Source organism: Dendrobates tinctorius, unplaced genomic scaffold (genome assembly GCF_039654945.1).
Source record: "Dendrobates tinctorius isolate UK_male_01 unplaced genomic scaffold, ASM3965494v1 ptg000143l, whole genome shotgun sequence".
Lineage (NCBI taxonomy): Eukaryota > Metazoa > Chordata > Amphibia > Anura > Dendrobatidae > Dendrobates > Dendrobates tinctorius.
The window spans coordinates 38,335,596-38,407,684 of NW_027361810.1; the positions used below are offsets into that span (position 1 = coordinate 38,335,596).

Sequence of the window (72,089 nt, forward strand, 5' to 3'; positions counted from 1 at the left end):
ACATCCCTCCAGTCACGCACAAACCCTGTACCAGACCTTGCCACGCCAACATTTTTACTTGCCCCACGAGATGCATCCTCCTCCCCTAAGTAATCATCCCCATCATCCTCCTCCTCCTCTTCTTCCTCCACCTCGTCCAGGAGAGGTCCCTGAGCAGACAATGGCTGAATGTCATCAAGGAATCCCTCCTCCTCTTCCTCCTCATCAACATTGGCTGCAGAAGCCTGCTCCTTAAGGTGCGTCAAAGTTTGCATGAGCAGATGCATAAGTGGGATGCTCATGCTTAGGATGGCGTCGTCTGCGCTTACCAGCCGTGTGCATTCCTCAAAACACTGAAGGACTTTACAGAGGTCTTTCAGCTTCGACCACTGCACACCTGTCAACTCCATGTCTGCTCTCAAAGTGCCTGGCCGTGTATCCTCCCACAAATGCATTATGGCCTGCCTCTGCTCGCACAGCCGCTCCACCATGTGCAGGGCGGAGTTCCACCTAGTTGCAATGTCGATAATGAGGTGGTGGTTGGGAAGGTGGAGCAATCGCTGCAGCTTCTGCATACGAACGGAGTGTACAGGTGACCGGCGGATGTGCGCGCACAGTCTTCGCACCTTCTGGAGCAGGGCTGTTAACTCCAGATAATTTTTGAGGAAGCACTGCACCACCAGGTTCAAGGTGTGAGCCAAGCAAGGTATGTGGCTGAGTTTTGAAAGGGCTATGGCTGCCACAAAATTACGGCCGTTATCACTAACTACCTTGCCTGCCTCAAGATGTACACTGCCCAGCCATGACTCAGTTTGTCGCTTCAAGTACTCGGCCAGCACCTCGGCGGTGTGTCTGTCGCCCAAACACATCATCTGCAACACAGCCTGCTGACGTTTTCCAATAGCTGCTCGATAGGGGGACACATCGTGTGCAACAGTGGCAGCTGCAGATGGAGTGCTCGTACGACTGCGCTCTGTGGACGAGCTTTCGCTTCTGGAGGAGGAGGAGGGTCGAACGCCTACAGCCAACTGTTTCCTATACCGTGGGCTAGGCAGCACTGTCCCACCACCGCTGTCCCCTGTGGACCCTGCATCCACCACATTAACCCAGTGCGCAGTGATGGACACGTAACGGCCCTGGCCATGCCGACTGGACCATGCATCAGTTGTGAGGTGCACCTTTCCGCTCACTGACTGCTTGAGTGCATGGACAATGCGGTCTTTCACATGATGGTGGAGGGCTGGGATGGCTTTGCGAGAGAAGAAGTGGCGACTGGGTAGGTCATAGCGTGGTACTGCATAGGCCATGAGTTCGCGGAAAGCTGCGCTTTCCACCAACCGAAAGGGCATCATCTCAAACGAGATTAGTTTGGCAATGTGGGCGTTCAAACCCAGTGTACGCGGATGAGAGACTGAGTACTTTCTTGACCTACTCATAGTGTCTGGGAGGGTGAGCTGGACTTGAGAGCTGCATATGGTGGAAGTAGCGGTGGACAGGGCGGACTGAGAGAGGGTTGATGATGGTGATGGAGTTGTTGTTCTTTCTGATGGCCTAGAATCAGTCTTTCGTTGATATAACAGTGGGATTCCCTGACTGCTGTGGCATTGCAACGACACCTCAACATTTGCTGCTGTGCTAACCGGTGGGCTTACAGTGGGGGAAACAATGTAGCGTTGCTGACTACCTTCGTTGTGATCAGTTGCACATGTGGCACTTGAGGTTTGGTGTTGTGTCCATGCTTGCAAGTGCATGCTGGTTAAATGTCTAAGCATGCAACTGGTATTCAAATTTTTCAGATTTTTCCCTCGGCTAAAGGTTTTTGCGCACTTCTTACAGATAACCTTGGCCTGATCATGAGGATTTTGTTCAAAAAAGTGCCACACTGCACTCTTCCTACTTTGGCAGACATTTTGCGGCCTAGCACGCTGTGATCTTTTAACCCTCTGGACAAGCTGTCCAGCAACTCTTTTGATGTTTGGAACCTGTCTTTGGAGTGCTCCGGGCCTGCCAGATAACAGCTGTTGCGATGTCGATGTCTGCTGTGGATGCTCCTCATCTGAGCTATTGGAAGCAGCACCCTCTTCCCCCAATGGATGCCAATCTGGGTCAACAACGGTCATCCATCACCTCCTCTTCTATGTCATGTGCACCTTCCTCTGTGTCACCGTGTATGGTGGTATAGTGTGCGGGAAGGGGCACCTGAGTCTCATCAGGGTCAGAATCTGGCTCTGTACACTGCGAGGACAATGTAGTGCTCTGAGTGAATGTACCAGCAGAATCATCCATCAGCGGCTGTGCATCAGTGCACTCCATGTCAGATTCATCTTGGCCTGGGTAATTCACCATTTCACTTGATAATCCAGGCATGGTATGTGAAAACAGCTCCATGGAGTAATCAGTAGTATGGCCTGCGTCATCCTTCAATCTTGGTTGGGGTGAAGGACACAAGGAAAGGTGTGGTTTATGAACATGAGCCTCCAATGACGACTCAGTGCTTTTACTTTTTACAACTGAAGAAGAGGAGGCGATAGAGCTGGAGGCTGAGTCAGCAATGTAAGACAAAACTTTTTCCTGATGCTCTGGCTTTAAAAGCGGTTTGCCAACTCCTAGAAAACTAAGCGTTCGAGGCCTTATGTAGCCAGACGATGACGCAGGCTCAACACCTCCTGCATTCGGTCCTATTTTGCTCTTGCCACTACCATCAGATCCACCACCAACACCATCATTACCAGCTGCCAACCCCCGCCCAATTCCACGGCCTCTTCCACCAGGCTTCCTCATTTTTGGTAGAAATGTAGACAAAATCCAACAAACTATATAGTAATGTAAAACAAGGTACAAGGTGTCTATAGGACAGGGGAGATTTTGAATTTCTGCAGACACTTGTGGACACTGGACACTTTTGGATTGTGTGAGGCCCACTGAGTATCTGAGCGCTCTGTCACAGGCTCGATGGCAGAGCTGTGACCAAAGTCACTAGAGGATAAGGGAGATTTTTAATTTCTGCACACACTTGTGGACACTGGACACTTATGGATTGTGTGAGGCCCACTGAGTATCTGAGCGCTCTGTCACAGGCTCGATGGCAGAGCTGTGACCAAAGTGACTAGAGGATAAGGGAGATTTTTAATTTCTGCACACACTTGTGGACACTGGACACTTATGGATTGTGTGAGGCCCACTGAGTATCTGAGCGCTCTGTCACAGGCTCGATGGCAGAGCTGTGACCAAAGTGACTAGAGGATAAGGGAGATTTTTAATTTCTGCACACACTTGTGGACACTGGACACTTATGGATTGTGTGAGGCCCACTGAGTATCTGAGCGCTCTGTCACAGGCTCGATGGCAGAGCTGTGACCAAAGTGACTAGATGATAAGGGAGATTTTTAATTTCTGCACACACTTGTGGACACTGGACACTTATGGATTGTGTGAGGCCCACTGAGTATCTGAGCGCTCTGTCACAGGCTCGATGGCAGAGCTGTGACCAAAGTGACTAGAGGATAAGGGAAATTTTTAATTTCTGCACACACTTGTGGACACTGGACACTTATGGATTGTGTGAGGCCCACTGAGTATCTGAGCGCTCTGTCACAGGCTCGATGGCAGAGCTGTGACCAAAGTGACTAGATGATAAGGGAGATTTTTAATTTCTGCACACACTTGTGGACACTGGACACTTATGGATTGTGTGAGGCCCACTGAGTATCTGAGCGCTATGTCACAGGCAGAAATTGGCTAGTGTATCACAAACTACAAGGTGTATGTAGAATTGGGCAGAATTGGAATCTCCCTAGAGTGCAGGTCTGTAAGAACGGAACATGTCCTCGACTTATTCTCACAGAGTGACTCACTGATAGCTTCACTGTGGCTGTGATAACAGCCATTACACGGTACTGTGTGAGGAGCGTACACCGCTGTATGGTGCGAAAAAATGCAAGCTCAGTACCTCAGCAGGACAAAAAAAAAAAATTGTGATTGCTTTTAAAAAAGCAGTTTGCGGAGCAGTGGGTAAACAGCAATGCAGGAATGTCAGGAAGCCTTAGAAGGCAGCCCAACAACCAACACCACTGATACACCACTATATAGCCTCCCCTTGCACTGCACAGTGACTGGTGTGTTGTACAGGCAAAATCGCTAGCAGCAGAAGCAGTTTTTTTTTCTTCTCAGCAGGACAAAAAAAAAAATTGGGATTGCTTTTAAAAAAGCAGTTTGCGGAGCAGTGGGTAAACAGCAATGCAGGAATGTCATGAAGCCTTAGAAGGCAGCCCAACAACCAACACCACTGATACACCACTATATAGCCTCCCCTTGCACTGCACAGTGACTGGTGTGTTGTACAGGCAAAATCGCTAGCAGCAGAAGCAGTTTTTGGTGTCTTCTTCCCTGCCTAACGCTCTCCCTACAAAATCAGCAGCAGCAGCTCTCTCTATTCTGAGATCAGCATGAGTAACATGGCGGTCGGCGTGCACGCCCTTTTATACCCCCTGTGACGCCCACCAAAGCAAGCCAATCACTTGCATGCCCTTCTGAAAGATGGTGGTGACCCGTGCCTATGTCATCACATTGCCCACAGTGTCCGTGGATCCTGATTGGCTGAAAAAGAGCACAAAACAAACTTTTGAAACGCGACTTTGGCGCGTAAGTCGCAGACCTCATCCTAGGGTCGGGTTTCGTTTCATGAAACCCGACTTTGCCAAAAGTCGGCGACTTTTGAATTTTTTCGACCCGTTTCGCTCAACTCTAGATGTCATCATTGGAGTTATAGTTGGAGTCTATGGCTTCTAGTTCTAGATTTGCTTTCGAATCTTGGTTCTTTGATAAAGATCCAGACTGAGACCATGGAATTACTATGTAGGCTGTTTTGTTTTAATATAATTGCTCATAAAATTGCATTTAAATATGAATTTCAATTGCATAAATTTCTAAATATGAAAAGACTAAGCTGAACTAAGCTGAACTTGGCAACACTTGAGACAAATGGTGCTCATTTCCCATATAACACATTGTCTTTGATATATGTTCTTTACTTATTCACTCGGATATATGCTGCATGTCAGAGTAAAACAATGAGAGGTTTATTGATGTGCTATACATACAGGCTGGTTACTGTCATAATCCTCTTGCGAGTCCTGACACAAGTAGTAAATAATATCTGTTTTACCAGCAGTTCTCTGCTCGTCCATTCATTCCGTGATGTGAGTGGCATTTCTATTCCCTCACTCTGTTCTCTAAAATTCACCAGATAGTTAACCTGCAGGACTTTGGTGACGTATTGCCCTGTTGTTAATACTTTGTTACACGGCAGTTGAAGAAATCTGTTCATCATCCAGGCTATCACATTGACTGTAGGTTAGATTGTCGTGGGATCACTGGCAGACTGCAAAAAATGGAAAGTTAAAAAAATTAATAAAAGTTGACATACACCTGAAATAAGCATTTTACGTACTTTAAGACCAGTTCCACACATTGCACAATAACAAACCAATACTGTATTTCCCAAATCGTGCCAAAAAATCCCATATACTGGCTGAAAACTTATAGCAAATTTTCATGTGAAAATCCAGGTTAACCCTTACGATGACAATAAAATGGTGTTCCACTCTACTGATAATATAGGACTAGGGGCTTGGAGTTGAAAATTCCCTACAAAAAGACTAATATCAGAATTGGAGAGATGCCCATAAGGCACTTTTGCTCATAGATTGTTGAACGGTCTTCCTCAATAATTGTCTTATAAAGGTCGTCACCATTCTGACATCTGTATTCTCTGTCATTCAGCTGTTACTATGGGAGGGGAAACAGTGTTTGACTAGTGTTTGTTTTCCCTTGCAATTTTTAATTTACTATTTGCATTGAGAGATACCTGTTTGCACTACATGTCATGGAAGGTATGTGTAAAGAAGTGAAGATGCTGCCAACACATCTCTTGAAGCTTTTATAATTTCATAATGCATTGCTATGCTTAAAATGTTGTTTTATGTATTTTGGCAGTGAGTTAGCAGCAGACAGGGTAAATTATTGGAACCAGCCCAGGATGGGAAGGGTTACATGGCACATAGGAATGTAGTTTCCTGTTGATTAGTTAGATAGGGAAAGTATTGAGAAGTGAATAGATCTATGGTCTTGTAGCTCGCATACCTGCATGTCAATGTGTTTGTGTGCCAAAGAGGGGGACTATCCAGGGACCATCAGATTGCATGTTCTAAAGGAAAGCAAAGATGAAGTGGTTGACGGATTCTGGATCTCAGACAAGGGGGTCTAGCAAAGACTAAGAGGAGGACAGGTTTCTTATGTCAGACCAGTAGGCCTAAAGTGAGGACTAAAGCCCCCGTCACACATAGCAATCTCACTAGCGAGATCGCTGTGTGTGACACTGACCAGCGACCGGCCCCCCTGCCGGTATCGCTGATCGTTGTTGGAATGCCCTGGACATTTCTTTGATCGTTGGTCTCCTGCTGGCCAGCACGCATCACTGCGTGTGACAGGCGGGAGACCAGCGATCAGTGCGCTGGTAACTAAGGTAAACATCGGGTTTCTAAGCAGCGCGCGTCACTTAGAAACCCGATGTGTACCTTACTTACCAGCACGCTGATACAGGGAGCTGGAAACCAAGGTACACATCGGGTTTCTAAGTGACGCGCGTTTCTTAGAAACCCGATGTGTACCTTAGTTACCAGAGCGCTGATCGCTGGTCTCCCGCCTGTCACACGCAGCGATGCGTGCTGGCCAGCGGGAGACCAACGATCAAAGAAATGTCCAGGGCATTCCAACAACGATCAGCGATACCGGCAAGGGGGGGTGGTCGCTGGTCAGTGTCACACACAGCGATCTCGCTGGTGAGATTGCTATGTGTGACGGGGGCTTTAGTCCTCACTTTAGGCCTACTGGTCTCACATAAGAAACCTGTCCTCCTCTTAGTCTTTGCTAGACCCCCTTGTCTGAGATCCAGAATCCGTCAACCACTTCAGTCCTGACAAGTTGATATCGTTGTCGGGATCGCTGGTGAGTCGCTATGTGTGACGTGGGCCGAAGCTGAAGGAACGATTTCTTATCTCAGGCAAGCGGACTTTAAGCAAATAATTATTTATACTAGATATGAAGCTTGCTTCTTTAATTTCCTAAACTTTTCTTCAAGTAAAATCCTGAAATTTGTTCATATAAACATTAGAGTTTTGTGGCATAAAGGTAAAGGATAATGTATCAGAATAAATAGACCAATTAAAAAAACGTAGAATCTTTTCGACCGCCTCTAGTAAGAATATAAAGTGGCCAGTAGAATAATTGATGGATTAACACTGAGATTGTTTTATTAAATGTGTGAAAAAGGAGGTAAAATAAGAGAATTTTCCCCAGACACGGTTCAGTGTCAGTAATTGAAAAGTCGGAGCAGATTTTGCAGGGACAATAGATTTTCTTTTGATTATGTGAACTGGAGCTTTCATGTTTTAGTTAAATGCAAAGTCCCTTTCAGTTCATGTGTTTGATCTTTTTTTCCTTTTCAAATCGTCTAAATGAAAATGATTGTTTTAATTTGGGTCTTTCTGTTATTCATTTAAGTGAGCAACTTCTGAAAGTGCGAAACAATTATAAAATATAGATTACTATTGACAGTCCAATAATAGGAAGCTAAACCCTTCTGAAGAGCAGATATTATATAGACGGAAAGAATTATCTGTCCTCTTTTATTTAAGCTCCACATCCACAATGTTAAAAGATTACATGAAAAGCAATACCATAACAATTCTGTATTATAGGAATCACTCTGCTGTGATTGTGTTAAGATTAGTGCCCATTCACCACCACTCCATCCACACCATATGCTATCTGCCTTATATTACCTAAGCTAAAAGCAATTCATACCTAATCTCTTATCTCTGGAAAATGTGCCTGGCATACTATACAATTTATGTAAATATACTGACTTTACAGGGCATAATTTGTAAGCATAGTGTAATGTAATAATCTGAGAGCAAGAGAATATTTGTGACTTGCACTTATTTCCTCTTCATATGTTTTCTTATCAGTAAACTGTTTTCTCTGCCCTCCCTGAGACTGTAGATCATTTCTTCCCTCTCCACTCCTTGAGATCTATGTACAACCTCTTCTCCTTTCCTGTTATTTTGAAAGAAGGGCAGGAGAGAGCAGAGAGGCAGAAGAATCTACTTATTTCATTGATCTTATATACCAAAGTTTTTCTATAACCATCCTAAGAAAACACCATAAATAAGCATCTATATTTTGCTATATAGTCAGTATCTGTGTTGCTGTGCATTGTACGTATGAGTAACATGTGAATGGAACCCTAGTATTTTTACTCAAACTAAACAACTGTACCCAGAATAATATCTATCTATCTATCTATCTATCTATCTATCTGTCTGTCTGTCTGTCTGTGTAATGGAGTGTGGGTTGGACAAATGTAAAAGAGGAGGTTGGACAGAAATGACATCACAAATCTTTTTTTTGTTAAATAACAAATCTTTATTTAGCTTACAAAAAACAAATACAAATCTACATGTAAAAAACGCATGAAAATCCGCATCAAATCCGCATAAAATATGCACCTGCATTTTCTGCCAAGAGATGCGGATTCTGTGCGGAAAATTCCGCACTGGAATCGGAAACGTGTGCACATACCCTGACAAGGAGCGTGCAGGAATAAGATGAGCCATGTTCAGTAAATGGCGCACGCTACAATATTAATTTGGTGCCTCTTATTAGAGGCGTGTGACTCCCCACACCTTGCCAGAAATATTATTCCAGTCATATGAAATGCTAATTTTCATGAATTTGATTGGCAGATATAACAATGCCCCGTCCCGGCTTCTCCACAGCCCGTTTTGACGGAGCTGCCCGACACTGTCTTGAAAACACCAAAAGTTGCTACATTTTTTGTGCAGTTTGATGTAGCTCAAAAATGTTGTGATTTTTCAAACTGTTTTACAAAAGTTTCCTGATATAAACAGTTTAAGGAATCAGGGCCTTAGCCTCCATTGTGAAATCTTACAACACATTTTGCAAATTCTGCTCTTTTAACGTTTCTCTTGCCCTGAAAATAAAGCCTCCTCGTCCTCACATAACTCAATTTTACAGCTTTGATTGAACTACTTTTCATTTCATAAACATACTTGTCTTTTTCTCAAATCTGTTAATTAGCGAAAAACTTATAACAATGTCTCTCTAATTACCAACATTTATTTTTCCTTAACATTTCATATCGCAAAGTAAACGGATAAAATGAGTCCTGGAATAATTGTATGATAATAACAGGTAGCAAAAGGATCAATTCTGCTACAGGTACAGTACAGTTGTGCAGTGCAATATGTAAGGATCTAGTTTATTACATACGGTATATGTATATTTAAAGGGTTTATCCGGGACAGTCTTTTTCTATTTTACAATAAGCGTGTCACGGGGATACCGCCACTGAGAGTCCAGAAGATTGCGGCGTCTGATTACACAAACTCCTGCACTGATTAAAGCTGGTTTACCATCCTATTAAACAGTGCAGGTTTTTCTTGCTCTGTCATTGCAAGGGTTAATCATTTCAGTTGTTCTCCTGGAGCTCTCCATTCTGAAGTGTCTCAGCTGTTCTGTGTTAGCCACTCCCCTCTGGTATATATGCTCGTCACTGGCACTTGGGACTTGCCAGTGATAGTTTTTCCACATGGTGGGTGAATGTGGACACCTCTCTCAGCAATGCCTGTATTTATGGGTAGGTAGGAACCTGGTGTAATTAATTTCATCACATGCTGAAGGCATTACTGAGAGAAGTGTCCACATCCACCCAGGAATTGAGACATCAGCCTAAGAGAGGTATTCACATTGATAGGGACCCATTAGTTTTTGAGACCACCTTGACGTTGTTTGATGGGCAGGCATCACTTGGCCAAATTATGTGCAAAGCTTTTCATTTTTTTCTAGTATTCAGAAGCTGTATAGCTATTCATATTTCATATATTTCACATTGACATGGTTTAGCACAATATAGTGCAACTTTTTTTTTTTATTTTTTTGTATATTATATACAAAACAATGCCTAAAATAGATTCTATCCATGGTGAAGTTTGCTAAAGGTGAAATGAATCACAACAAATTTTTGGTTTACTGTCTAATTAGAATTTTTGGTGAAAAATCAAAGGGAGTTCGATTTGCGTCTAATGCATTTACTGATGTCTAGTGAAAGGGATCACCATAATAAAGAATATGCAGGACAATACCAGACCTGGGTCAATACTAATGTACCCTTGAAATGGCAGGAACACTTCTATAGTTGTATCTGTTTTAATTACTCTGAGTGATGATCATGTGCCAGATTCCCTTTATACCTAATGTAATTTTCTACTCACTGTCCACATTCGCTCGCTATCTAATGCTTGTAACACTAAGTGAACATGATGCCTAATGTTACACAACTGGGATACGTCTACATTTCTCTTGACAGTTTGAAATGAGCTGCAAAGACTTATATTTTGGTTACTAACTAAAGACACCGAGACAATACAACACTGCAAAATTTAACAAATGCTCTTCACACTTTAATAAATGAATGGGATTGCAATGAAATTCTTTCAGTCCAGCATCAGATATTCGATTTTTGGGATTAAACTGATAATTGTTCTCAGTACAAAAAAATACAGATGTAGTAATCTGAAAACTACCGATATACCCGTGTACAAGCCAACCCGCGTGTAAGCTGACCCCCCTAATTTTGCCACAAAAAACTGGGAAAACTTATAGACTCATGTATAAGCTGAGGGTGGTGCTGCACAAGGGTTAATTGTGGTCAAAGAAGATGCTCCATAGATAAAACCCCCCATATGCTGATGCACAAGGGTTAATGCTGGCCCAAGAAGATGCTCCATAAATACCCCCCATATGCTGCTGCACAAGGGTTAATGCTGGCCCAAGAAGATGCTCCATAAATACTCCCCATATGCTGCTGCACAAGGGTTAATGGTGGCCCAAGAAGATGCTCCATAAATAATCCCCAAATGCTGCTGCACAAGGGTTAATGTTGGCCCAAGAAGATGCTCCATAAATGCCCCCATATGCTGCTGCACAAGGGTTAATGCTGGCCCAAGAAGATGCTCCATAAATACCCCCTATATGTTGCTGCACAAGGGTTAATGGTGGCCCAAGAAGATGCTCCATAAATACCCCCCATATGCTGCTGCTGCAATTAAAAAAAATGACATACTCACCTCTCGCTGGGGGCCAGGTGCCGGTGTCCTGAGCAGGCGGGGACACTGGCGTGCTATGTGGGCCAGGTGCCAGTGTTGCCGCTGGCTCAGGCCCCCGGCACTGGCAATATTTACCGGTCCCTGCTCCATCGCCGCTCTGTCTCCCGGGTCTCTGCAGTGACATTCAACAGAGGGTGCGCACTGACTACGTCATCACGCCCTGTGCTGAAGGTCACAGCCAGAGGACCCGAAAACAGAGCGGTGCACGGCGATGGAACGGGGACAGATGAATATTGCTCTGCCCCTGTCATACTTACCCCCTCCTGGCGCGCGGTCTTCTCTGCAGCCCCTGCTTCTCCCTTGGTTGTCTTCTACCTGTGTTCAGTGGTCACGTGGTACCGCTCATTAAAGGCATGACTTTAATGAGCTGTACCACGTAACCCTGAACACAGGCGCAGGAGACCTGCGGAGAAGCAGGGGGGCTGCAGTGATGTGCCAGGATGGGGTGAGTAGAGTATGGTCTCTGACACCCCCGCTCTCCCTCCTCCGCCGACCCCGGTATATGACTCGTGTATAAGCCGAGAGGGGGACTTTCAGCATAAAAAATGGGCTGAAAATCTCGGCTTATACACGAGTATATACGGTAACCGCTGCATCACCTGTGTTATATAGCTGTTTGTAGATTGGCCTCCTATACACTTTGGCACAGATTTATCATTGCCTGTACATCTGTTTTTTGTCTACTTTTGTTTGTTTTGCACCTTTGTGTTTGGTTGGCACCCAATTCATTATTCCATTTGTGCCTTTTTCAAGTCTATTTCATATCTGCTCTCCTGTTTTTTTTCCGCTTTGTGGAATTTAGAAATTCCAAATGTTTTCACCTGATTCATCAATTGCAACTTTACAAAAATTTCCAAAACTTGGCACAGCTTCAGTCCAATCCTTCGCTGGTGTATTTTTAAATATGCAACAATTTTGGCACAATTTTTGCAACTTTTGCCTCCAAAAGTCGCAAACACAGTTCAAGACAGGAAAAAAGCCCTTTCTTGAGTTTGCGCCAAATTCATGAATGGCAAGCGCCATTTTGATGAATTTGGCACCAAAAAAATGGCACCTTCGCTAATCATGTAATTATTGCCTATGCTAATAATAAGCCATCAATAAAAAAGCAGTGGCCGAACCCTTATACATTTCTTTTAATGATCTGTGTGCCAAGTGCCCTCGTACATAAAGCAACCCTCCGCTCTTACAAATAAAACTAACTAATCAAACGGATAATTGCGAAGGAGGAGATTCATTTTAAATTCCTTATCTGTGTTATTAGACAGACATTACTACGTCCTCTTCTTAAAATGGATTATAACAATAATCTATGACGTTTGTACTGTGAAATCTTATGACAGATCCCTTTTAAAACTTTGTTTCATGCCTTATTAACAAAACCGCCCAGAGAGACAGAAATGTATTTGTGCACCTTTATGTGCAGAGTATCCTCATTGTATTATGAGTAATTTTATAGTGTCCATTTGCAGCCTCCATTTTCCACGAGATGCTAAATAACAACTTCAGTGTGAAATCTGGGTCACGGTTACATCTCGTATGCTGTTCTTCTACTCATAATGGCAGAGACTCGTGTCTGTGCCTCACATTGTGCGCTTGTCTTAAAGGAATTATCAATTTATCAGCCATGATACATTCCTGGTAATGTACAGCACATGAAAGAGAGAGAGAGAGAGAGAGACAATGGACCACAGGAAACAATTACATCTTTTCTTCTATATATTAGTAGGTCCTGGGCAATCACTCAGAAAGCCTCACTGCTAATAGAAATGTCACAATCACACATTGTTAACTATGTTTCTTACATCTTTCTGCTTTCTTGAGCTATGCGGATTATTTCTAAGTCATTCATACGAGGTTAAAAAGAATAAACCTTGTGTGTTAAAATAAAAAAGTTACATTGTAATGGGTCACCCTCCCAAGGCCGTGGGGTATTCGGTACTGGGCCGGTGTCAGCGGGATGTGTCACAGCAGCAGTGACCCGGTCCGTGGCCCTGGGCGCCCAATTAATGGGGGAAATTGAATGATAGAATGTAGTGAATGGAATAGTTTGTGACGCCACCTGTGGTGTTCGGCAAGTGAGATGTTAGGCCGACACTGCTTGCAGATCCTCCGGGGCTGGTGGTGTGTGGCAGCCAAGATGGTGAAGCTCCCCACAGGTGGAGCTGTAGCCCCAGGGCAGTGTAGATGTAGGGGGAAGAGGAGAGGCGCAAGCGGTGTAGAGCTGGTACCCAGATGTAGCAGTGCTGGGTGTGTTGGTGCAAGAATCAATGGAGGACACCAGGGCTTGTGGTTCCAAAGCTTTACTCACAGTCTGTAGTACACACAGGTGCCAGCCTCCATGCTGTGTCCTCTGGGTCAGGGACCCAGCCAACCTCCAGGCAAGATGGAATGCTCCCTTCCAACGCTCCGCCAACATGTGCCTTTCTGAACATCTCCTCTTATAGCTCCTTTTAGTGTGAAGATCTCCTAGTACTGAGTTACACTGGAGTTCCTCCTAACAGATGTTCCCAAGAACTCTACTTGTACGGCAGACAGCTGTAGCCTGCTTTGGGGACTCCTTACTCCTGAGTCCCGGCTCTCTATCCGTGTTGCTGTTGTGCCCCCAAGTCTTAGATGGAAGTAGTGCATTTACAGCCCTCTACTCCACCGGTGTCTGCTGCAGAATCGTTAGTGTCCATACAACCTCGGGGACCGGTCCCCGGCCTTGCGCTTAGAACTTCTAGGCAGGGTTCTTCCTCTAACCTATGTCCTCTGTGTTCCCTTTTTCTCCTATGTTCCGTACTTGTCTTTCTTTCCTATGGAACCTCAGGCTTCAGTTCATCGTCTTTCTCCTTCTTTCCTTTCCTGTGCCAGCTGGCTCAGATCACTGAGGCAGCTGCAGAACTCCTTCCTCCATCCCTCTTCCAGGGATCTCCTTCCCTCACACCTCTCTGAGTGACTTCCTCTCTCAGACTGACCTACTGACTGACCTGTAATTCTAAACCTCCCCGCTCTTTTATGTATTCTCAACTCCACCCGCCTCCCAGCACGTTTCGTGTTCCAAGCAGGGAGCCACCAAAGGTGCTCTGTTACACTCTATGCAAGGAGCCGCAATGTGGCTTTGATGAACTACCCTGTTGTGTGGGGTGCGAGTGTTGGAGCGTGGTCAGGAGTTCCCACCTTACCTGGATGGTGGGGTACCAAACCTCAGAAGGAGGTGCAGTACCTCTGTGGTGACTGAGCCTCAGGGCCGCCACAGTAGCACTATGTAAAACAGAACAGTATATGTTGCATTGTCTTCTGTGATATTGCTTAAACATTTACCTAAATTTGATGTTCAAAGTGTTTCCCCATTTTGTTATCAGTGACAGTAGGTGTAGGCTGATGGGACTAGTACTCTCTCATCAGGCGACGCGTGTGACTGGAAGTAACCTTTTTACCACCGGTCACAGCTACTGGCTGTCATCCGACAGCGTGGAAACCGCAGCTCTCTGTCCGGCGGTAATGATCTCACCACCGATCATCTCCACCTGTGTTTCTCACTCTGTGATGCAGATGACAGCATGGGAAACACCCAATGTTGCTGGGTGCCGAGCCCAAAACAGTAACACGGACTTCCTGCAGAAGTCCTTGTTTGGGATCCGTGCCCAAACACTAGGTGTTTGGCACCCGTGCCCAAACACTAGGTGTTTGGCACAGACCCTGAACTTTACTGTTCAGGTTGGACCATCACTACTCCTGAATACTTAGAAAGCTTTTTGCTGCCTGGGCAAGCCTATAAGGCTGGGTTCATACTGTGTTAATGCAGTCTGTTTAACGGATTGCGTTACATGCGGCATAACGCGATGTAATGCAATCCGTTAACGCTGCCATTCACTCCCATTATTGAGCGCATTGCTAATGCATGCCATTATCAACATACACTAGCAATGTGCCATCATTCTGTGACGGACCCTCGGACGCGGTCTGCAGCGTCTGAGGGTCCGTCACTGTGAGCACAGATGAAGCATCGCATTATGCTATAGCGATAACACATAATATCATTGGATTGCACCAGATCACAAATGGCAAAGAACAGAATGAGCAAGATGAGACACAAGGAAGACACAGAGTCTGGTCTTAGATTCAGGAGTAACTCATACAATGTGCCATTCACAAGAAATCAAACATCGTAGCCATGTACAAATCAGGCTGGAAGTGCACTACGGGTGTGTCAGTGCACTTGGAAGAAGCAGTCTAGTGCATCATCTAACATAAGCCTGACCTGTTCTCAACTCGAAAATCGCTTTTTGAAATTAAGCTAGCCTGGTGATCAGCTGATTACCATAGTTCCAGCTACAAAAACAACCTGATGTGTCACACCAAAGTATTTAATGGAGACATAAGTAGAGGATGCACCAATGATAAAATCTAGGCGTATGGCGGGGCCAATGGTAAAAAGTAGGAGTATGATAACAAATACCAAGGGACAATCTAAGGAACAAGAGAGAAGCGAAATCTAGTTACAAAGCCAAGGTTAAAGATATTATCTGGGATTTTTAAATTCATGACTTATCCTTAGGATAGGTCATTAATATCTGGTTGGTAGAGGTGCGACACCTGACACCATAGGAGATCAGCTGTTCCCGGTACCGGTAGATATTTAGAGTTGTCAAAGGAGCTGTGGCTGCAGCTGGGTACTGCAGATCTTTCCCCTATTCAAATCAGGGGGGTGGTGTCGACATCAGAGTGTCCTTTTAAATAGGACTCCAGGATTGATATAATCAAGGAGCAATATTTAATCCCTTTACAACCTATGACATATAGGTACATCATAGGTCTCTTCCCCCTCTTTTACATGGGCTTTGGCGCCGAGTCCACATCTTTTCACATAGAAGACAGCTGATTTGATCAGCTGTCATGTGCCCCTAACAGCCAACGGTGTCTAATATGAATGCGCCGGAAGCGCTTAACTAACCCCACTCATCGGCCCTACTGTCACAAGATCGCGGGGCACCGATGGGTTGGCATGACAATCCGTGCTTGCAATTGCCGATCTGCTATGAGTGCCGCCCCATGGCCAGCGTACATAGCAGATGATCATTTCTGAAGCCCTGCTATGTGTAGCACCAGTGATCAGAAGATTGCAGCTTCAAGTCTCCAAAGAAGACTATTGAAGAAAGTAAAAAGTGTAAAAAAGTTTTTACATTTTTTAAAAAATATAAAAGTTCAAATCACCCCCTCTTTGCCCCAGTCAAAATAAAACAATTAAAAAAATTCCTTTTTTTTGGTTACCACAACATTGCAATAAAATGCAATAAAAGAAGATCAAAACATTGTATCTACCCAAAAATAGCATCAATAAAACATCAGTGTGAATCACAAAAAATAAGCACTCATCCAGCCCCAGATACCAAAAAATGGACATGCTACGGTCTCAGAAAATTAGGCCCTTTTTTATTTATTTATTTTTACAAACTTTGGATTTTTAACCCATACATGCTTGGTATCTGCAAACTCGTAATGACCTGGAGAATCATAATGGCAGGTCAGTTTGAGCTTTTAGTGAACATAGTAAAAAAGTTGTAGGATTGCACCTTTTTTTGCAATTTCAATGCCCTTGAAATTGTTTTCCCATTTTCTAGTACACTATATGGTAAAACTGTTCTGCAAACAACAAGCCCTCACACTGCCATATTGATGGAAAAATAAAAAAGTTATGCCTCTGGGAAGAAGGGGAGCAAAAAAAAAACGAAAACGTAAAAACAGAGAATGCCAAGATGGTGAAGGGGTTAAAATTATAGTGTAGATTTTCAAATTCCAGTTGCAGTATTGAGAAGAATTTACAACAACACTTCTTCTGCAGTCACAACCGGATGAGCTTCACTTATAACATGCTTGGATGGTCTCAAACTGAGAATTAATCTACCTTTCGAAAACATCCTTCAGAACACAGTCAAACTACGGCGGATTATCCTGTACATAACCAATATTCATCATCCTTGAGTGAAGTATAATTTGTACAATATTTACTCTTTTTGTTCTTTTTTTCTATTTTCGGGCTTTTCTCTGCTGCACATATAAAAGGATAAATTAAAGTATTCATTAAAAGCAAACAGTTTCTTTATTAATTTTTCAGATGCCCTAATTCTGAGTGGCTTAATCCATCCTACTTCTCATTTTTCCGCTGTTTATTATTACACAGTGTCTGTATCACATAGCGATGGTCTCTATATATCACTTCAATGAGCAAAGAGATTTTATAGCTCCTAATAAACGTGACCTGTATTTCCTTGCCCTGTTATTGTATCGTTCATAAACTCTAGAGAGAAAACACACATAAATACAAATCTTCAAAAAAAGAGTTTTGGTTGATACTTATGAACTTTGGAAATATGAGTTAAATCCATGGGTTTTGAGAAAATGGAAACGGTCTTAGGAGCGCAGGAAAGAGACTCAGACAAGAGATGGGGTTAAACCACAATGCGTTTTGACAGAGAATCCGTCTTCATCCGTCGAAACGCGTTGTGGTTTAACCCCATCTCTTGTCTGAGTCTGTTTCCTGCGCTCCTAAGACCGTTTCCATTTTCTCATTGCTCCTATCCTCCATTGGAGGTTTTCAGCTGGAGCTGCGGTGGAGACCTGACATTTTTGTCTGCCCCTGGGTTGCTTCCTAAGCGCTCCTCTATGACCGTTTATCACTGACTCCAATCTATGGGTTTGGCTCAGGAAGAGGCATTTAGAATCGGTATTAAACAGAGTATTAACATGTATTATGTTACTGGGCTAGAAAAGTGAGCTGAATATGTGCCCTGAACAAAACCCTAACTATGATGCTGGGTTAAACCCCAATCCCATATACTTACCTATCAACACTAGAGTTGAGCGAATTTTTCAAAATTCGGTTCTGATTACGATTAGCGGCGAATATTCTATTTTCAATATTGCCAAACACAGCTGAACATCATTGGAGTCAATGGGAGTGGAAATGAGCGAATATGTTCGGAATCGTTCGTCAAGCATAAATTCGGCACGAATAGGGCACCAATATCGCACGAATATGGCAAATTCAGATTCGACGACCGATTCCAAACAATTCTCTCAACTTTACTTGGGACATTTAAACCCCTACTCTAGGAATACTATACACAACAGTCAATTTTGAGTGTGTTTTGGCAAAGGTTACATTTTTGGTGGTCCTGTTGAAGGACCTCCATCATCTTGGTGTTCCTGTAAAGCTCAGCCACACCATGAGCTTCACCGGAGATTGTTATGTGTACTGTAAATATTACAGTGTAAAGTACGAGAGATCAAATGTTCACAGGTCCCCTATTAAGGCTCGATAAAATAAAGTGAATAGTACAAAAAAACTGTTTTTAAAAATATAAATAAAGCTTCCAAATTTGTATCACAATCTTTAAAAATGCAAGAAAAAAAACAATAAAGAAAATAGACATATTTGGTATCCATAAAAGTTTGATCTATTAAAATATCAAATTTTAAACCCATATGTTCAATGTGTAAAGAAGAAAATTGAAATGCCACAATTTTCTATTTTTAAATAGCTACCCCCCAAAAAAATGCAAAGTGATTAAAACATGATATGTACTTTAAATGGTATGCAATAAAAACACAACAGCTTGGCACGTGAAAAAATACGGTAATGCTCATGCACAGACCCATCAAAGAAAAATAAAAAGATTTATAGGTTTCAAAAAATGGGGACAGAAATTACATCTTTTTTCCTTATGATGCTTAGAATTTGTTTAAACCACCACAATAATACAGAAACAATAATAATAGTAAAACATAGCCTACAATAATACAGAAATATATGTTTGACATGACCATAATCATTCTCATCTGAACTTGTCATGTTGACAGGTTACTTTTACCATACACTGGACATTGTAAAAATGAAACCCCGTATACAATGTCAGAATTGTTATTTTTTTCACTATTTTACACTATTTGGATTTTTTCAAAATTTTCACAATATGATATGGTACTATGATTGGTAGCAATCAAAATACAGGAGATTTCATACTGCTAAGTCAGTGGAAAAGTTTTAAAAAAATCAATGGCTTTTAGAAAAGAAGAAACAATGAAAGCATAAAAAAAAGGAAAATAGGCTGCATCATTAAAGGGTTCAGGTTATAGGAGATTTGGAACCATGTGAATAATTTTGATGATGAAACAAGTACACAAAGCTTGGCCTGCGAGAATCACATTGTAAGTGGTAACTAAGGTGATATTTGAAAAGGAACCTAATAACAATGTAATACAAATAAAAGTAACATAAAAGGGAGATTAGCATAAAAGGATTTGGCACTAACTGACCCCTAACGCAATCTGTTCTGATCTGTTTGCCATGAATTATCATGGTTAAGGAAGCAGGATAATAGGATGGGGACTGTAGTAATTGAAATAATAAATTGAAATGCTACAGTAGTAAACAATTGCATTGCCTTTAGTAGCTGAAGGATTTTATGGTCATATATAGGTATAATATAATAAAGGGAAACTTATCAAATCTGACCTACCTATATCGTGATTTTGCTCCATTATCTCCAAGTAGAAAAGGGCATAATTTATGTTCTCCCCATAAAAAAGTCGCGTGTGAAGTAAACGGTCACTTCTATTGACCCTTCATTTACAGATATTATATATACAGGGTATATATATATATATATATATACAGTGGGGAAAAAAAGTATTTAGTCAGTCAGCAATAGTGCAAGTTCCACCACTTAAAAAGATGAGAGGCGTCTGTAATTTACATCATAGGTAGACCTCAACTATGGGAGGCAAACTGAGAAAAAAAAATCCAGAAAATCACATTGTCTGTTTTTTTTTCATTTTATTTGCATATTATGGTGGAAAATAAGTATTTGGTCAGAAACAAGCAATCAAGATTTCTGGCTCTCACAGACCTGTAACTTCTTCTTTAAGAGTCTCCTCTTTCCTCCACTCATTACCTGTAGTAATGGCACCTGTTTAAACTTGTTATCAGTATAAAAAGACACCTGTGCACACCCTCAAACAGTCTGACTCCTAACTCCACTATGGTGAAGACCAAAGAGCTGTCAAAGGACACCAGAAACAAAATTGTAGCCCTGCACCAGGCTGGGAAGACTGAATCTGCAATAGCCAACCAGCTAGGAGTGAAGAAATCAACTGTGGGAGCAATAATTAGAAAATGGAAGACATACAAGACCACTGATAATCTCCCTCGATCTGCTGCTCCATGCAAAATCCCACCCCGTGGGGTCAGAATGATCACAAGAACGGTGAGCAAAAATCCCAGAACCACGCGGGGGGACCTAGTGAATGAACTGCAGAGAGCTGGGACCAATGTAACAAGGCCTACCATAAGTAACACACTACGCCACCATGGACTCAGATCCTGCAGTGCCAGACGTGTCCCACTGCTTAAGCCTGTACATGTCCGGGCCCGTCTGAAGTTTGCTAGAGAGCATTTGGATGATCCAGAGGAGTTTTGGGAGAATGTCCTATGGTCTGATGAAACCAAACTGGAACTGTTTGGTAGAAACACAACTTGTCGTGTTTGGAGGAAAAAGAATACTGAGTTGCATCCATCAAACACCATACCTACTGTAAAGCATGGTGGTGGAAACATCATGCTTTGGGGCTGTTTCTCTGCAAAGGGGCCAGGACGACTGATCCGGGTACATGAAAGAATGAATGGGGCCATGTATCGTGAGATTTTGAGTGCAACCCTCCTTCCATCAGCAAGGGCATTGAAGATGAAACGTGGCTGGGTCTTTCAACATGACAATGATCCAAAGCACACCGCCAGGGCAACGAAGGAGTGGCTTCGTAAGAAGCATTTCAAGGTCCTGGAGTGGCCTAGCCAGTCTCCAGATCTCAACCCTATAGAAAACCTTTGGAGGGAGTTGAAAGTCCGTGTTGCCAAGCGAAAAGCCAAAAACATCACTGCTCTAGAGGAGATCTGCATGGAGGAATGGGCCAACATACCAACAACAGTGTGTGGCAACCTTGTGAAGACTTACAGAAAACGTTTGACCTCTGTCATTGCCAACAAAGGATATATCACAAAGTATTGAGATGAAATTTTGTTTCTGACCAAATACTTATTTTCCACCATAATATGCAAATAAAATGGAAAAAAAAACAGACAATGTGATTTTCTGGATTTTTTTTCTCAGTTTGCCTCCCATAGTTGAGGTCTACCTATGATGTAAATTACAGACGTCTCTCATCTTTTTAAGTGGTGGAACTTGCACTATTGCTGACTGACTAAATACTTTTTTTCCACACTGTATATATATATATACTAGATGGTGGCCTGATTCATCGGGTATTCTAGAATATGTATGTAGTTTATTTAAAGGGAATCTGTCACCCCATTTTTACCTCATAAGCTGGGGCCCACCACCATCAGGGGCTTATCTACAGCATTCTGTAATGCTGTAGATAAGCCCCCGATGAAACCTGAAAAATAAGAAAAACACGTTAGATTATACTCACCGGGGTGCGGGTGCGGTGGATGTCACGGTCCGGTCTGGCGCCTCCCATCTTCATACGATGATGTTCTCCTCCTTGCTTCTCCTTCGGCTCCTGCGCACGCATACTTTATCCGCCCTGTTGACGGCAGAGTAAAGTACTGCAGTGCACAGGCGCTGGGAAAGGTCAGAGAGGTCCGGCGTCTGCACACTGCAGTAATCTGCTGTGCCCTCAACAGGGTCGATAAAGTACCCATGCGCAGGAGCAGAGGGAGAAGCAAGGAGGAGGACGTAATCAAATGAAGATGATAGGCGCCGGACGGGACAGCAACACCCATCGGTCCGGACCGAACACCGGGGTGAGTATAATCTAACTATTTTTTCTTATCTTTCAGGTTTCATCGGGGACTTATCTACAGCATTACAGAATGCTGTAGATAAGCCCTTGATGGCAGTGGCTGCAGCTGATAGGCCAAAAATGGAGTGACAGATCCCCTTTAAATTCTGCTCCAATATCGCTGATTGCGGCAAATCCGTGAGGCAGGAGATGACCCATGGCAAATGTCGGGAGATCAGCGGCTAGCGCCGCAGATCTCCCGACGGTAGCGGTGGCGTGCGTCATTTGAATTCCGCGCCAATTCGTGGTCAGACTGCGCCTGTCGCAGATTGGTCGCGGCCGGCCGGGCGCGACCAATCAGCGATGCGGGATTTCCATTACAAACAGACAGACAGAATTAAACGATTATATAGTAGATATCACCAGGGCTATAACATGTCATATAGGGGCTCATATGTTAATGGCTTAACTGGCGAGGTGAATTCTCTAAGCAGCAGGACAGGGTGAACAACACAGGCCTAAGGCAATGGCATAGATGACGGACTTACTGCATGGAACATGGTATTGTGAGAAATAGGACAGCAGGACAATAAGTAAAGCAGGCCACAGAACCAAGCGTGACACACACATAGGAACTGAATATGTATAGTCAGTTCATGACTTGCAGCAGAGTTTGTAGTCTGAACAAGTCAAGAGAAGAGTTAGTTATGCTTACAGCAGACAAAGGGTTAATCAGCAAAGAAATCAATGAACAGGAAGATATATTCTGATCCACCAGCGTTTGTAATGAGTACAAGTCCAGAGAAGTCACCAAGGAGTCTGCCCTCGACTAAGGCGGAGTACCTGCTGAGTTTGTTAATTTTGGTATTTTCCAGAGATAGGGGCCCGCTTTCCTTAAAGTGGACACTTTTCAAAGTCTGGTATCAGAGTTACTGTATCTCTTGTTCTGTTACTGCAAATGGTGCATTGCTCTGATCAAGAACTGTAATCTGGATATATCCATCAGAGTGGTAACTAGCACATGTGACATTTACATAATCTTAGGTGGAATAGCATTTTCTAACTTTACCACAACGCAACAAGATATGTTGAAGCAGAAAACTGGGACTCAACAATAGAGAGGAGGGAATATGTTAAAATTGGAATTTGGCTGATTTGCTTGAAATTGGTTGGCAAATTTGATTCACATTGAATAAATCCATTGCAAATCAAATCATGCCTGCTCTGTTCCCCAAACCTCTCCAGCAGCCTGTCTTCTGATCAACTCCTCTGGCTTTTTTTTTTATTTCTGCCTTCTTCACTTTCTGGGCTTGTAATGCTGCCGTTTTTTACTAGGCCCCATGTTGTCTCATGGGGCACAACACATCCTTGATATCAATAATTTGCCTCACTCCCATGTGATGACACAGGGCCTATTGAAGAACAGAAGCAGCAGAGACCCGGAATGAGAAGAAAAGCTGAAGGGAAGTCATCAGAGAACTGGGCGACAGCTGAACAGGTACAGGGGAGGGCAGAGGATTGGTGAGTATAATGATTCATCTTTTAAATCGCTTCTTGGCTGGCAGTCATTATGCTGGATTCATTGTCAATCGAAATCCCCAAAAATTCAGATTAGTTAGAATTTAATGGAACATGATTGACCACTACTGCATTCACACAAGGCTCTTCGGAACCCTGGTTTCTGATATCAGTAAGGGTCTCAACGGTTGGACTCCCTATGATTAACTCCATGCTCGCCTGTATGACTGAAAGCTGGCGGCTCCTGGGAGGAAAAAAGCTAATTTTCTCCTGGGTGCCGCACTTTCAGTACAACGGATAAGGGCCTCCATAACACTATTAATTTGCAGATTAACCCCATATATGCAGGTTAATAGCATTCTCCGACCTGACAGGTTCCCTTTTAAAAAGTTGGGTTTCACTTTAATGCACATTTGAAGCATTATGCCCACCTCACTACATCCCCCATAGTGCATCCTATACATAAATAAATATACTGTATATCTTATCTGTTTGTTACATCCCATTATTCAGATCGTGTCTGTGCATATGAAATAACTCTTTAATTCTCCATTATTTCTAAATCCATTTGCTGAATAAGGACATAAATTGCTAAATGTCGAGTGGCCAGCTGCCAATCAGGCTTTCCAGTTGCCACTTAGAATAAATAAGACCTATAGGCATCATAGCTGTAGGGAAAACTGCGTTTCATGGCTTAGTTTTCTAATTGCACATTACATTGATTCTTCTTTATTTCTGTACTTCAAAACACAAATCATCAAGCAACAGGAATATGTGCCCGAGTCTTCACATCTTTAGGATAATTTATCAGGTAAGTTAACAGTTCAGCAGCCCGATACTTTCTCAATATTTCACATTAACTGAATTAGAAAGTATATTTGCATTATGCCAGTGCAGAGGAGCAGGGAAGGCTACCGCAGAGCAGTTTCCTAGTGATTCAAGGTTGGGAGATGAGAATATCGAATTGGGATATATATTTATCAGTAAATTTACCAACAACTAGATTTGATTAAGTCTCTCGAGATGTAATACTGGACAATTTGCTTAATTCATTGGAGGATAGAGTTGCATGAAATAAATTTGAATGAATCAATATTGTTTGGAAGGGGTTAAAAAAACTCTCAGTGAACCTTTACATTCATCTCTCCTCCATGCCCCCCATTCTCTGCCTGGTCCTCAGATCTGCTTGGAATGGCCATCCAGTTTCCATTTTTGTTATGTTATGTTTTGTTATGATGAAATTAGACTCCCAAAATTAGAATTCATAAAGTTTGTATATAAATTTGCTCATTTCTGCTGGCAACCAGTTAAACGTTTTTCAAACTTCCTCCTGGCATTAACATAGGATTGCATGTCGTTAAAGGGAAAAATCACTCATGATAATACAATGACTAAAGATGCAAAACCTTTCATTTGGTCGCCCCCCACCTGCCATTGATATTATTAATATTTATTATTATAGGGCCATTTATTCCATGGCGCTTTACATGTGAGGATGGGTATACATAATAAAAACAAGTCTAACAATCTTACGCAATAAAAGTCACGTCTGGTAAAGGAGGAGAGAGGACCCTGCCCGCGAGGGCTCACAGTCTACAAGGGATGGGTGAGGATACAGTAGGTGAGGGTAGAGCTGGTCGTATAGTGGTTTGGTGGATCGGTGGTTACTGCAGGTTGCAGGCTTGTCGGAAGAGGTAGGTCTTCAGATTATGTGTTGTGCCTTATGTGAACGAGGGTCTTCAGATTCCCTCCAGAACCAGGACTAAAGTTTTAGAGGTCCCTTATGTATAGAACTATTGGTGTTATTCTATGATTTCATCCCCATGCTTTTACACCCTCTTCCCAGTTGAAGTGCATTGAGAGAAAACCAGTACATGTTCCTTATGTTAGGGCTCCGTCACACATCGCGACGCACCAGTGATCCTGACAACGATATGAACTTGACATGATCGCTGGTGAGCTGCCAAACAGGCAGCTTCACCAGCAATCAGCACCAGCGACACGAGGGTAACAAGCGACGCATGTCTCTTAGTTACCCACTGTGTACCTTAGTTACCAGCGTGCTGGTGCAGGGAGCTGGTAACCAAGGTACACATTGGGTTTCTAAGTGGCGCGCGGCACTTAGAAACCCGATGTGTACCTTGGTTACAAGCTCCCTGCACCAGCACGCTCGTAACTAAGGTACACAACGGGTTTCTAAGCGCTGCTCACTGCTTAGAAACCCTGTGTTTACCTTAGTTACCAGCGCCAGTTTGTTGATCACTGGTCTCCAGCCTGTCACACGCAGCGATGCGTGCTGGCCAGCGGGAGACCTGTGATCAAAAATATGTCCTGGCCATTCCAGGACGATCAGCGATAACCGGCAGGGGGGCCGGTCACTGGTCAGTGTCACACATAGCGATCTCGCTGGTGAGATCGCTGTTGCGTCACAAAACTTGTAATATTCTTGCTCCTGACTCCTGGCTACTCCTGGCCTTGCTCTTACATTGCTTACCATCATTTATTTTGAGAAAAATGCTAGAATTCTGGTAGCACACTAGAAACGAAGGTCACTGTATTCTGAAATTGTGATTGATGGCGTTTACTTAATTAAAAATCTATTTTGTATGGTTCCCTCTTAGGTCGCTAAGCACAGTTTGATGCTGGCTCAATAGCTGAGCCTGCTTCATACGCAGTAGATGCCGGCTTTGTTAGATAGCCAGTATCTGCCTGTTCCTACAGCAACCCGATCTTGCTCCAATTCCTGCAGTTAAATCCACTGTGGCATTTAAATTACATCATTACTGGTGTGTGGACTCTCTTATCGGCCGGCTCCCCTCAACCCATTCCCAATAAATCAGTGAGCAAATATGTCATCTAGGGGCCTGATGAAGGTTCCCCATAACAGTAATTTTAGTCTTTCTGCGAAGCTGAGTGTGTAAGAGTACTCAATTTTGCTACATAGGGAAATACTGTGCTAGTAATCAAATGAAGTCCCCTAAGGGGACTAAAAAATAAAATAAAAAAAGTGTAAAGAACATTAAAAAATAGCACAACAATTTAAATAATAGCCCTCTCCTCCCATAAAAAAATGGCGACACGAACAAATTTTGCATCTTTTTTTTTTTTTTATAAAAATTTTAGGATTTTTCTTTCATCAACAAATTAATAAAAGCACTTAATACTGAGAAAGTTTGGTTTTACCGTATTTACACTGACTTTTTTTATCACCATTTCTTCACACTTGAATTTATTCCTCCTTTTTCCGGTATATTATGTATGGTAAAATGAACCATATTATTCAAATGTTTAAATTATTCTACATAACTCATGCATTATGGCTCTTGGAAAAAAGGAAAAAAAACAAAAGAGCAAAAATGTAAAATTCCATTATCATTAAACAATTCAATGACACTTGCCTCTGTCACTTACTGTCCTGCCATAATAACTGAAGCTTCGGTTTTAGGTGGAGATCCACTTTTAGGATTATTTGGATTCCCATGCCTTCATGACCTGAGTAATTTATCTGAGTTTCTCTAGAATTCTGCACATTTAAATTCATACCAGCGAGGGAATAATTCAATATACCAAGGGTATAGCCAAAATATATCAACAGGTTTAAGGAAAGTGTAGAACTGTTTAATTGGGTGCATAGGGGCATGGTTTGCGTAGACTGGGTGCCGAGCATTGAATATCTCAGATGGGCAACATTGCAATATTACAGTATCCTGAGAGACGTTCTCTATTATTTTCAGTTCACCAATGATGGACAGATTTCATAATACAATAAAATAAACTAAAACTCTAGAATATTATCATCTGCTCATTATAATTTGCATTCAGAGTTACCGGAACACATCGAGAGCTGCATATGTTTAGCATTATCCATTACTAGTAGCTACCGCCATTCCTTAATTAACCTAAGGAGCCTTCATAACTGCCAGTAACATTGTCTCTAGATGTAATATAATGATTAGTGACAGAAGATTTTACTTTTACCATGAGGATTATAAAATATGAACCACTGTGCCCAAAGTAATATTAATAAATGTTTTACACTATGTCGGGCCTTAAATTACATGAATATTCGCTGTCTTTCTTGAACAAGGTTCGGTGTCAAGCTTATCTGAATAAAAGGTCTTCTGATATTTTTTTCGTTAAAACATTTTTTTTCCTTTGCTGGCAAAACTAGTAAGGACTCTGGAGTTCCTTGACCTGATTCTAAAAAAAAGAATAATGTGTCAGCACAAGTCATAGGATCCAAACTTGGCAGAAACTTTTTATGATAAAGTTTCAAAAGAGATTTCAAATAAATGAAAAGGGCCCTTGAAAAAATAGTTAATTTTAGGTTTTCATCATTTTGGATAATGTATGTATCTCTAAAAACATATACTGTATGTATATAGACAGATGGGATAGAAAACTATGATAACAATGGTGGTAACACTATGATGTTCCCAAGGGTTTTAGAAGAGTGGCAGTAAACTTTGGGTGAGAATTTGTGGTTCAGGACCTTCATTCTATTTTTCAGAGTGGTCACAGGAATGGTGCTCCGAGGAGCAATTTATTACCTATTGTGGTTAAACCCCTTTCAGTTGACTGTTTAAAGTGGTTGTCCAGTACTTGGATCACTAAATTCTCCCTTATAAATTAACAAAACCTTATACTCACCTCTGGTGCCAGCACCGTTACAGTGGTGTCGGCACTGGCTCTCCCAGAGCTCGTCTGACACAGTTATGTCATACGACCCCTGCAGCCAATCAGTGGTGGCTTCACTCTGCCTGCCTTCTGATAAATCAGACATCTGGGGGAAGTGAGAGCTGCTGCTGCTCTCTCGCTTCCTCCAGATGCCAATTTTGTTCATAGGAGAGCAGAGTGAAGCCAATGATGATAGGTGACCCCATTGTCACGTGTGTGTCACATGCAAAAGACAGTCGCTCTGCTTCTGGCTGTAGAAGGTCTCTCCGTTTGGCATTGCAGACGCCTTCTTAATCCTTCTCACGTTTGGACCCAGTTGCAACCTCCCTAATTGACACTGCTGGACCTGGGAGTTTATAGACTCCCAGTCTGCTTCAGGGAGCCACCGGAGATATTTACATATTCCCTTGTGAAGTCTTGGAGCTATAGCAGTTATCTTACTTTCTCTCTGGTGTTCTTGGAGGATGTCTGGTGTTATCTCTCTGGAGTCTGCTTAAGCTAAGTTGATTTCCCCTTGTTTGTCTCCCGTCTTGTCTTTAGTGTACAATGGGGACTGACCAGTGCTCTCCCTCATCCCTATTCAGGGCCTAGCTCTAGGGATATACAGGGCTTAGGTTCCTGCTCAGCGATTGGTGTGGGACCAATATAGGGATGGTAGGTGAAGCAGGGTTCTATTATATCTGCCTAGGGGTCCCCACTCCCCTTTCCCTAGTGTTTGGGTCTCCTTCCCCTTTTCCCCTCATGTTGCACGTTATCTTCTCACACTGTGCATGACATTCGCTGACATTGATAGCTTACACTCTAGAGGAGAGAGTATAAGAGAGAGCAAGAGAACCTCACTGATCATAGCCGCAAATATGAGGAAATGCGACTCAAACTTAACCCTGTAATGATCGATCCGCTCATCTCTATTCAGTATGCATTACATCTGTTATTGTCAGCTCTAAACTGAAAGCCCACTTCTCTGATCTGCCTGCATGCATTTTGACATGAGCTCAGGAGCACAGTGTCATGTCGGACGCTATTCACACCACAGCGTCCGGCAGGCAGCGGTAGTTCCATCTCCGTCCACTATAGCCTCAGTGGCGCCGGCTTGATTTTACTCAGGTTATTGGGGGTTAATCTAGCTGGAAATCAGGTGGGATGTTTGGTCACGCCCACGGTCTTTAAATAGTCGTGCTGGCCTATGGACGTCGCCGATTATAGCTTGTGTTTTATGCCAAGTGGTTCCGGTCAGGAGAGGAGGTGTTGGAGAGAGAAATTCGTAGCTGGTGGCATATGATCCGTTGTTACCTTTTCGCCTTCCTATATTTGTGTTTTGTTTTGCCCTGTTCACATTACGGTATTGTCCTGTGTGTATGCGGCGCGGTGCGGTTTAAGTTCTCCCTGTCTGTCATTACTGTGTGGGCTTTGGTGGTTTGACGACTCACTGAGTGGAGGGTGGAGGGTTCAGCTTAGGGCTGACCAGGAGATAAGGAAAGGTTGGAGGCTCAGGCATTTGCACCATTAGCAAAAACCCTGGGTTGAGGGTCAGACAGGGTTTTCCCTAGTTAGAGGGACTCCGCAGGGGCCCCGGGTATTTCAGCCTTCTTTGACCTAAGCCCCGCGTAACACACAGAGACAGAGAAACACTCTCACATCCTGTAATTCATCTCAGTGTCTCGGCTGATAGAGAAGACTTAAGGTACTGTCACACTTAGCGATGCACCAGCGATCCTGACCAGCGATATGACGCCGTCAGGATTGCTGGTGCATCTCTAAGTGGTCGCTAGTGAGCTGCCACACAGGCAGATCTCACCAGCGACATCGCAGAGGACGGAGGTCGCTACTTACCTGTCGCACTAAGCGATCTTGACGTCCTCCCGCCCGCGTCCACGCTCGTCGCTCATCTCTCCACAGGAAGCCCAGCAGGAAGCTGACGACGAGAAACAGTCCAGGACGTTCTCACGCGATCAGCGATAACCAGCGGGGAGCGGTCGGAGGTAAGTATCAGACATAGTGATATCGCTAGCGATATCGCTATAACGTCACAAAAACTAGTGACGTTATAGTGATATTGCTAGCGATATCGCTTAGTGTGACAGGCCCTTTACACTTGACACGAAGCAGTGGACAGTAAGTTAGACAAATAAGGAACTTTGGAATGATTTTTTGGGATAAGCCAGAATATTTTTTAAACAAAGTGATTTGTAAATTACCTATTGCACAGTATCAGAAAGCAAAAAAAAAAACAAGATCTACTCTGTAACAGCAAGGCCACAGTCTTTAGAATATAACATTCTGTAAATAATACACTATGTTAACAAGCTTGCTCTTCCCTACTCAACCATAGAGAATGAAAGATATTGAAAGCACTAATTAATGAATCCATTTGCTCTTTACTTCCAAGTTTTACACAAGCCGCTGTTTACAATATTGAAGGTCAATCTCTTATTAGAATAATCCCTAATGCAAATTTTTATAATAAAATATGACAACCTCAATTTTCTCACAGATGGAAGTTCCTAATAAATATAGGTCAACACTGTATCTGAATTGTTATCAGCATAATCAATGTAAATAACCATTGCCGGCTAGGTAATCCTTGATTTCCATAGTGTCATGGGACTACCAATTTCGGGAATGGCAGCAGTCCTGGGATTTCACAACAGAGAAAGAGCAACTTTATGAGAAGCAGATTGTGGTATTTTCAACTAAGCACATGATATTGTATTTAACTCCCAGATTCAACTTTACAATTATAGTGGGTTTAATGCAGGGGTGTACAAACTTTTATTGTCTATTGACAATATTGCACAACTGCTAATAACTGCTGAAAATACTAAAAGGTTATCTTCAACATTTAAAGTTGTCATCGATCAGGTGGGGGATCTGAGGGGAACTGGAACACTGAACAATCCAGGAAACAGCGCTCTGAAATTTGCAATCAGAATGGAGCAAAAGTGAAGAACCGGGATCAGCGCTGTCTTAGGGTTGCCACATTTGAATCAAGAACAGGTCCGATAAGTTGCTTCAATGAGCTTTTATTCAAACCAATGATTAATTTTCTTTTTAATTAAAAAAGTTAAAAACACAATTATCCACACAATGCGTTTCGGATGCACTGCAGCCTCCCTCAGGTAGGAGCCCTAAGGATCCCTAAGACAAAGCTGATCCTGGTTCTTCACTTTTGATCCTTCACCATGGGAAACTCCGGCAAGTGGTTTCTCCATCTCTCTGGGAATGGATGCAGTCTCTCCCATTTGACTCCAAGCTGAAACGGGAGTTGTGCCTCTATTAGCACAACTACATCAGGTGAGTAAGTTTTCTTTGTTACTCGCCTTATACTATTGGATGCTACTCACTGCGCTTAGATAGCGTCACGGTTTCTTTTTCTCTCTTGGGACATTTCATATAATCAGAATAGACCGGTGACCATTCTTCCTGTCTGGGACAAGGAAAAAGTAGCATGCTGAACTTACCTTTTTCCAGTGTGGCATTTAAGAGCCTCTTTCTTTGGATTAATGTAGGTTCCAGCGGTCCCACTTAAAATGGGTGGAACCTTTTGAGACACTAATTTGAAGTTTATATCTGTTAGGCCTCCTTCACACGTCCGTTTTTTATGTCCATATGTGGTCCCTTTTTTAAGGATCGCAAACAAGGACATACGCACACCCACTGTAGTCAATGGTGGTGCACACATGTCAGGGTTTTTAACACAGACTGTGTAACATTCACAGCAGTAACTCATCCTCCTTGGTTCTTGCACTGCCTCTCCAGTTCTGTCGAAGTCTTTGTTGACAGGCTGCAGCAGTGAAATCATGTCTACAGCGCATGTCACCACTGTAGCCAGTCACTGGGCTCAACAGCTCATGCTGTCTTCAAAAGGATTAACACTGAAACTTTTAATTGGCTCCACAGGTCACCAGTGCGGTAGTCATGAAGATCCCTACTGCAGTCTATCAAAAAGACTGTGACACCTTCCTCACCTACATAGGTTGATTATAGCTGAGTCATTTTATACTGAGGAATCCAATAGAGGCTAGAAAATGAATCACAAAAAAAGTAAGGCCTTGTGTACATGTAATGTGGCATGGGGTGATAGACGTGGACGAGGTACTTGTGCTTCATGCCTCAGCGCGCTACATAAAAATGGGGTCCTGGCTGGGTTTATGGACTTTGACTCTTAGGGCGCTATGCCCTTGCAGACGCCATGATGCCGGTGACTTTGGCTGGCCAAGACCAGATGTTATATAGTTCAATGAAGGAGACCACCATCCAAACATTAACATTCTTTTATTGAACAATAGCATCAGGGAGGCAGAAGTATATACAGTGGATAGTTTCTCTTCAAACATACAACAATTCCATACACATTTTGCTCCTTCCTGAGCTTGCTCAGCTCTATCACTCCATTAGCCTCTCTTTCTAGCTTTACCACCACCCAACACAGCACTTTGGGAGCTTCGATAGTCTCCAACAACAGCACCACTATCCGGTAAGCGAGAGTCCTATTCTTCAATTCGCGTTCCGTGTCCTTTTCCCTTAGAAGAGCTATTTTTGCCACTACGGCTGATACGATACTTAACTTCTTTAGTGCACAGCCCTCTCTCTTCTTTCTACTATTCTTCTCAGCGCTGCTCCGTCATTTCACTGTCAGACTCCATACCGCCCTGCTGGGCTTCCTGCCCCAGAACTCATCTCCAGAAACTCACTCACTCCTACTAACAATTTTCCTTGGCTCTTCTCTGGATCACACTATCCATTATCTTGGTGTCCTCTCACTTTAGGGACACCCAATTCATGTGGCTTTGTTGACTAATCTGCTCTAGCTGAACGTAAGCAATACCTCCACCTCCTTAGACACTCATTGAGTATTTGGGGAGTTTTTTATCTCTGTATTATAAGCGAAAACCAGGAGTGGAACAATCAAAGGAAAAGTATAATAGAAACACGTCACCACTTCTGCATTTTTCACCCACTCCTGGTTTTCAATTCCAACTACTGATGTAAAAAAAATCACCAAATACTAAACATGTGCACATGGCTTAGGCTACGCTCCCGCGATGAGCTTTGGCTGAGTTCTTGATTTTGCTAATTTTCTGCCTCTTTTCTGCACTTATTAGGGACTAAGCTTAAGATATGTTTTTGACATTGTATTTTTGTCTCTTTTTCGAGTGTCATGTTTTAAACAGACCTGCTTTGTTTTTGATACCTCTTGGTATTTGGCTTTGACAAAACTTTATTGATATAGTCATGTGCGGATTACATGCTTTTTTTATGCTTTTTTATTCTGGAAACACACTAAAAATGCATATGTTGTTTTCACCTGTAGATTTTCTGCAACTAATGCAAGTCAATGAAAAATCTGCACAGAATAGTCAGCATACCCACAAGAGAAATTGCCAAGTGACAGATTTGACATATGCACAGCACATCAGGTTACGCTGAGTAAAAAAGAAGCATAGTAGGCATAAGATTTCTATAAATTCCATCCGCTCTGCTGGAACTCTAAGATGCTGCGGTTTTGACGTAGCAAAAATGCACAGAGTCAAAAACTCACCAAAAACTCTTATTAGGCACAAAGCCTAAGTAGCCAACTGTTTTATGTATACAGATCTTATGGTTATAGCCTGCAATCTAAACCTGTTTTCACCTTGAAGACATGTGCTCACGTATGCAGAAAATTTCTGCATAAAAACAGGACTCCTTCCCAGAAAACGCGCATTTTTTTCTGCGCGTTTTTTTGAGCAAAAATGTGCGGCTTTTTTTCCGCGTGTCCCCAGACACATAGAAAATAGCCAGAAATGCAGAATTTACCGCGAAATTAATGAGCATGCTGCATTTTTTACCGCAAAGCGTTTTTTCGCTGTAAAAACGCATCAATATGCACAAAAAGTGCAAAATGCATTAATATGAATGGGAAGCTTCTTTAAAGCGTTTTTTGAGTGGATTTTTTGGTAAATCCGCGGGAAAAACGTGAAAAAAAAAGCTGTGTGTGAACAGAGCCTTACTCCCTTTAATCTGAATATTGTGATGCAGATTTGCTAATCTGGTTTAAGGCATTCTAAAATAGGCCAAATGAGTCACAGTACATCGTTCTGAATGACAGATGTGTACATTTTTACATATTTTTGAGCAAATATTTTTCACCAAACTTTGCTAATTTTGGTGCACTCATGCTTGGCTATTTTTTTGCATCCCCTATCAAAATGAATAGGAGAGAAATGCCCATGCATGACCACCATGCAACATACGACAATACTACATTCTCAAGATCCCAGACGTGAAACCTGCATTTATTAAAACTTGGATATGCTATAAATGTTTGAGATTGAAATACCCCTTTAAGTCCTGATTCCAACTAAGTACTTTTAAAACCAACTGAAGTGCAGAAAAGTGGATATTATAGATGAATTGTATAATCTGGTTAACTTGTAATAAAAACATTAAAACAGTAACCTTCAGATGACACACGATGATAGAAGAGATGACAGAAGAGAGTGACACATGACTGCCGGATCAGATTGTGAAAGGTCTCTTTTTGCCCCCTGGTAGCTTTGCTGTACGTATAAAACCTATTGGAAAATACATATTTTGTCTCCTGATCAGCTGATCACCATTGTCTCATTTACAATGAATGTGTGCGCTGTCATGCAACATTTTCAGGTGTGCATGCCTACTGGGGATTAATACCCAAACACAGTCTACTACTTTTGCTCTGTTGGCACCAACATTGTCTATGGTGCATGTGCTCAAATTCCGGGGCAACGGAACAAGTGCCTGAATGCAGTGTAAAATCACCTTTACAAATTTAGCTCCTTCATGACCAGGACATTTTCCATTTTTGGGCATTCACTTTTTCGTGCCTCTTTTCGAAGAGTCATAACTTTTTATATACAGTATATATATATATATATATATATAGTCATCATACTTGACTTTTGGGTTTTACTTTTTCAATGTACATGGTGCAATAAAATTGGAACATGATTCTCCAGGTCAGTACAAATCTGTAAAAATTGGTTTGTGTTGCCATTTTATGAGACCTGTAACATTTTTTTCAGTGGAGCTTTATGAGGGCTTGTTTTTGATATCACTGTGATGTTGAGTAGCTACTCACGGGCAAGCCGTGAGAGAGAATAGTCAGGAGGTCCGAGGTCAGATACCAGGAGGACTCAAATTAAAGAGGGATAAGTCAAAGGCGTGGTTAGAAAACAATCTGGGGTCAAATTCCAAGAGGGTACATCAAAACCAGGGAGTACAACAAACGGATAGTCAGAGACCAATTCCAGGGTCAGATATCTAAAGTTAGAGAGCGTCAAAAGCAGACGGGGATATTCACAAGAGAAGTAACGACAAATCCAAGGTCCAGTAACAAGGTCAGAGGAAAGAGACACAAAGCTATATAAACACCTGCAACTTAGGCGAAGACAGCCCAGCACGCAACAGGATCAGATTGGATGACTGGACTGTCACTAACACAACCAACAGTCCAGCACACTCCAGATTCCATAGGGCAGCTGAGCTGTCACTCACAGCGTTCCTATTCCACAGTTAGTTATGAAACTGTGACAATCGCAAACTATAATTTTTGTATTTGAGGGTGTATTTAGAATGTATTAATCGCTTTTTCTTGCATTTTTGCATGTTTGAGGGGAGGCAAGGTGATATTTTTTGTTGTTTAACAAATGGTTAAATAATTTACATTTTGATTGGAATTTTGCTTGACTCCAAATATGTATTTTTTTTTTAATCTGGGAAAAAGGAAATGATTTCATTTTTTTATATATTTTTATATTTTTAGCAGAATTAATTGGGTCAAAAACAAGTGATCGGAGCAGGCTTCAGTTGCTGCTATAGTGGGTGGATGAGTCACCGCCGCCATCGGTTGGTTATGGTCACGGCTCTTGTACGTCACACGTCTGAAGGCGAAAACATTCAATACAATGTAGTTGAGTGTTCCTGAAGATGCCACTTGGTGCAAGAGAAAGATTGACAAAAATAGATCCCACCACAGAGCCTTGGCCCTCTTGGATCAGGATGCGATCATGATGATGTGTCTGCAGATATGTATCCGGGGACAGAGCAAAAAGCAGCAGGCACATTGCCTCCAGCTGTCAATTAAATGGCGTGAAAAACACTCTCATAATATTATCACATTATAAAAAGGAGCCAAGATCATATTTACATGAAGATTTGATCTGTAGAAAATAATGATTTATTACTTGCCTGTACTGAGGCACTGAAGAGAAGCTATGGGACTTGCAGAAAATCGTGTTACGCCACAATTTAAGCATTAACTTTATTTTTCTTCCTATGTAAACCCCACCAAGAGTACAGGTCATCCCTACATAATGGCAGGTATAATGTCCCTGTTACAAGCACTATAGAGATGACCATGGCACTTTTGTATAATGGTGCACAAGTAGGATCCAATCCTTTTCAGCGAAACATAAGAAAACTTGGCACTCAGAGTAGATGAAATTAAGTAAATGATTTACTATGCAATCCAACAATAAAGGTTCATAAAGGCTAGGCTCACATAGCGTTATGGCAGTCCATTTAATGGATGCGTTAAACGGACTGTGCTAGCGCTACTCTTCTTTTGATTGTGTTAATGCGATCGCGTTAGCGCATTCTGCTCCATCTGCGCTAGCCGTGACGGACCCTCGAACGCTGTAGACCACGTCCGAGGTTCCGTCACAGCATGATGGCACAAATAGTGCATGCCGATTATGACATGTGTTAGCGATGCATTTGGTTATGGCAGTCTATGGGTGCGTTAACGGATGCGTTACATCCTTTAAAAGGACTGCCATAACGCAATGTGAACCTGCCCTAACATTTCGGTCTACATTAGACCTTCCTCAGTGTGCCTATGGTTCAATTGAAAAGATATCAGATTGCGTTTTATCCCCTGGGTCAGCTAGTAAGCGTTGAACGCTGTGTCTGTTTTTCACAGGTCAGACAGCGTCCAATAGTGCCTCCATCTGCCTCATTATAGGGAATCTTTCATGAGGGTTCCATCTAAATCACGTATTTCAGAGATTTGCACGGAAACCCCGGTGTAAGCGCTCAGTGCAGAGCGCAGGATAAATGTGCACTGAGCCTTACTGCGATGTTTGGGAGTCAGAATGAAAAATCAACAGCAGGTGAAGAATTGGTTAAATTTATTTTTTATGCCGTTCCTTGAGCGGTATAAATGATTTTTACGCCCTTCCTCTTCACATTGTATACAGCTGACTTTCAGTATAAATCAGATCTCTGTCACCTCCAAAAATTCTCAGATGACTCAGTGATTGTAGGGGGAATTGTGGGGGATCAGGGGGAGGAGAAATATAGAAGGGTGGTTTCTGACTTTGTGGATTGGTGCCAGACTAACTGTCTAGAACTAAATGTGAAGAAAGCCAAGGAGATGGTGATGAGTTATAGAAGGAAAGAGAATGATTACTTACCGATTACTATTGCTGGCTGAGAGCTACAAATATTTGGGGGTCCACCTTGACCTCAAAATCGATTGGAGGTGTCATACGGAGAAGGTTTACAAGAAGGGAATGAGCAGACTGTACTTTCTACGGAAGCTCAGGTCTTTCAATGTGTGCAGTAAAAGGCTCAAAATGTTTTACCAGTCCATTGTGGCAAGCACCATCTTTTTTGCTATCATATGCTGAGGCAGTACTGTGCGAGTAACTGATGCTAATAAGCTCAACAAAATTATCAAGAAGGCAAGCGCAGCTGTTGGCCTCCATCCTGACTCTTTTGAGGAGGTAGTGGAAGATAGGATTCAGAAGAAGTGTAGGGCTATAATGAACAATAATACACACCCACTATACGAGCTGTTCTTGAAGCAGAAGAGCACATTCAGCAGCCGTCTAATCCTACTTAGGTGCAAGAAGGAGAAATTCTGGAAATTGTTTGTGCCTACTGCTATGTTCTATATAACAATTTCCTAAGGGTGAAAGACAACAATGACCTATGGCTGGTGCCCTAATAGCAATGATCAGAGATTTAAGATTTAAGTACCTGCACTTACACAAATTTGTTTGTTACGTAATATGGTTAGTCATGTGAAAGATCTATGTCTTGGAATTACTTTATGTAATGCTGTTTGTAATGTTGTAATGTTTGTAATGCTGTTTGAAACGCTGCTGTAATACCATAATTTCCCTTGGGATCAATAAAGTGTATCGTATTGTATCGTAGTAGACGACTTTATTCTTCGGGTCGGTGCGATTAAAGCGATACCAGATTTATATCAGGTTTTTATGTTTAGCTGTTGTTACATACTAAGGTTAAGTTCACACTGGGCTTTTTTTTATGCTTTTTTATGCTAATTTTCAGCTGCATTTTACAGCACCAGCTATGTCTCCAAGTTTTCTGAAATCTCATGCACACAGCTTGTTTTTTTTGTCATCAGTATTTTGTGCTTTGCATGTTTTTTGGACATAGAGCATGTCACTTCTTTCAATGTTTTTACAGCGTTTTTCACCCATAGAATTGAATGGAAAAAAATGCATGAAAAAAAACAAACCAAAAATTCCCCCCCAAAAAGCACCAAAACCTGCGCTTTTGCGCAGCTTCTTTCCTGCAGAAAAAAAATGCAGAAAAACGCCCAGTGTGAACTTAGCCCTCAAAGATGCTTTTTTTTGTTTTTAGAAAATTGTTTTTTGAGCCACCATATTTTTAAAGCTATAATTTTTCCATATTTCTGCTGACAAAGTCATGTGAGGTTTTTTTGCGCAACAAGTTGATATTTTTATTGATATCATTTTTGGGCTCATGACTTTTTTTATCGCTTTCTATTCCGATTTTTGGGAGGAAGGATTTACAGCCATTAATAATGCAGGAATTGTTTTATGACCTTTTTTATGCCGTTACGCATGTGGTAAAATTGATAATACAGTTTGATTCTTCGGGTCAGTACGATTACTGCGATACCCCATTTATATACAGTAGTTCTTTTTAAATGTTTTGGTGCTTTTACACAATAAAAACTACTGTATATACTCGTGTATAAGCCGACCCCCCTAATTTTGCCACAAAAAGCTGGGAAAACTTATTGACTTGCGTATAAGCCTAGGGTGGAAAATGCGGCAGCTACTGGTAAATTTTAAAAATAAAAATAGATACCAATAAAAGTAAAATTAATTGAGACATCAGTAGGTTAAATGTTTTTGAATATCTATATTGAATCAAGAGCCCCATATAATGCTCCATACAGTTCATGATGGGCCCCATAAAATGCTCCATATAAAATGCACCCCATATAATGCTGCACAAAGGTTAATAATGACCCCATAAGATGCTCCATGGAATAATATGCCCCATATGCTACTCCATAAAGGTTATGGCCCCATAAGATGCTCCATAGATTATACCCCATAAAATGCACCATAGATTATGCAGCCATAAGATGTTCCATAGATTATGCCCCCATAAGATGCTCCATAGATTATTCCAGCATAAGATGCTCCATAGATTATGCCCCCATAAGATGCTCCATAGATTGTGAGCTCATAAGATGCTCCATAGATTACTCCCCAATAAAATGCTCCATAGATTATGCTCCCATAAAATACTCCATAGATACGCCATAGATTATGCCCCCATAAGATTCTCCATAGATTATTCCCCCATAAGATGCTCCATAGATTATTCCCCCATAAAATGCTCCATAGATTATGCCCCATAAAATGCACCATAGATTACGCCCCCATAAAATGCTCCATAGATTATGCCCCATACGATGCTCCATAAAGCCCCCCATATGCTGCTCCATAGAATATGCCCCATATGCTGCCCCCATAAGATGCTCCATATATTATGCCCCCCATATGCTGCTGCAAAAAAAGCCATACTCACCTCTCCTGCTCAGGACCCGGCACCTGAGTTATTCACCTGTCCTGCTGCTCACCGCTGTCTGCCACGTCATCTGTCAGTGACGTTCAGGCAGCAGAGGGCATGGCGCGCACTAACCACGTCACCACGCCCCCTGCTGCCTAAAGGTCACTGACACAGGATGCAGCAGACAGCGATGGACCGGGGACAGGTGAATATCACTATACTTACCTCCTCCTGGCGCGGTCTCTGCAGCTTCGCTTCTCCAGGTCTCCCTTCAGCATCATGTGATACCGCTCATTACACTCATGAATATGCGCATATTCATGAGTTTAATTAGCAGTACCACTTGACCGCTGAAGGCAGGAAGGGAGACAATGGAGAAGCGGGGAGGTTGCAAAGGCACGCCAGGGGGGGAAAACATGATCTGTGACACCCCCGCTCCCCCTCCCCCGCCGACCCAGGTATATGACTCGTGTATAAGCCGAGAGGGGGACTTTCAGCCCCAAAAAATGGGCTGAAAATCTCGGCTTATGCACGAGTATATATGGTATGTTATTGAAAAAATAATTATAATGCTTTATCCTGAGAGCGATAACTTTTTTATTTTTCAGCTGATGGAGCTATATGGCGGCTTGATTTTTGTGGGACAAGATGATGGTTTCAGCTGTACCATGTTTATTTACATTCGTCTTTTTGATCACATTTTATTCCACTTTTTGTTTGGCCGTATGATGATAAAGCATCGCTTTTTGCCTCGGTTTTTTTTTTTTTTTACGATGTTCACTAAAAGGATTAACTAGTGAGACTGTTTTATAGGTCGGGTCATTCCAGGCGCGGTGGTACCAAATGTGTGTATTTTTATTGTTTTTTATCTTCATAATAATATTTACTTATGGGTACAATATATTTTTTATTTTTTTTATTAATTTGTGGTTTAAAAAAATACTTTTACGGCTTTATTCACTTTTTTTACTTTGTCTCACTATGGGACTTTCACTTTCTGCAGTCTGATCACAATTACAAGGCATAGCAATGCAGAAGCATTGCTATACCAACCTGTCGGTGCTGCAGATACAAGTTAGTTAGATCATGCACTGTGCATCTAACTAACTTGCTAGCGCCATTGCGTCACCATGGCAACAATTGAGACGCCGTAATAACGTTGTGGGCACTCCGATCCAAGGGCAGAGAGTCTTTCATCTTCTTCCCTGCTCTGTAAATGCTGCAATCGCAGCATTTAGGGTGCTAAAGTGCCAGGAGCAGTGCAGTCCAGATGTCAGTTGTCAAAATCAGCTGACTCCTGGAGGCGATCTCCCCTGCACAGTTCCCTATATGTGGGAGATCGCCATTACGTACATGTACTGAAAATGTCGGGAAGGGGTTAAAATCTCAGTGAATTTAAACAATTTGTGTTTTGATTTGCATAGATTACTAAACATGACTGCTGTAATATAGCTGAAGGAACAAAAAAAGCGCAATAGGGTCTTATCCGGGTTATTGCAGAAAAAATAAATTAGAATTTACTCACCCTTTTTAGGAGAGATTAAAGCATGTAGGATCAGTAATCTGCTTGCTGCACATCCAAAGGTCAACTCTGCGACCGCTTCAACATCAGATTTCGGAATAAATTCTTGGACTTATATACGCACATAAGTCCAAGAATTTATTCCGAAATCTAAACATGACTGCTGTCACTTCACAGATTGCAAAACGTTGCATCATCAAGAAAAGGATCACAGGACCTCAGGTGCGGCCAGGTGGGCTACCCCATAGTGTCTGGCAGCTATCACATCACATGGTCCAGAACAGCCAATTAGGAAGAACTATCATGTCCTGAACAGAGACCCTGCAAACTCAACGTGCATACACCATCATGCTTGAATATAAGGGGTGCTTAACCCCTTCACCCCCAAGGGTGGTTTGCACGTTCATGACCTGGCCAATTTTTACAATTCTGACCACTGTACCTTTATGAGGTCATAACTCTGGAACGCTTCCATGGATCCCGGTGATTCTGACAATATTTTCTCGTGACATATTGTACTTCATGTTAGTGGTAAAATTTCATTCAAATAACTTGCGTTTATTTGTGAGAAAAATGGAAATTTGGAAAATTTCGCAATTTTCCAACTTTGAATTTTTATGCCCTTAAATCACAGAGATACGGCACACAAAAAACTTGATAACTAACATTTCCCACATGTTTACTTTATATCAGCACAATTTTGGAACCAAAATTTTTTTTTGTTAGGAAGTTATAAGGGTTAAAAGTTGACCAGCGATTTCTCATTTTTACAACACCATTTTATTTTTAGGACCACATCACATTTGAAGCCACTTTGAGGGGTCTATATGATAGAAAATACCCAAAAGTGACACCATTCTAAAAACTGCACCCCTTAAGGTGCTCAAAACTACATTCAAGAAGTTTATTAACCCTTTAGGTGCGTCACAGGAATTTTTTTGAATATTTAAAAAAAAATGAGCATCTAACTTTTTTTCACAAAAAAAATATTTCAGGTTCAATTTTTTTTATTTTACCAAGGGTAACAGGAGAAATTGGACTGCAAAAGTTATTGTGCAATTTGTCCTGAGTACGCTGATACCTGATATGTGGGGGGAACGACTGTTTCGGCGCATGGCAGAGCTAAGAATGGAAGGAGTGCCGTTTGACTTTTTCAATGCAAAATTGGCTGGAATTCAGATCGGACGCCATGTCACGTTTGGAGAGTCCCTGATGTACCTAAACAGTGGAAACCCCCTACAAGTGACCCCATTTTGGAAACTAGACCCCCCAAGGAACTTATCTAGATATGTGGTGAGAACTTTGAACCCACAAGGGCTTTACAGAAGTTTATAACGTACAGCGGTACAATTAAAAAATCATATTTTTTCCACAAAAATGATCTTTTCAGCCCAATTTTTATTTTCCCAAGGGTAGCAGGACCCTAAAAGTTATTGTGCAATTTGTCCTGAGTACGCTGATACCCCACATGTGGGGGTAAACCACTATTTGGGCGCATGGCAGAGCTCGGAAGGGAAGCAGCGCCATTTGAAGTTTTTGGCTGGAATTGAGATCGGACATCATGTCGCGATTGGAAAACCCCTGATGTACCAAAACAGTGGAAACCCCCCACAAATGACACCATTTTGGAAACTAGACCCCCTAAGGAACTTATCTAGATGTGTGGTGAGAACTTTGAACCCCCAAGGGGCTTCACAGAAGTTTATAACATACAGCCGTACAATTAAAAAATCATATTTTTTCCACAAAAATGATCTTTTCACCCTTAATTCTTATTTTTCCAAGGGTAACAGGACCCTAAAAGTTATTGTGCAATTTGTCCTGAGTACGCTGATACCCCACATGTGGGGGTAAACCACTATTTGGGCGCATGGCAGAGCTCGGAAGGGAAGCAGCGCCATTTGACGTTTTTGGCTGGAATTGAGATCGGACACCATGTCGCGATTGGAAAACCCCTGATGTACCTAAACAGTGGAAACCCCCCACAAATGACACCATTTTGTAAATTAGACCCCCCAAGGAACTTATCTAGATGTGTGGTGAGCACTTTGAACCCCCCAGTGCTTCACAGAAGTTTATAACGCCCGGGCGTGAAAATAAAAAATTCGTATTTTTTCCACAAACATGATCTTTTAGTCACCATTTTTTTATTTTCCCAAGGGTACCAGGAGAAATTGGACCCCAAAAGTTGTTGTCCAATTTGTCCTGAGTATTCTGATACCCCATATGTGGGAGAAAACTACTGTATGGGCACACGTCGGGGCTCGAAAGGGAAGTGGTGACGTTTTGGAATGCAGACTTTGATGGAATGGTCTGCGGGTGTCATGTGCGTTTGGAGAGCCCCTGATGTACCTAAACTATTGAAACTCCCCACAGGTGACCCCATTTTGGACACTAGGCCCCCCACGGAACTTATCTAGATGTGTGGTGAGCACTTTGAACCCCCAAGTGCTTCACAGAACGCTCGAACGTGAAAATAAAATAATCATTTTTTTCCACAAAAATGATATTTTTGCCCCCAATCTTTTACTTTCCTAAGGGTATCAGGAGAAATTGGACCCCAAAAATTGTTTTGCAATTTTACCTGAGTAGGCTGATACCCTAAATGTGGGGGGTAAAACACTGTTTGGGCACATGGCAGAGCTTGGAAGGGAAGGAGCACCATTTGACTTTTTCAACTCAGAATTGGCTGGAATTGAGATCAGACGCCATGATGCATTTGAAGAGCCCCTGATGTGCCCAAACAGTGGAAACCCCCAATTCTAACTCCAACCCGAACCCCAACACACCCCTAACCCTAATCTCAGCCCTAACCCTAGCCCTAACCCTAACCCTAGCCCTAACCCTAACCCTAGCCCTAACCCTACCCTAACCCTAACCCTAGCCCTAGCCGTAACCCTAACCCTAATGGAAAAATGGAAATAAATACATTTTTTTTATTTTATTATTTTTCCCTAACTAAGGGGGTGATAATGGGGGGTTTGATTTACTATTTATGGCGGTTTTTATATTTGGCAGCTGTCGCACGCTAAAAGACGCTTTTTATTGTAAAAATAGTTTTTGCATCACCACATATTGAGAGCTATAATTTTTCCGTATTTTGATCCACTGAGTCATTTGAGGTCTTATTTTTTGCGGGACGAGTTGACGTTTTTATTGGTACCATTTTCGGGCACGTGACATTTTTTGATCGCTTTTTATTCCGATTTTTGGGACGCAGAATGAACAAAAAACCAGCGTTTCATGAATTTCTTCTGGGGGGGTACGTTTACACCGTTCTGCGTGCGATAAAATTGATAAAGCGGTTTTATTCTTCGGGTCAGTACGGTTACAGTGATACCTCATTTAGGTCTTTTTTTATGTTTTGTCGGTTTTATGCAATGAAAACTATTTTATATAAAAAATAATTATTTTTGCATCGCTTTATTCTGCGAGCTATAACTTTTTTATTTTTTCACTGATGATACTGTGAGGCAGCTCGTTTTTTGCGGGACAAGATGACGTTTTCAGCGGTACCATGGATATTTATATGCGTCTTTTTGATCGCGCGTTATTACACTTTTTGTTTGGCGGTATGATAATAAATCATTATTTTTTGTTTTGTTTTTTATTTTTATTTTTAAGGGGTTTGCTAAAGGGGTTAACTAATGGGACAGTTTTATAGGGCGGGTCGTCACGGACGCGGCGATACCTAATATGTGTACTTTTATTTATTTTTATTTTTTTATTTCCAAAAAATGGATTTATTTGGGGGAATATTTTTTTTTTTCTAATTTATTTGGCGATTTTTTAAAATTTATTTTAACACTTTTATATTTTTTTTAACTTTATTAAATAGTCCCAGGTGGGACATCACTGTCCTGTGACAGATCGCTGATCTGTCACATCACAGATCACTGTGACAGATCAGCGATCTGTCACAGGCAGTACAGAAGGCTTCCTCATGCCTGCGCTTTGCAGGCACTGAGGAAGCCAGCTTCCTGCAGGCCCCTGTCGCCATCTTGGATTCGGGGGCCTGCAGGAAAGGAGCCCCCCGCAGCAGCGCTGCACATTACGCTGCCGTAGGGGGCTCAGGGAAGCACGTAGGGAGCCCCCTCCCTGCCGATGCTTCCCTTTAACCCCCGGTACACCGCGATCATGTTTGATCGCGGTGTGCAAGGGGTTAACGTGTCGGGGGCGGTCCGTGACCGCCCCTGACACATTGTGCCGGGTGTCAGCTGTGATAATTACAGTAGCTGACACCCGGCCGCGATCAGCGGCGCTCACCACGTGGGCGCCGCTGATTGCGGTAGACGTACTATCCCGTCCATGGGCATAGGGGCCCGGGTCCCATGGACGGGATAGTACGTCTGATGTCAGGAAGGGGTTAAAGAGGAGGTGTCATGAGGTCAAAAGTGCCCAGTGTTTGCTCTTATTTTATTCCCATTGCTCTCCAGAATGTCATTGTTTTATATCCACTATACGGTTGCAGAGACATGGGCCTTTTTTTTTATTAAGTGCTAATTTTTATGGGCTATATCAAGAAAGTGTAAGTCACAGGATCCTCTTGGGCGAGCCTAAATGCTGCATATTTACCCTTTAGTGAAAACCATATTTACCCTTTAGTAAAAACCATAAACAATAAACATTAGTACTAACTAAATAGGCCTTTATCTCTGGAATAGTATGGAAGGTTAAAAGAAAAAAAACTAAAAACAGAATACTCAGAGGCTCAGCTGGAATAAAACAAAAATTAGTCACTTTTTCCTTAGTGACAGGTCCTGTTTAAGGTAAGTTTTATCAATTTCAAAAGGGTTAAACTTTCATCTTTGCTGCACAGTCACTTTGTATTAATTAATGCAGCGTGCAAATGAAAAGTCACTTAAGCAATCATAACAACCAGCATTAAAGAGCAATAATACTTAGGTGAAAATGTCAAAATAAAGTCGTTTACTGTACATTTGTTATTATGCATTTTGTCTGAAGTTAAACTCATTTAGCTCTGTAATTCTTGACTTGTAAATAATTTCCACCTGCACATTTATATGTACTCAGCTGAAATGTTTAATGTGTATAGCGCTTAGAAAGTGATCTGTAGACACTGTAGCGGGACACTATTGGAGATGTAACAATATGCTATGATGATATGTTGCATATTTCAAAAGTGGATAGGAGAGTAGACTGTCAGTCATTCCATGTCTCACACTGGTAACGCCTCCTTTTACTTTATAATAAGCTGTGGTGGCAAATTCTTATGGAGATCTATATCCATCCCCTAGCTCTCAACAGCTCATTTACATATTTTAAAAAAATGTGGCTTGCTCTGGAATAAAAAATCAGATCGCAGATATCAAGGTATCATTTTATTCAGCTTCCTATGACCTGCATGCCCATATAGATGGCGTAGGAGGGCTTGTGCCATGACCGTATAACTTGAATGTGTGGTTTTGATGGATAGCACTCATCCCTACGTTATTCTATGTGACTGTGCAGATGCCTAAATATTGCAGCCTGCTCAATTTGCCTCAGATAATTGGATGGCACTAGCCTATTCATGCCTATGGTTTCGTGGGAAACATTGGACCACAGTAAGATAACATCCAAGTACGGTCCAATTTTCACAGACAGATTGAATGGAGAAGATGGAGAAACTTTTTTTTTAGTCTCCACCTCAAAGAAAAACAGATCACACTCTGATCATACTCATACTCAATGACAGTATTTGGTTTTCCAGGAAACTTTGCATGATTTTGCTTAGCGTCCAGGAGATTTGTCTGCTCTTCCACGAGTCATATTGCTCTCCCCGCTTTTACAAGGAGCCCACCTCCCTCAGATGTTTTGGTAGATTTGGCAATGTACTTTTTCTTGCTGGTGTAGGGAGGAGGATCCCCGCAGAGTGTCCGGGCCGGAACCAAGGGGACCGCCATCTGAGTTCCTAAGGAAACAGTACCCGGGGAACAGAGGTGGAGAGTGGACTGCTGAGAGTGACAAGACAGCAAGGGGAGGGGCGAGTATAATAGGGACAGGGAGCGCGCAGGGGAGTCAGCTGGTGATACGTCAAACACGGAGCAGGAGACGGAGGGGGCGTGAAAGAACGAGAAGGCCACAGACAGTTCAGAGAGGAGACCAGCAGCAGAGGGGAGGAGGCGCCGAGCTTACCGACAGGGGACTGTCTCTTCACCCCAATCCTGGGTCACGATCTGCCCCCGGTCATCCTCGGCCGTTACCGCTGAGCCCAAGCCCGCCGCAGCCTGGCCGCTGCCTCTCCCGGCCACTGCCGTCCCTCTTCAGCCCGCGGTTGCGGCCTGCCCGCTGCCACTCGCAGACGCTGCCATTTCACTTTAGCCTGTGGTTGTGGCCTGTCCGTCACCACACACACAGCCGCCTTCACCCCGCTGCAGTCAGCAGTTGGGGCCTGTTCCTCATCAGCAGAGACACTCTTCACACAGCCCCAGGCTGTGCGCGTGGCCAGTAAACCGCCACTCTTGGGAACTGCGACACAACCCTGCTTGGGGACAGGAGTCCCATTGAACTCGCTAACAAGCAAAACCCCGCTGTTACTGCAGAGGGTTACCTCATCTCAGGACTCCATCAGGGCCTGTTGTGCCTCAACTCCTCCTGGGCGCCCGAAGACTACGCCAGATCTTCAGCAGCTGGGCCCAGTGACTGTGACGCCAAGGCAGCCTCATCAAAGACACCAAAGCAGCTTCATCAGAGACGCCAAAACAGCTTCATCAGCAACGCAGCTGCAACAGAGACGCCGAGGGACGTCAGGACGGATAAGTGACCTTATAAAGCATAAGGACCCGTAGACGGCCATACCGCGGCCCCATAGTAACCGGCCTCGGCCGGGTTAGTCGTGTTCTTTTTAAATAGTGTTTCGTTGTACTGAGTCCCTGCGAGAACAACTGTTGTTATCCCTTTTCGGTTGCTTAGTATAGCCCTAGCGGCTTCAATTTATAAAAGTTTGCTTTCCAAAGTTCAACCAGTCTCGCGTCTCGTCACTGCATCCTGCGTACCTGCTGTTACCCACACTGGTGCCAGAAGGGCAATATATCTCTACTTTTCAGGGGGCACCACTTGCTGCTACAATATTGGCACTATAAGGCATTCAGGTATTGCTTATTCCTCTCAACCTCTTCTTTCTCTATAGTTTACATTCTTGGTATTTTGTGTTAAATATAAAAGTTAAAAAAAAGATATGCCAACGCAACAAAGGTAATCATCCAGTGTGCACGGAAAACACGATCTGACAGTGTGGCAGACGAGAAAAAACATGAGGGATGTACTACAGTTCCTGGTAAAAAATGTTTTCTTTATTCCATACAAACATTTAAAAAATTACATAGAAGGAAGACATATGAAAAGCGACGTGTTTTGAATGTACTCCAAACTCTTTGTGTTACACGCTCTGTGATAAGTAAAGTGTTAATTGGAGGGAATCTTTGGTCTTACATTCCCTCCAGGAAAGTATCTGACAGATTGATGGCCTGTTTTCCTGTTTTTTGAAGGTCCAGTAAATGATCACTGTGAAAGAGGGGTAGTATTTATTTTTGCATAGCGTTTGCTTGTGTGCTAATAAAGTATCTTCAGCGTTTTCGAATACTATGTTTGAGTCACCGCAGCTGCTTGTCTTGTGGCTGTTCAACAGCCACAATTAGAGTTGAGTGACTTTTGGTTTTTTAGGGTCGCGTTTCGTTTCGTGAAACCCGACTTTTCCAAAAGTCGGGTCGAGCAAGATCGTCCGATTATAGGGAAAAGTCGGGGTCGTCCCGAAACACGAAACCCAATGTAAGTCAATGGGGAATAAAAGTCGGCAGTGAGAGGAGGACAGGAAACACACCTACAGTGCCCATTTGAATGCCAAAAGCATCAATTCTTCTTACTTAAGCTTGTCAACCTTAATTAACTTCATAATACAAGTTACGCACTGAAAAATGGGGGTTATTTGGCTAAAGTTGTGGGGGGGGGGGGCTGGCTGCAGGTTTTCATGTGCCCTGGGCGAAAGAGCGCCCCTTTAACACATACCACAACTCATCATGCTCCGATACGGCAGAGAAATAGCGGTATAGTACAATGAAAAATACCTCACTTTTTACATCTCATGATGAGGCCCATCTATTTCTCCATACAGAATCATTGGTCCCATATAATGTTTGAAACAGTATATGATGAGCTCCACATAATGCTACAGTATATGTTGGTCCCCATGGATGATGCTCCACTGTCTTATGGGCCCAAATAATGCTCCAAACATAATGGGCCCCATTTCTAATGCTCTAGTGTATAATGGGCCCTGTAAATGCTGCTCCAGTGTCTGATGTCCACCTTTGGAATGTTCCAGTGTATGGTGGGCCCCATCTATCATTCTCCAGAGTATAGTGCTCCCCAAAAATTGCTGTCCCAACATTGAAAACAATCAAATAAGTCTCCTCGCTAGGGAATCCCTGTACTTGTCTGGACAGGTGCTGTAGCTTGCTTAACAGCTCGCCAGCCGTTCTCACGCCCAGTATGGATTGCACGTGATTGCACAAAGGTTAGAAAGGGTACCGTATCCCTGGATAACATGTATGGATAGCGTACACATTCAAAATATATGTCTCAGGAGGCAGGCTCAGACGGTGTTAGGCCCAGTATGGATTGCACGTGATTGCACAAAGGTTAGAAAGGGTACCGTATCCCAGGATAACATGTATGGATAGCGTGCACATTCAAAATATATGTCTCAGGAGGCAGGCTCAGACGGTGTTAGGCCCAGTATGGATTGCACGTGATTGCACAAAGGTTAGAAAGGGTACCGTATCCCTGGATAACATGTATGGATAGCGTACACATTCAAAATATATGTCTCAGGAGACAGGCTCAGACGGTGTCAGGCACAGTATGGATTGCACGTGATTGCACAAAGGTTAGAAAGGGTACCGTATCCCCGTATAACATATATGGATAGCGTACACATTCAAAATATATGTCTCAGGAGGCAGGCTCAGACGGTGTTAGGCCCAGTATGGATTGCACGTGATTGCACAAAGGTTAGAAAGGGTACCGTATCCCCGGATAACATGTATGGATAGCGTACACATTCAAAATATATGTCTCAGGAGGCAGGCTCAGACGGTGTCAGGCCCAGTATGGATTGCACGTGATTGCACAAAGGTTAGAAAGGGTACCGTATCCCTGGATAACATGTATGGATAGCGTATACATTCAAAATATATGTCTCAGGAGGCAGGCTCAGACGGTGTCAGGCACAGTATGGATTGCACGTGATTGCACAAAGGTTAGAAAGGGTACCGTATCCCTGGATAACATGTATGGATAGCGTATACATTCAAAATATATGTCTCAGGAGGCAGGCTCAGACGGTGTCAGGCCCAGTATGGATTGCACAAAGGTTAGAAAGGGTACCGTATCCCTGGATAACATGTATGGATAGCGTACACATTCAAAATATATGTCTCAGGAGGCAGGCTCAGACGGTGTCAGGCACAGTATGGATTGCACGTGATTGCACAAAGGTTAGAAAGGGTACCATATCCCCGGATAACATGTATGGATAGCGTACACATTCAAAATATATGTCTCAGGAGGCAGGCTCAGACGGTGTTAGGCCCAGTATGGATTGCACGTGATTGCACAAAGGTTAGAAAGGGTACCGTATCCCCGGATAACATGTATGGATAGCGTACACATTCAAAATATATGTCTCAGGAGGCAGGCTCAGACGGTGTTAGGCCCAGTATGGATTCCACGTGATTGCACAAAGGTTAGAAAGGGTACCGTATCCCTGGATAACATGTATGGATAGTGTACACATTCAAAATATATGTCTCAGGAGGCAGGCTCAGACGGTGTCAGGCCCAGTATGGATTGCACGTGATTGCACAAAGGTTAGAAAGGGTACCGTATCCCTGGATAACATGTATGGATAGCGTACACATTCAAAATATATGTCTCAGGAGGCAGGCTCAGACGGTGTCAGGCACAGTATGGATTGCACGTGATTGCACAAAGGTTAGAAAGGGTACCGTATCCCCGGATAACATGTATGGATAGCGTACACATTCAAAATATATGTCTCAGGAGGCAGGCTCAGACGGTGTTAGGCCCAGTATGGATTGCACGTGATTGCACAAAGGTTAGAAAGGGTACCGTATCCCCGGATAACATGTATGGATAGCGTACACATTCAAAATATATGTCTCAGGAGGCAGGCTCAGACGGTGTTAGGCCCAGTATGGATTGCACGTGATTGCACAAAGGTTAGAAAGGGTACCGTATCCCTGGATAACATGTATGGATAGCGTACACATTCAAAATATATGTCTCAGGAGGCAGGCTCAGACGGTGTTAGGCCCAGTATGGATTGCACGTGATTGCACAAAGGTTAGAAAGGGTACCGTATCCCCGGATAACATGTATGGATAGCGTACACATTCAAAATATATGTCTCAGGAGGCAGGCTCAGACGGTGTCAGGCACAGTATGGATTTGACGGCCCAGATTACACAGCGGAGGAGCAGGGAGAGGTAAAGATTGCAAATGCTGGGGCCCTGCCCAAGCAAGGGGGGCCCACTCGTGGGCGTCGGTACTGGCACTGGGCCCCTCATAGTACAGCGGTGTGTCTGACGGCGGGTGTGCACCACCACCGTCAGAGACACTTGATTGCACTATGAGGGACCCTGTGCCAGTGCCCGCGCCCAAGAGTCGGCCTACCCACCTGTCCAGGGCAACGGCATTCGCACGGTGTCGTGCGGTAGGTGGTGACCCCGGCCATGGGGGGGGAGGCAGCACAGTTAGGGAGTTTTAGAAAGTGGCATATGTTGATGTTGGACATTCAGCTGATGCAAAAGGCGAAATAGGTGAAGTACCAGGAAGAGGTGGACCAAAGCAAGCCATTTTTCTGTCACCCTATGTGTCATCAGGGGAAGGTGGGACAAAATCCGTGGAAACCCATGCGTGGTTCATTTTAATGAAGGTTAGGTCATCCACATTTTGGGTTGACAGACGGGTCCTTTTTTCTGTCAGGATTGATCCAGCTGCACTGAAGACTCTTTCCGATAGCACACTTGCAGCTGGGCAAGCGAGCTCCTGTAAGGCATATTGGGCCAATTCAGGCCAGGTGTCCAGTTTAGCGGCCCAATAGTCAAAGGGGAATGACCTGTGTGGGAGAACATCGATATGGGAGGAAAAGTAGTTTGTAACCATAGTTGACAACTGCTGTCTCCTGTCACTTTCCATCGATGCAGTATTACCAGTTGTGTGAGCGGTATTTGAAAAATCAGTCCACAACATTGTCATGAAACCCCTGTCTCCAACGCCACTTCTGCTGTGTGCACCACGAACACCTCTGCCAAGCTGCCCCCGGCCCGTACGGCTCGTGTGAGAACCACACTGGGAATGCCTCAAGCAACCGATTTACCAGAGTTGCTTGTTTATTAGCCAATATTAGGTCAAGGTTCTCCTGTGGCATGATGTTTTGTAATTTGCCTTTATAGCGTGGATCCAGGATGCTGGCCAACCAGTAGTCGTCATCGTTCATCATTTTGGCAATGCGGGGGTCCCTTTTTAGGATCCGCAAGGCATAATCTGACATGTGGGCCAATGTTCCCGGTGTCAATGATGCACTGCGAGTGCTGGGTGGAGGAGCACTTTCTGGCAAATCCACATCCCTCCAGTCACGCACAAACCCTGTACCAGACCTTGCCACGCCAACATTTTCACTTGCCCCACGAGATGCATCCTCCTCCCCTAAGTAATCATCCCCATCATCCTCCTCTTCCTCCTCTTCTTCCTCCACCTCGTCCAGGAGAGGTCCCTGAGCAGACAATGGCTGAATGTCATCAAGGATTCCCTCCTCCTCTTCCTCCTCATCAACATTGGCTGCAGACGCCTGCTCCTTAAGGTGCGTCAAAGTTTGCATGAGCAGACGCATAAGTGGGATGCTCATGCTTAGGATGGCGTCGTCTGCGCTTACCAGCCGTGTGCATTCCTCAAAACACTGAAGGACTTTACAAAGGTCTTTCAGCTTCGACCACTGCACGCCTGTCAACTCCATGTCTGCTCTCAAAGTGCCTGGCCGTGTATCCTCCCACAAATGCATTATGGCCTGCCTCTGCTCGCACAGCCGCTCCACCATGTGCAGGGTGGAGTTCCACCTTGTTGCAATGTCGATAATGAGGCGGTGGTTGGGAAGGTGGAGCAATCGCTGCAGCTTCTGCATACGAACGGAGTGTACAGGCGACCGGCGGATGTGCGCGCACAGTCTTCGCACCTTCTGGAGCAGGGCTGTTAACTCCGGATAATTTTTGAGGAAGCACTGCACCACCAGGTTCAAGGTGTGAGCCAAGCAAGGTATGTGGCTGAGTTTTGAAAGGGCTATGGCTGCCACAAAATTACGGCCGTTATCACTAACTACCTTGCCTGCCTCAAGATGTACACTGCCCAGCCATGACTCAGTTTGTCGCTTCAAGTACTCGGCCAGCACCTCGGCGGTGTGTCTGTCGCCCAAACACATCATCTGCAACACAGCCTGCTGACGCTTTCCACTAGCTGCTCGATAGGGGGACACATCGTGTGCAACAGTGGCAGCTGCAGATGGAGTGCTCGTACGACTGCGCTCTGTGGACGAGCTTTCGCTTCTGGAGGAGGAGGAGGAGGAGGAGGGTCGAACGCCTACAGCCAACTGTTTCCTATACCGTGGGCTAGGCAGCACTGTCCCACCACCGCTGTCCCCTGTGGACCCTGCATCCACCACATTAACCCAGTGCGCAGTGATGGACACGTAACGGCCCTGGCCATGCCGACTGGACCATGCATCAGTTGTGAGGTGCACCTTTCCGCTCACTGACTGCTTGAGTGCATGGACAATGCGGTCTTTCACATGATGGTGGAGGGCTGGGATGGCTTTGCGAGAGAAGAAGTGGCGACTGGGTAGGTCATAGCGTGGTACTGCATAGGCCATGAGTTCGCGGAAAGCTGTGCTTTCCACCAACCTAAAGGGCATCATCTCAAACGAGATTAGTTTGGCAATGTGGGCGTTCAAACCCAGTGTACGCGGATGAGAGACTGAGTACTTTCTTGACCTACTCATAGTGTCTGGGAGGGTGAGCTGGACTTGAGAGCTGCATATGGTGGAAGTAGCGGTGGACAGGGCGGACTGAGAGAGGGTTGATGATGGTGATGGAGTTGGTGTTCTTTCTGATGGCCTAGAATCAGTCTTTCGTTGATATAACAGTGGGATTCCCTGACTGCTGTGGTCTTGCAACGACACCTCAACATTTGCTGCTGTGCTAACCGGTGGGCTTACAGTGGGGGAAACAATGTAGCGTTGCTGACTACCTTCGTTGTGATCAGTTGCACATGTGGCACTTGAGGTTTGGTGTTGTGTCCACGCTTGCAAGTGCATGCTGGTTAAATGTCTAAGCATGCAACTGGTATTCAAATTTTTCAGATTTTTCCCTCGGCTAAAGGTCTTTGCGCACTTCTTACAGATAACCTTGGCCTGATCATGAGGATTTTGTTCAAAAAAGTGCCACACTGCACTCTTCCTACTTTGGCAGACATTTTGCGGCCTAGCACGCTGTGATCTTTTGACCCTCTGGACAAGCTGTCCAGCAACTCTTTTGATGTTTGGAACCTGTCTTTGGAGTGCTCCGGGCCTGCCAGATAACAGCTGTTGCGATGTCGATGTCTGCTGTGGATGCTCCTCATCTGAGCTATTGGAAGCAGCACCCTCTTCCCCCAATGGATGCCAATCTGGGTCAACAACTGGGTCATCCATCACCTCCTCTTCTATGTCATGTGCACCTTTCTCTGTGTCACCGTGTATGGTGGTATAGTGTGCGGGAAGGGGCACCTGAGTCTCATCAGGGTCAAAATCTGGCTCTGTACACTGCGAGGACAATGTAGTGCTCTGAGTGAATGTACCAGCAGAATCATCCATCAGCGGCTGTGCATCAGTGCACTCCATGTCAGATTCATCTTGGCCTGGGTAATTCACCATTTCACTTGATAATCCAGGCATGGTATGTGAAAACAGCTCCATGGAGTAATCAGTAGTATGGCCTGCGTCATCCTTCAATCTTGGTTGGGGTGAAGGACACAAGGAAAGGTGTGGTTCATGAACATGAGCCTCCAATGACGACTCAGTGCTATTACTTTTTACAACTGAAGAAGAGGAGGCGATAGAGCTGGAGGCTGAGTCAGCAATGTAAGACAAAACTTTTTCCTGATGCTCTGCCTTTAAAAGCGGTTTGCCAACTCCTAGAAAACTAAGCGTTCGAGGCCTTATGTAGCCAGACGATGACGCAGGGTCAGCACCTCCTGCATTCGGTCCTATCTTGCTCTTGCCACTACCATCAGATCCACCACCAACACCATCATTACCAGCTGCCAACCCCCGCCCAATTCCACGGCCTCTTCCACCAGCCTTCCTCATTTTTGGTAGAAATGTAGACAAAATCCAACAAACTATATAGTAATGTAAAACAAGGTACAAGGTGTCTATAGGACAGGGGAGATTTAGAATTTCTGCACACACTTGTGGACAGTGGACACTTTTGGATTGTGTGAGGCCCACTGATATCTGAGCGCTATGTGACAGGCTCGATGGCACAGCTGCCTGTGACCAAAGTGACGAGAGGATAATGGAGATTTTGAATCTCTGCGCACACTTTTGGACACTGGACACTTGTGGATTGTGTGAGGCCCACTGATATCTGAGCGCTATGTGACAGGCTCGATGGCACAGCTGCCTGTGACCAAAGTGACGAGAGGATAATGGAGATTTTGAATCTCTGTGGACACTTTTGGACACTGGACACTTGTGGATTGTGTGAGGCCCACTGATATCTGAGCGCTATGTGACAGGCTCGATGGCACAGCTGCCTGTGACCAAAGTGACGAGAGGATAATGGAGATTTTGAATCTCTGTGCACACTTTTGGACACTGGACACTTGTGGATTGTGTGAGGCCCACTGATATCTGAGCGCTATGTGACACGCTCGATGGCACAGCTGCCTGTGACCAAAGTGACGAGAGGATAATGGAGATTTTGAATCTCTGCGCACACTTTTGGACACTGGACAATTGTGGATTGTGTGAGGCCCACTGATATCTGAGCGCTATGTGACAGGCTCGATGGCACAGCTGCCTGTGACCAAAGTGACGAGAGGATAATGGAGATTTTGAATCTCTGCGCACACTTTTGGACACTGGACACTTGTGGATTGTGTGAGGCCCACTGATATCTGAGCGCTATGTGACACGCTCGATGGCACAGCTGCCTGTGACCAAAGTGACGAGAGGATAATGGAGATTTTGAATCTCTGCGCACACTTTTGGACACTGGACACTTGTGGATTGTGTGAGGCCCACTGATATCTGAGCGCTATGTGACACGCTCGATGGCACAGCTGCCTGTGACTAAAGTGACGAGAGGATAATGGAGATTTTGAATCTCTGCGCACACTTTTGGACACTGGACACTTGTGGATTGTGTGAGGCCCACTGATATCTGAGTGCTATGTGACAGGCTCGATGGCACAGCTGTGACCAAAGTGACGAGAGGATAATGGAGATTTTGAATCTCTGCGCACACTTTTATACACTGAACACTTGTGGATTGTGTGAGGCCCACTGATATCTGAGCGCTATGTGACAGGCTCGATGGCACAGCTGCCTGTGACAAAAGTGACGAGAGGATAATGGAGATTTTGAATCTCTGCGCACACTTTTGGACACTGGACACTTGTGGATTGTGTGAGGCCCACTGATATCTGAGCGCTATGTGACAGGCTCGATGGCACAGCTGCCTGTGACCAAAGTGACGAGAGGATTATGGAGATTTTGAATCTCTGCGCACACTTTTGGACACTGGACACTTGTGGACTGTGTGAGGCCCACTGATATCTGAGCTCTATGTGACACGCTCGATGGCACAGCTGCCTGTGACCAAAGTGACGAGAGGATAATGGAGATTTTGAATCTCTGCGCACACTTTTGGACACTGGACACTTGTGGATTGTGTGAGGCCCACTGATATCTGAGCGCTATGTGACACGCTCGATGGCACAGCTGCCTGTGACCAAAGTGATGAGAGGATAATGGAGATTTTGAATCTCTGCGCACACTTTTGGACACTGGACACTTGTGGATTGTGTGAGGCCCACTGATATCTGAGCGCTATGTGACAGGCTCGATGGCACAGCTGTGACAAAAGTGACTAGAGGATAAGGGAGATTGGATTGCTTTTAAAAAAGCAGTTTGCGGAGCAGTGGGTAAACAGCAATGCCAGCGTGTCAGGAAGCCTTAAAAGGCAGCCCAACAACCAACACCACTGATACACCACAATATAGCCTCCCCTTGCACTGCACACACAGTGACTTGTGTGTTGTGCTGGCCAAATCGCCAGCAGCAGAAGCAGTTTTTTTGTCTTCTTCCCTGCCTAACGCTCTCCCTACAGAATCAGCAGCAACCTCTCCCTATACTAAGATCGGCAGAAGTAAGATGGCGGTCGGCGTGCACGCCCTTTTATACCCCCTGTGACGCCCACCAAAGCAAGCCAATCACTTGCATGCCCTTCTGAAAGATGGTGGTGACCCGTGCCTAGGTCATCACGTTGCCCACAGTGTCCGTGGATCCTGATTGGCTGAAAAAGAGTGCAAAACCAACTTTTGAAACGCGACTTTGGCGCGTAAGTCGCCGACCTCGTGGCCGACCTCATCCTAGGGTCGGGTTTCGTTTCATGAAACCCGACTTTGCCAAAAGTCGGCGACTTTTGAATTTTTTCGACCCGTTTCGCTCAACTCTAGCCACAACACATGCAGAGATAACCTGTGTTGTTAGGCAATCCATGCATGTGTTGCTGCGTCGAACAGCCGCGAGTCATGGAGCAGTGGCGACTCGAACATAGTATTTGAGTAAGCCGAACATACTTTATTAGCACACGAGCATGCTCGGATAACACCTTATCGGAGCATGTTCGATCATCACTACAAGCCACACTACAATTTTAAGATGGGAAACTTAAAAGAAATACCCCAAACACTGTCTTTATTGAGCTGCCCTTTACCAAAGGATCTGGGTAAGTCTACAAGTAGTTGCCTTTTAAAATTAAATAGCCTTCTTTATACTTGCTCAAACCCATCCCAAAATAATTTCTTCCATATTTGTTTTTTGGGTCTTCCTCACTGTAATTCTGCTTGCATTAGAACATTGCATACTAAAGCAATAAAGCTATGCTCACCCTTGCCCCTTGTGGGATTAGAAATAGATATCCCATTCCACCTAATGCCCCTCCAACAAATACATGTGAGAGAGGTCTTCTCCAAGATTATCTTAGTTTTGTAGACTTAATTTGATGAAATGTTTTATATTTCTAATGCAGGAGACAACAATTGTGGGTTGGGAGTCTTATGTTTGGAGCTTATATCTGAAAAGTATTTTTCCAGGGCTTGTTGATGATATTAATTAATAAGTATTGTGGAGAAACGGGGTTAGTGGGTGCTCTTGTCTGCTGGCCCGGCTGTCTTTAGCAAGACTTCATGGACCAGGGCTCATACCACTGAACGCCCGCTCTATCTCCTTGTGGGCAGAAAACTACACAGACAACACAGGGTAAGGGTAAAACAGTGTGGCCAAGCTTTATTGAACCACAACACCCACTAGCAAACAGAACAATTCCAGCAATTTCCCCAAGATGGTGCACATTACAAGGTCTCACCCCTCCGTTGACTCACCGGAATGCTAGTTGATGTTATGTCAGAGCTCCCAGGGTGGCTATTCCACCTGTGATAACACACAGAGAGGAGGTCACGACAAGTGTAGGGAGATAACCGAGAGCAGTCCTGTGTTCTTTCAGCTGGGTCTGACATACCCTCAGCTGGGATTCTGTTATGATGAGTCACCGAAGGAGGAAAAAACAAAATACTAGCTAAGTCCAGAAAAACCAGAGAGGTTGGCAGCTATCGGATTGCAGACCCCTGAACCTATCCACAACAACTAGCAGTAGCCGTGGGGGGTTCTTACAGTGCCCTAGACCCCTCGATCACAGCTGGAGAACTACATAGCCTAAAGACAGAAAGGGGAAAAACTAAACTGCCCCAGAGCAGACCCCAAAGCAATAGGCAGCCCCCAACATATAATGACAGTGAAGCAAGATGAAAACACTAACACAGATAGAAAGATAGGTTGAGCAAATGATGGGGCCCAAGCTAACTAAAATAGGACAGGATAGGAAAGCTGCTGTGTGCCATCTGCAAAAACCCTATCAAAATGTGCCAACTGACTGATAGGAAAAACAGGCCCTGAAGTCGCTAGGCTTCAAAAGACTAAATCAGCACTCAGGTATATTCTGAAGACAGAGCAAAAGATCAACAGATCAGAGACAAAAATGGAATTCAGCTCACCCCTGGCCGGGGATGGCAGAACTCCCAAAAAACAAGGCAAAACAAAAACAAAACTGAAGAGTACAAAGCAGAGCAGAAAAACTTAGCTTTGAGACACAGGAATCAGACTGGTCTCCAAGAATCCAGCAGGATCACCAGCAAGGCAGAAGGGCGTCGGCTGACTTATATCCAGTCCTCAATTCCAGCCACCCAGTCATCATCTAGCTGCCCAGGTGTTTGGTAATCAGCCTCACTACCTTCCTTCACCAGAGGAGGGAGTTCATCAGACCTCAACGGTGAAGGGAAAAATGAACTCACAACAGTACCTCCCCCTTGAGGAGGGGTCACCGAACCCTCATCCATGCCACCGGGGCGATCTGGGTGAGCCCGATGAAAGGCACGCACCAATCTTTTGGCATGAATATCAGAGGCAGAGACCCAGGAATTATCCTCCTGACCATAACCCTTCCACTTAACCAAATACTGGAGTCTCCGTCTAGCCAGACAGGAATCCAGTATCTTCTCTACCTTATATTCCATGTTACCTTCAACCAATACAGGGTCAGGAGGTGCCACCACAGGAACTACTGGCTCAACAAACCTCTTCAACAAGGACTTATGAAACACATTATGAATTTTAAATGTGACAGGAAGAGTCAACTGAAAAGAGACCGGATTAATAATCTCCAAAATCTTGTAAGGTCCAATAAATCTAGGCTTAAACTTAGGAGAAGCCACCTTCATAGCGATATTTTTTGATGACAACCAAACCATATCACCCACCTTAAACTGGGGACCAACGGTCCTACGTCGGTTGGAAAACCGCTGGGCCTTTTCCTGGGAGAGAGACAACTTATCCCCTACTTGGTCCCAGATCTGGTGCATTCTCTCCACCACAGTGTCAACACCTGGGCAGGCAGAAGGCTCCACCTGCCCTGAAGAAAATCGAGGGTGAAACCCAAAGTTACAAAAAAAAGGTGACATCAAAGTGGCAGAACTAGCTCTATTATTTAAAGCAAATTCGGCCAAGGGCAAAAATGAAACCCAATCATCCTGATCGGCAGAAATAAAACATCTCAAATACGACTCCAAAGTCTGGTTTGTTCTCTCCGTCTGCCCATTGGTCTGAGGGTGAAACGCAGAGGAGAAGGACAACTGAATTCCCAGCTTGGAACAGAAAGTCCTCCAAAATCTAGACACAAACTGAACTCCTCTGTCAGATGCAATGTTCTCAGGAATCCCGTGCAAGCGAACCACCTGTTGCAAAAACAAGGTCACCAACTCAGAGGAAGATGGCAACTTTAGGGAGTGGTACAAGATGGACCATCTTAGAGAATCTATCACAAATCACCCAAATAAGTCATTCTCTGAGAGACAGGCATATCAGAGATAAAATCCATTGAAATATGGGTCCATGGCCTCCTGGGCACCGGCAAAGGCATCAACAAGCCACTAGAGCGAGAACAAGGTTTAGACCGGGAGCAAATCCCACAGGACTGCACAAAATTCCTGACATGAGACAAGGCGGGCCACCAAAAAGACCGACTCACCAGATCTCTAGTACCAAAAATACCTGGATGACCAGCCAATGCAGAGCAATGAACTTCAGACATCACTCTCTTCCTCCACTGGTCAGGAACATACAACTTTCCACTGGGACAACGCTCAGGTTTGTCCTCCTGAAACTCTTCCAGAGCACGTCTCAAATCGGGCGAGATGGCAGAAAGAACTACCCCCTCGCCTAAGATGGTAGCAGGCTTAGTCACAACAGGAGAATCAGCAAGGAAACTCCTAGAGAGGGCGTCTGCCTTGACATTCTTAGTGCCTGGAAGAAAAGAGACCACAAAATCAAAACGTGTGAAAAACAAGGCCCACCTAGCCTGTCTAGGATTCAAGCGCTTGGCCGACTCCAGGTAAATCAAATTCTTGTGGTCAGTAAGGATCACGACTTGGTGTTTGGCTCCCTCCAACCAATGTCTCCACTCCTCAAATGCCCATTTCATGGCCAACAGTTCCCGATTCCCCACATCATAGTTACGTTCGGATGGGGAGAACTTTCGGAAAAAGAAAGCACAAGGATTCATTTTAGATGTCATAGGATCTTTTTGGGACAACACCGCTCCTGCACCAATCTGAGAAGCGTCCACCTCCACCTGAAACGGGAGTGAGAGATCAGGTTGCCGCAAAACCGGAGCAGAAGTGAATCTTCGCTTCAGCTCCTGAAAGGAAGAAACAGCCTCCGGAGACCAATTCAGTACATCAGCACCCTTCTTAGTCAAATCAGTCAATGGCTTGGCAATACCAGAAAAATTAGCTATAAATTTCCGATAAAAATTAGCAAAACCCAAAAACTTCTGGAGGGCCTTCAAAGAAGTGGGCTGAACCCAATCATAAATGGCCTGTACCTTGGCCGGGTCCATTTCAATAGTTGACGGAGACAAAATAAATCCCAAAAATGAAATCCTCTGTACCCCAAAAAGGCATTTCGATCCCTTGACATACAGGGAATTCTCCCTCAAAATCCGGAACACAGTCCGAACATGTTCCACATGAGAGTCCCAATTCTTGGAGAAGATCAAAGTATCATCCAGATAGATGATCAAAAATTTATCCACAAAGTCTCAGAATATATCGTTCATGAAGCACTGGAAGACAGAAGGGGCATTAGTGAGCCCAAAAGGCATCACCAGGTACTCAAAATGTCCCTCCGGAGTATTAAACACTGTCTTCCATTCATCCCCATGCTTAATGCGAATAATATTATAGGCCCCCCTGAGGTCAAGCTTGGTAAACCAGCAAGCACCTTTAACTCTGGAGAATAGATCAGAAATCGGGGTAACGGATACTGATATTTAACAGTAATTTTGTTGAGGGCACGATAGTCAATACAAGGCCTTAATGAACCATCCTTTTTAGCCACGAAAAAAAACCCAGCACCTAAGGGTGAAGAGGATGGTCTAATATGACCCTTCTCCAATGACTCCTTAATATAGGATCACATAGCCTCGTGCTCGGGTACAGATAAATTGAAAAGCCGACCCTTGGGGAATTTACACGCCGGGTTCAGCTCTATTGCACAGTCATAACTCCTATGAGGAGGCAAAGACGCAGACTCATTCTCACTAAATGCATCATAAAAGTCAGCCAAATAGTCAGGAACATCATGCAACTGGGGAGAGGTGGAGAAAACAGGAGCATCACTAAGGGCACACCGACAACCCCAACTCACCACAGACAAAGATTTCCAATCCAGAACTGGATTATGGATTTGCAACCAGGGAAACCCCAGAACAATGGTATCATGCAAATTATGCAACACCAAAAATCTGCAATTTTCTTGATGGTCTGGGGCGACCCGCATTACCACCTGGGTCCAAAACTGAGGTTTATTCTTCGCCAAAGGAGTAGCATCAATGCCCCTCAAAGGGATAGGCGTCCGCAGAGGTGTCATAGGAAATCCACAACGTTTAGCAAAATCCAAGTCCATCAGGTTCAGAGCTGCTCCCGAATCCACAAAAGCCTTGGCGGAAAATGTGGACAGGGAGCAGATCAGAGTAATTGCCAGAAGAAACTTAGGTTGAACACCACCCACAGAAAACGTGTGTGCACAACGTTTCTCTCGTTTAGGGCAGACAGAAATAATATAAGAGGCATCTCCACAAAAAAAAACACAGCTTACTACGCCTTCTGAACTCCTGACGTTGCGCCCTAGACAAAACTCTATCACATTGCATAGGTTCAGACATTTGTTCAACAGGTGGCAACATCTCTCGTGTAGTTTTGCGTTCACGTAAACGCCGATCCACCTGAATGGCTAATGACATAGAATCGTCAAGACCATAGGGAACAGGAAATCCCACCATAGTATCCTTTACAGTTTCTGACAAACCCTTCCAAAAGAGGGCTGCCAAGGCACCATCATTCCAGGTAGTAAGGACCGCCCACTTTCGGAATTTTTGACAGTACAACTCTGCCGAATCCCGACCCTGGCTTAATGCCAACAGGGTCTTTTCAGCCTGATCAATAGCATTAGGTTCATCATACAACAACCCCAAGGCTTGAAAAAATGCGTTCACATTATTCAGAATAGGATCATCAGGTTTCAAAGAAAACGCCCAATCCTGTGGATCGCCGCACAGCAAAGAGATGACAATTTTAACCTGCTGCGTGGAGTTCCCCGACGAGTTAGGCTTCAAGGCAAAAAATAATTTACAATTATTCTTGAAATTCAAGAATTTAGACCGATCTCCAAAAAACACATCATGAGTAGGAATCTTTGGTTCAGCAGCATGTGAATGAGCAAGATAGGCGGAAATTCCCCGCACTTCAGCAGCGAGCTGCTCCACACGATCAGACAATTGCTTCATCTCCATTGAGAGAAAAATTCCCCCTACGGCCTCAGAGATATAGAGGAAAAAATATGCACAAAAAAAAAAAAAAATTCTGACACACTTTTTTTTTTTTTTTTACAATTCTCTCCTGCTATTGAGTACCCTAGGATCTGCGGTATGGCTGGTGATTCTGTTATGATGAGTCACCGAAGGAGGAAAAAACAAAATACTAGCTAAGTCCAGAAAAACCAGAGAGGTTGGCAGCTATCGGATTGCAGACCCCTGAACCTATCCACAACAACTAGCAGTAGCAGTGGGGGGTTCCTACGGTGCCCTAGACCCCTCGATCACAGCCGGAGAACTACATAGCCTGAAGACAGAAAGGGGAAAAACTAAACTGCCCCAGAGCAGACCCCAAAGCAATAGGCAGCCCCCAACATATAATGACGGTGAAGCAAGATGAAAAAACTAACACAGATAGAAAGATAGGTTGAGCAAATGATGGGGCCCAAGCTAACTAAAATAGGACAGGATAGGAAAGCTGCTGTCTGCCATCCGCAAAAACCCTATCAAAATGTGCCAACCGACTGATAGGAAAAACAGGCCCTGAAGTCGCTAGGCTTCAAAAGACTAAATCAGCACTCTATATTCTGAAGACAGAGCAAAAGATCAACAGATCAGAGACAAAAATGGAATTCAGCTCACCCCCCGGCTGGGGATGGCAGAACTCCCAAAAAACAAGGCAAAACAAAAACAAAACTGAAGAGTACAAAGCAGAGGAGAAAAACTTAGCTTTGAGATGCAGGAATCAGACTGGTCTCCAAGAATCCAGCAGGATCACCAGCAAGGCAGAAGGGCGTCGGCTGACTTATATCCAGTCCTCAATTCCAGCCACCCAGTCATCATCTAGCTGCCCAGGTGTTTGGTAATCAGCCTCACTACCTTCCTTCACCAGAGGAGGGAGTTCATCAGACCTCAACGGTGAAGGGAAAAATGAACTCACAACAGGATTCTCAAGAGTTTCTTGTCCGCTGGGTGTTTAGCAGAATGTCCGGCTGGTAGCTCTTTGTGATGAGATGAGACCCGTCTCTCTGTCTCAGGGACTTTTTATACCCAAGGCAGGTAAGCTATTTTAAGAACTACCCAGTGTTCTTCAGTACACCCTCACAGCCTTTCCCTATCTACATTCAAAGTCAGCAAACTTATTACACAATATAAACAGACATCAGATAAGCCCCCACTATGTTACATGGTATATCATTGTGCAAGTCAGTCTTCTTGACCCACCAGAATCCACACTTAAATCCACAAGCCAAATATACAGACAAAAAGTCAATTCCTCCAGGCCTGCAAAAACATAGCTGTTTGGGCAATTAAGATATACTCTGGTTTCTTCACAATTATCAGTATTTGATTGGATCAGATAAATGAAGATGGATCAGTATTTGATTGGATGAGATAAATGAAGATGACTCTGAACAAGCTTCAACTGGCCCACTGGGGAACAGGAGAATCCTCTGGTAGGCCCCTGTGAAGTAGAACTGAGGAGCAGTGCTATTGCACTTGATTCACTTTTTGCAGAAGAATACATCATGCAATAATTCAGTAAATAAGCTAGCCAAATTAATATTATAAAAAAAACAAAAGTAAATTTGGCTCCATGGGTCAGTTCATTTTGCATGTAGCTGAAAAGTGGGCCCCAAGAGTCAATGTTATTGATGGACGTTTGTCAACTCGGTCCGACACTGACATTGAACCTCTGGTTGTGTCTGTGCCTGATGTTGGAACTCACAGAAACTCAGTCTCATTCTAGTGACTCCTACACAATTAAATACTGATACCAAATACCCAAGGAATGGTCGCTAATATAATGAAAATGTAAATTGAGCTACAAAATGTATTATTTTGTACTGTGTTTAGATTCTACAGTATTTGAAAAACAAATCAATAAATAATTTGGCAAAAAAATGGTTTCAAATTCTATCCTCTTAAATGTTTCATCTCTATGAAAGACGTTTTCTGGACTGCTTGTTTCCGTTCCTCCAGTTACAACCTGTGATTAATGTGAGGTAATACAGTTGGAGCCGATCGGATAAGAGGTAGACAATTTCGTTTCATGTTCTTGTTTAGCATAATATGAAACTTTGAGAGCGATTTCCTTTTTTATGTTTAAGTTAGAAGTGCTGTTTGTCACTCTATAGAGCTGTACGTCGTCTAGAAGATAAAAAAGACAGAGATGTTTATAGCGTGTTTTAAACATAATACGAGCCATCTTGCGGTACATCAGAATGCACATTCGCAAGTAATAGGAAGGGTCTCATAGGGGTCTAATGACTTTACTACCATCACAACTGGGAACTATGGATAATGATATGCAAATGAGTGACATTCACAGGATATTACATTTTATTATGTGATCTTGCTATGGTGGTTTCGTGCAATTTAATGTGGTTTTTTTTTACGCCTTTATCTATATTTTAAGTTAAACCTTAATTATTACTGGTAATTAGAGTTGAGCGAAACGGGTCGAAAAAATTCAAAAGTCGCCGACTTTTGGCAAAGTCGGGTTTCATGAAACGAAACCCGACCCTAGGATGAGGTCGGCCACGAGGTCGGCGACTTACGCGCCAAAGTCGCGTTTCAAAAGTTTGTTTTGCGCTCTTTTTCAGCCAATCAGGATCCACGGACACTGTGGGCAACGTGATGACATAGGCACGGGTCACCACCATCTTTCAGAAGGGCATGCAAGTGATTGGCTTGCTTTGGTGGGCGTCACAGGGGGTATAAAAGGGCGTGCACGCCGACCGCCATCTTACTTCTGCCGATCTCAGTATAGGGAGAGGTTGCTGCTGATTCTGTAGGGAGAGAGTTAGGCAGGGAAGAAGACTAAAAAACTGCTTCTGCTGCTAGCGATTTGGCCTGCACAACACACCAGTCACTATGTGTGCAGTGCAAGGGGAGGCTATATAGTGGTGTATCAGTGGTGTTGGTTGTTGGGCTGCCTTCTAAGGCTTCCTGACAGGCTGGCATTGCTGTTTACCCACTGCTCTGCAAACTGCTTTTTTAAAAGCAATCCAATCTCCCTTATCCTCTAGTCACTTTTGTCACAGCTGTGCCATCGAGCCTGTCACATAGCGCTCAGATATTCATTGGGCCTCAAACTGCTTTTTTAAAAGCAATCCCAATTTTTTTTTTTTGTCCTGCTGAGAAGAAAAAAAACTGCTTCTGCTGCTGATAGCAATTTGGCCTGCACAACACACCAGTCACTGTGTGCAGTGCAAGGGGAGGCTATATAGTGGTGAATCAGTGGTGTTGGTTGTTGGGCTGCCTTTTAAGGCTTCCTGACAGGCTGGCATTGCTGTTTACCCACTGCTCCACAAACTGCTTTTTTAAAAGCAATCCAATCTCCCTTGTCCACTAGTCACTTAGGTCACAGCTGTGCCATCGAGCTTGTCACATAGCGCTCAGATATTCATTGGGCCTCACACAATCCAAAAGTGTCCAGTGTCCAAAAGTGTGTGCAGAGATTCAAACTCTCACTTATCCTCTAGTCACTTAGGTCACAGCTGTGCCATCGAGCTTGTCACATAGCGCTCAGATATTCATTGGGCCTCACACAATCCAAAAGTGTCCAGTGTCCAAAAGTGTGTGCAGAGATTCAAAATCTCACTTATTCTCTAGTCACTTAGGTCACAGCTGTGCCATCGAGCCTGTCACATTGCGCTCAGATATTCATTGGGCCTCACACAATCCAAAAGTGTCCAGTGTCCAAAAGTGTGTGCAGAGATTCAAAATCTCACTTATTCTCTAGTCACTTAGGTCACAGCTGTGCCATCGAGCTTGTCACATAGCGCTCAGATATTCATTGGGCCTCACACAATCCAAAAGTGTCCAGTGTCCAAAAGTGTGTGCAGAGATTCAAACTCTCACTTATCCTCTAGTCACTTAGGTCACAGCTGTGCCATCGAGCTTGTCACATAGCGCTCAGATATTCATTGGGCCTCACACAATCCAAAAGTGTCCAGTGTCCAAAAGTGTGTGCAGAGATTCAAACTCTCACTTATCCTCTAGTCACTTAGGTCACAGCTGTGCCATCGAGCTTGTCACATAGCGCTCAGATATTCATTGGGCCTCACACAATCCAAAAGTGTCCAGTGTCCAAAAGTGTGTGCAGAGATTCAAACTCTCACTTATCCTCTAGTCACTTAGGTCACAGCTGTGCCATCGAGCTTGTCACATAGCGCTCAGATATTCATTGGGCCTCACACAATCCAAAAGTGTCCAGTGTCCAAAAGTGTGTGCAGAGATTCAAAATCTCACTTATTCTCTAGTCACTTAGGTCACAGCTGTGCCATCGAGCTTGTCACATAGCGCTCAGATATTCATTGGGCCTCACACAATCCAAAAGTGTCCAGTGTCCAAAAGTGTGTGCAGAGATTCAAAATCTCACTTATTCTCTAGTCACTTAGGTCACAGCTATGCCATCGAGCTTGTCACATAGCGCTCAGATATTCATTGGGCCTCACACAATCCAAAAGTGTCCAGTGTCCAAAAGTGTGTGCAGAGATTCAAACTCTCACTTATCCTCTAGTCACTTAGGTCACAGCTGTGCCATCGAGCTTGTCACATAGCGCTCAGATATTCATTGGGCCTCACACAATCCAAAAGTGTCCAGTGTCCAAAAGTGTGTGCAGAGATTCAAAATCTCACTTATTCTCTAGTCACTTAGGTCACAGCTGTGCCATCGAGCCTGTCACATAGCGCTCAGATATTCATTGGGCCTCACACAATCCAAAAGTGTCCAGTGTCCAAAAGTGTGTGCAGAAATTCAAAATCTCCCCTGTCCTATAGACACCCTGTTTTACATACTATATAGTTTGTTGGATTTTGTCTACATTTCTACCAAAAATGAGGAAGGCTGGTGGAAGAGGCCGTGGAATTGGGCGGGGGTTGGCAGCTGGTAATGATGGTGTTGGTGGTGGATCTGATGGTAGTGGCAAGAGCAAAATAGGACCGAATGCAGGAGGTGTTTTCAGCCTGCGTGATCGTCTGGCTACATAAGGCCTCGAACGCTTAGTTTTCTAGGAGTTGGCAAACCGCTTTTAAAGCCAGAGCATCAGGAAAAAGTTTTGTCTTACATTGCTGACTCAGCCTCCAGCTCTATCGCCTCCTCTTCTTCAGTTGTAAAAAGTAAAAGCACTGAGTCATCATTGGAGGCTCATGTTCATGAACCACACCTTTCCTTGTGTCCTTCACCCCAACCAAGATTGAAGGATGACGCAGGCCATACTACTGATTACTCCATGGAGCTGTTTTCACATACCATGCCTGGATTATCAAGTGAAATGGTGAATTACCCAGGCCAAGATGAATCTGACATGGAGTGCACTGATGCACAGACGCTGATGGATGATTCTGCTGGTACATTCACTCAGAGCACTACATTGTCCTCGCAGTGTACAGAGCCAGATTCTGACCCTGATGAGACTCAGGTGCCCCTTCCCGCACACTATACCACCATACACGGTGACACAGAGGAAGGTGCACATGACATAGAAGAGGAGGTGATGGATGACCCAGTTGTTGACCCAGATTGGCATCCATTGGGGGAAGAGGGTGCTGCTTCCAATAGCTCAGATGAGGAGCATCCACAGCAGACATCGACATCGCAACAGCTGTTATCTGGCAGGCCCGGAGCACTCCAAAGACAGGTTCCAAACATCAAAAGAGTTGCTGGACAGCTTGTCCAGAGGGTCAAAAGATCACAGTGTGCTAGGCCGCAAAATGTCTGCCAAAGTAGGAAGAGTGCAGTGTGGCACTTTTTTGAACAAAATCCTCATGATCAGGCCAAGGTTATCTGTAAGAAGTGCGCAAAGACCTTTAGCTGAGGGAAAAATCTGAAAAATTTGAATACCAGTTGCATGCTTAGACATTTAACCAGCATGCACTTGCAAGCGTGGACACAACACCAAACCTCAAGTGCCACATGTGCAACTGATCACAACGAAGGTAGTCAGCAACGCTACATTGTTTCCCCCACTGTAAGCCCACCGGTTAGCACAGCAGCAAATGTTGAGGTGTCGTTGCAAGGCCACAGCAGTCAGAGAATCCCACTGTTATATCAACGAAAGACTGATTCTAGGCCATCAGAAAGAACACCAACTCCATCACCATCATCAACCCTCTCTCAGTCCGCCCTGTCCACCGCTACTTCCACCATATGCAGCTCTCAAGTCCAGCTCACCCTCCCAGACACTATGAGTAGGTCAAGAAAGTACTCAGTCTCTCATCCGCATACACTGGGTTTGAACGCCCACATTGCCAAACTAATCTCGTTTGAGATGATGCCCTTTCGGTTGGTGGAAAGCACAGCTTTCCGCGAACTCATGGCCTATGCAGTACCACGCTATGGCCTACAAAGTCGCCACTTCTTCTCTTGCAAAGCCATCCCAGCCCTCCACCATCATGAGAAAGACCGCATTGTCCATGCACTCAAGCAGTCAGTGAGCGGAAAGGTGCACCTCACAACTGATGCATGGTCCAGTCGGCATGGCCAGGGCCGTTACGTGTCCATCACTGCGCACTGGGTTAATGTGGTGGATGCAGGGTCCACAGGGGACAGCGGTGGTGGGACAGTGCTGCCTAGCCCACGGTATAGGAAACAGTTGGCTGTAGGCGTTCGACCCTCCTCCTCCTCCACCTCCTCCAGAAGCGAAAGCTCGTCCACAGAGCGCAGTCGTACGAGCACTCCATCTGCAGCTGCCACTGTTCCACACGATGTGTCCCCCTATCGAGCAGCTAGTGGAAAGCGTCAGCAGGCTGTGTTGCAGATGATGTGTTTGGGCGACAGACACACCGCCGAGGTGCTGGCCGAGTACTTGAAGCGACAAACTGAGTCATGGCTGGGCAGTGTACATCTTGAGGCAGGCAAGGTAGTTAGTGATATCGGCCGTAATTTTGTGGCAGCCATAGCCCTTTCAAAACTCAGCCACATACCTTGCTTGGCTCACACCTTGAACCTGGTGGTGCAGTGCGTCCTCAAAAATTATCCGGAGTTAACAGCCCTGCTCCAGAAGGTGCGAAGACTGTGCGCACACATCCGCCGGTCGCCTGTACATTCCGTTCGTATGCAGAAGCTGCAGCGATTGCTCCACCTTCCCAACCACCGCCTCATTATCGACATTGCAACAAGGTGGAACTCCACCCTGCACATGGTGGAGCGGCTGTGCGAGCAGAGGCAGGCCATAATGCATTTGTGGGAGGATACACGGCCAGGCACTTTGAGAGCAGACATGGAGTTGACAGGTGTGCAGTGGTCGAAGCTGAAAGACCTTTGTAAAGTCCTTCAGTGTTTTGAGGAATGCACACGGCTGGTAAGCGCAGACGACGCCATCCTAAGCATGAGCATCCCACTTATGCGTCTGCTCATGCAAACTTTGACGCACCTTAAGGAGCAGGCGTCTGCAGCCAATGTTGATGAGGAGGAAGAGGAGGAGGGAATCCTTGATGACATTCAGCCATTGTCTGCTCAGGGACCTCTCCTGGACGAGGTGGAGGAAGAAGAGGAGGAGGAGGAGGAGGATGGGGATGATTACTTAGGGGAGGAGGATGCATCTCATGGGGCAAGTGAAAATGTTGGCGTGGCAAGGTCTGGTACAGGGTTTGTGCGTGACTGGAGGGATGTGGATTTGCCAGAAAGTGCTCCTCCACCCAGCACTCGCAGTGCATCATTGACACCGGGAACATTGACCCACATGTCAGATTATGCCTTGCAGATCCTAAAAAGGGACCCCCGCATTGCCAAAATGATGAACGATGACGACTACTGGTTGGCCA

General features: G+C 44.1%; 1 long non-coding RNA gene across 1 annotated transcript; it reads right to left on the reverse strand.

The window, feature by feature from the left end:
- Positions 1-5,035: 5,035 nt before the first annotated feature.
- LOC141049109 (uncharacterized) lies at positions 5,036-37,896 on the reverse strand. The gene is made up of 2 exons (XR_012220258.1): positions 37,643-37,896; positions 5,036-5,359 (listed from the first exon to the last, which is right to left on the reverse strand). It is a non-coding gene; the product is annotated as an uncharacterized lncRNA (long non-coding RNA).
- Positions 37,897-72,089: the final 34,193 nt, after the last annotated feature.